Source organism: Lutzomyia longipalpis, chromosome 2, assembly GCF_024334085.1.
Source record: "Lutzomyia longipalpis isolate SR_M1_2022 chromosome 2, ASM2433408v1".
Lineage (NCBI taxonomy): Eukaryota > Metazoa > Arthropoda > Insecta > Diptera > Psychodidae > Lutzomyia > Lutzomyia longipalpis.
In genome coordinates, this window is record NC_074708.1 from 9,912,168 (window position 1) to 9,984,256 (window position 72,089).

The following is a 72,089-nucleotide window of genomic DNA, read 5'->3' on the forward strand; positions in this document are numbered from 1 at the left end:
AAGAAAATTTCATTCAATGTACTAGGAAGGTTCAATCAGCAATAGCTGTAAAGACCTTTTTTTTATTGTGATTTTAACTTCATTTCTGTTTTAATACGTTTCATCAATTAAATATTATCTTTGAATAATCTAAAATATTCTCCTGATCAAAAGAAAAATTTTCCACATCAAATGAAAAGATTATGGACATAAAAATTTTATTTACAAAAATTCGTTACTTCTTGACTAAACCTCCCCGCCTCCCATTACAAGTGGGTGGATGAAATCTAAAGTGGCGTGCTGAAATAGAAAAATATTGTATGATTACATGAATCAACCCCCCTGCTCCATGTTTTAGGGATGCTCGCTCAGATTCACCTTCGCCCCGTGACTTGGTAGCTTCGTTGGCAAAGCCATGGGAATTGTCTCGAAAAGCGCCTCACGTGAAATCGCAGATGAAGTAATTGAGTTTGTAATTACAGCGTTATTTATGGCATTTCATGGGTGGTGGTTGAAGTAAAAAATAATTAATATCAAATTGTGCACGGAATCTGCAAATTTCCACTTTATTTTTTAATGAGGGGCCGTAAAGTTGCCGATGTGGGGGGAGGTTTTTCCAATGTTTTTTCACGCATTACAGTCAAAGATGTTAAGGATAAATTTTACTCATTTTACCATGCTATACGCTAGCAATTTTCAGCTGTGATTGATGCCCTAATTGTGGTGAATACGGGACAGGTGGTTTATTTTCTTTCTATTCCCCTACCTCTTGTTTATTCATTGGGCCTTGCAGTGAGTTCTGTCCACTATATTTCCTCCCACGCAACCCACGTTAGATGTTCAATTGGAGATAATTTTATGAAAAATGTGCTTAAGCTTTCTGTTTTGGAATTATTTGTCGAGGAAAGAGGGGAAAATTATCCACCAAAAAGTGGGGGTGTAGTTGTTTCGGAGTAGATGCTCACACAGTTCAAAATTTACAGGCAAAGTTTTAGTCTTCTCAGTAAATCTCTGCTTTATTCATGCAGACATCGTTGTCATTTCAATAGAAAGATTCATAACGAGGATGGGCTCTTGATGACTTTCAACGTTGCTATTTTGAGGGGTATGAGGAAAAGAGTTTTAGTTAACTTGTCTAACTGCATTAGACGCAATTTCATTGAATAAGATCTAGAGCAATAAATAATTTCGGAGATGGTTTAATAAGTATTAAAATGTTTGTCTTGGATGGTTTTGCTGTAATTAAATCATTTTTTGAAGTTAAATTATTTTTTAAAGGCGTGCTTTGTAATTCCAGCAACGTTTTGTTTTATCAAAATCAAAAAAGGAATTTTTATAGGGGAGACTCTGTAGGGTTCTTTGAAGCTTAGAGGCTTATTCAAATTCACCTTGCACCGAGACTCCATTGAAATTTTCATCCCCAATTTATTCTTTATTTTCTTCCAAATATTTATTCAATATTGATAAGATTGTGAAATAAAGCAAAACATCGCTGGAATACATAAAACAAGGCATCTTCCCTTATATACCCTTCTTTTGCTTTTCTTCCTCTCACGATACAGAATTCCTTGATGCATTCAGAGAATATATCAGGGACTTCTTGAGACTTGCAATAAGCTTTGCAAAAGACCAAAAGTTGCGCTTAAGTAGTTGAAGGGGGTGTAATTTTCAGAGATTCTGCATATAGAAAGCATCATAAATTTGTTAACTACTAATGTTGTAGTACCGCTGGTACTAACTGTCATGGCATAGGACAGATTGGCTTATGTGTGTGGGGTTGGCGGGAGTCTTAAGGTGACTCTCTCTCCCAACCACCCTAGTACGGTTGGCTCAGTTGCTCGTGGGCCATGGGGTCGTACGGACGGACCCACCCCATAAGTCTGAATCGTAGTACCTGGCCATGACAATTGGTATCTCATTGTCAGGTATTTTACAATTCAGAAGTGGGATCAGCCCAAAAATAACGTTCGCGGAAGTGGAACGCGTGGAAAAGTGATAAAAAAAAGTGAAATTCGCGAGTGAAAAATTCCATGGCGTCACTTTGACGTCACCGTATGGAATTCGCGGAAAAAAGTCCATCGTTTGGGACTTTTGTGGCGTGGAAAATCGCCTCGGAGCACCCGTGTGTGCTAAGTAATAGTTTTGAGTCGGGAAAATCGTCGAAAAACTCGTGAAAATCGCGGTAAAAGTGTGATTTTTGACATTTTCGTTCTCGACATTTATGCGCAAAATGTGTTGTGTGCCGTATAACGGCACTTTCCTGTGCGTGTGCGTGAGTTGCAGCAGCTCGAGAGAATGCGGTGTGTGTATGTGTGAGCGGCAGCGAGAGCGCAGCAACGAGCAGTGTGCGCAAGGAGCTGCGTGTATGTGTGTGTGCTGCGGAGCCGTCGAAGAGCTGCGCAGCGTGTTCGTCGCGACAAGCGGAAACACATACACACACACCAACGAGGTCAGCACCGTACAGGGAGTTTGGCGCAGAGAATGCAGCGAAAGGACGGCATGCAGGAATTGGCATGCGGGGAAAAAAATAGAAGAAATCGCAAGTATTTTCTTTTAATTGGAGAGTGGTATTCTCCGAATTAATTATCCTGATATAGATGAACTATATTTCTATGGTTAACCCTGAAAAGCGCTTTTCAACCCCCTGTCATTCTCTTGATGAATTTTATGTTTATGTGACACATGTTGAATTTAAGAGAATGTTAACTGCAAGATTCCTTTACAGCATTAAAGGAATGAAATATAAAAAAAAAAAAAAATTGTTTTATGATTATTGATTTTAAGTTGCATAAAAAAATGGAAGGTTTAATTGCAAGTTTCTTTTCAGCCATGATGAAAAAAAAAATGATGAAAAATTATAATCAATGTGTTTTATTCGTTTGTTGAAAAATTATTTCTACATTTTGGGCTGAAAATTGCAAAAGAATTGAAGCTTAAATTCCATCAAGGTTGAAAATTTCATAATAGGAAATTGAAAATTTCACTGAATCTAAATAAGGAAAATAGATCAAAAATTTTCAAGGAAATGGAAAATGGATTGAAATTTTGAGAATTTGAAGAAAAGTTCCTTGAATCCTTTCAAAGAAGATGGATGAGTAAATGAGATTTATAGTTCAATTCTTATGCAAGATAAGCTAAGGAAATTTATTTGTTGCTTGGGAAGCACGTCCGCTCATGAAGTTTTGATAAACTCGATTTAGATGCGGAAAAATTAAAATTGGTCGCTTGAATGTTAGTTGCGAATGTCAGTTTACTATTTTCTATATTTTGACGAATGAGTTTAGTGAAAATATAAAAAGTGAAAAATGGTAATGATGAGACAAAGAATACTGCAAGGTGAAGGATTAATTGAGACATTCCGTAGCAGTATTAGTTACGTGGAAATGATCGTCATGATGTAACCGACGATAGGAATAGAAACTCAATCGCGAGGAAGGATTGTTCGGAAAAGAGAAGTCAAAAGAGCGGACAGATCTCAAACAATCGGATGGTTTGTTCACAGTGTAGTCCGAGATGAAAAAAATATGCCAAGGTCGAAGAACCAAGGAGGAAATGTAGACATTTGATGTCTAGGAAGGGAGGAATTCGTCAGTGAATGGAGGGATTAACTGGAACTCCCGGACACGTCAGCGGTTCCACAATTCAAGACATGCCGTAAATCATATAAATTAGAGCATGGCAAGGGACAAGGGCTGATGTGTGGCGTAGGGTGAAGTGTATGATGCTCTTCGGATCGATGTTTCGAAATCATTGGATACTGAGCAGAAAGAAGTCCTCTGGGATTGTCGTTTTGATTGTTGCACTGTATCAGGCGAAGAGAAATATACTTCTGCCATTAAAGAACTGTTTGATGGTATAGAACGATGGTTAAAGAACTGTTTGATGGTTTGATGGTTTCTCTTCTGATTAGGGCTTACTAAAGCATTGGATACCTGGGCGAAGGGAAGTTCTCTGGACATATGGTTTCGCATAATGAGGTATCAGGAGAAGAGAAATGTGCTTGTGCACATGGAAGAGCAATTCACTATGTTTATGTGATCAGTAGAAATACTGTGATAAACTGGCTCTTCAAGCATCCATAGAACCAACCTGATGTCTCAATAGATATGGTAGAATGGATGAATAGGAATGTAGGTCTGGGCGATCAATGGACGCATTGTAAGCTAGACAAGACATTCAGGTCATGTAACCAGTTAATACTAAAGACAACAATCATGACTCTTCGTTGATCAGATGATATAGAGATTCATGAGTCTGTGAGTAAATGCTACTGGTATAGATAAGGCATGACAAATAGGTTTTCGCGGAGAGGCATCATGCTTGCATGGTGGGCCTGTTACGTTGAAAACCTGAAGTGTCGTATTGGTTAACATCAATCCAAGGTTAAGGTCCAAGGTTCTTGATAGTTAGTCATACGGCGAATGGTTTCTCGGAGACACTAGTCTCTATGGAACGAGCTTATGGTTCCTGGAACTGTATAAGCTAAGTCTAAACATATGTTCCATGAGAAACAAGTAACATGGCGAAAGCTGTGTTGAGAGAACCTTCTGTAGGTTCATGGGTGTGATGATTTTGTGTCAGTGCACTGGCGTACTAAATCAAACAGAACCCTTGTGTACTTGGGCTACCAGGTACGGTTCCATTAGGAACAATTTGATATGATCTTCAGTTGTGAATAGAGTTGTTGTCTAATACAGACTTGTACTCTATACAAAAGACCGCAGTTGTTATCGCATTCATTGCGAAGTATACTGGTCGAAGATCACGGGAAAATTCGGTCAATCTGTCTTGCTTTTCCTAGCTTGTGCCGAGGACGTCACAAAAGTCAGGAATGGCCGAATGTAGTACCGCTGGTACTAACTGTCATGGCATAGGACAGATTGGCTTATGTGTGTGGGGTTGGCGGGAGTCTTAAGGTGACTCTCTCTCCCAACCACCCTAGTACGGTTGGCTCAGTTGCTCGTGGGCCATGGGGTCGTACGGACGGACCCACCCCATAAGTCTGAATCGTAGTACCTGGCCATGACAATTGGTATCTCATTGTCAGGTATTTTACAATGTGTGTCGCCCTCTACCACCTTCTCCCACCCACCCCATTTTGAATTTATTAGTCTCACATTGCCTGAATAGTTTGTGTGATGGATGCTGGCTTATTTAGGAGCACATCCTCACAGCGGCAGAAGCTCCTTCGTACTGAGCTTTTGGGGAGATACTTCGCCTTCTCTCAACTTCCGCTTTACTTTTGTTCATTGCCTCACTTTTCTCCGTGTGTAAAGGCGAGAGAGTGAGAGAACGGAAAGTGAGGGGAATATTATTATGAATGTGTGGAACGTGAGAGCTCACAAGCTCTATCTTCCGGGTGTTGGAGAAGGAAGAAAAAAGGCGGAGGCGATGAGCTTTTTATTTTTGTGGGGAGAGAGATGGCGAGAAGGCTTTCTTTCGTGGAGCACACCACAAGGCCTACACCACGCATGAACGATATTTTTGTCAAGTTAGGGATTTTGTGAGAGAGCATAATTTAGTGGGTGTTGTCTTGGCAGTGTCAAGACTTTTTGGGCCTCTTCCGCTTTGGCATCCAAAACCCCCCTGACACCGGCACCCGCACAAAATGATCCAATGGGGGATCACGGAGAGTCACGGAGTGGTGAGGAAAACTCCCTCATTAATCACAAATTTTATCATTTCAATTTTAACTCACCCTTCCCACGAGCGCGGGGTATATGAAAAACTGCCACACTGAACAACCCCAAAAGTCACCCACGAAATTCTCTGCCCCAACTACCCACGGCAAGGATTTATACTGAGATTGAATTTGGGCGATAGAGTGGATATTTTATGCGTTCGGGAAATGAAATAAGGAAATGGAAGTAGTTACATTTTGAAGCTACTTGTATGCATCACCATACACATTTCATTTCAAATATTACATCCATAATATTTATGTTCTCTTACCCCCAAGGTGTGGGGCGAGTGGGGGTGGAAAGGAAAATCGCTTCCACAGCATTTAATAATATTTCAACCCACCATGTTTCGTCGTGCTACATCCTTTTTGGCGAAAGGACATTTTCGGAGCTTGTGTGCAAAAGTGGAGAAGTCATCAAATTGAATGTTGTTGTTGTGGCGAGAAGGACATACAAGGACATGGAAGGGTACAAGATGTTGAATTTAGCACTGCAATTTGATTTTAGAGTGTTTGTGATGCATTGAAGGGCTGATATTTACATTTACATTTGAGATTCTGAACTTTTGCAAAGTTTTCAAAGCTCACTTTTACTTTAAAAAAGCTTGTTCAGTTGTTTAAGGAAACTGTTTCGTGTATTTTATCTACATCATCAGGTCTACATTCTTTTAAATTGGTGAAAAGGGGGAAAAACTAAAAAGCTGCCTTTTGTAGTGTCTGCAAAAGCTTTAAATCCAAACATAAATATAATGAAAAAAAATTACAAAAGAACCCTAATTCAATGGAAAAACTTATTTTCCCACAAAGCCATCCACCTTGCAGTCAAAATTTGATGATTTCATTCCTTTTCTTTAACCCTCTTTTGTTCCTCTGCAAACAGGGCGTCTCCTTGGGTGTGTGTGTGTGCAAGGGATCCTTTTCAGTTTCGTGTATATGGAGAAATTGATACAATCTCTTCAGCTTTTCCTCCTACTTCTTTCCCGTTTTATACACAAAAAAGGGGTTTGTGGTTTAAACACACATCCACTCAAGTTTTTCAGATCGAAGAGGAAATTCCATTGGAATGCTTTTTCTTCAGCAGAATGGCTTTTCCAACATAAGTCACATTTTCCATAAAAATTTAATTCATTCCGTGGTGGGATTTTTTTCTCCATAGCGTCTGGACTGAAAGTGAAAATGGCATGAGGAAGGAGATGGAAAAAAATGATGGATGGAAGAAAAATTCTTTTCAACAAAAATCAATTTGCTTGAGCTATAAATAATATTGTGATGAAAAGAAAAATATAGGATGGCCCGCAGTCCCATTGATTTTTAAAGGATTTTTTTTAAAAAATGATTAATGTTTTATGCAAATTGGAATTATGTATAAATCGACTTTATTGATAAATATTTTCTTTTCTTTTATTTAATCCTATTTAAGTGAAATCTTTTCTTAAAAAAATTCTTCTGTTCCTGTTAAGAATTTCTATTCTAAATGTGACAAGAAGTTTTTAAGACAAATGAACTCAAAAGTGTTCAAATAAATACCTCCTTCCAACGAGAAATTTATGGACACCATCCAAGTCTGCAGCAAATAAATTTCTCACACATTTCCCCAAGAAGAAGGAAAAATTTCCTTTCTAGCAAAACGTTCTTACGCGAAGGAAGCACAATCGTGTCATATTGTAAGAATTTTTTTGCAGAAAAATTAACTGTGTTCAAATGTTAAATAGCATCACGTACACACCGTATCATATTTTTCTCCTACATGACGATTTAAGGAGAGGGTTGCAGTAGAGTTGCACAGAGTGTAGATTTTGAGATAAAAAAAAGAAGAGGAACCTTATTGAATATCCCCATAAAAAGGGGTTGAATGGCGATGAAAAAAATCTCTGAATGAGGATTTTTCTTGTACAATATGTGGAAAATTCAGCTAATTTTATCTCTATATCTCTTTGGCATCTCTCCGTGCACACAGGCTGCATCCAGCAGCCACATAGGGATTGAGGAAGAGGTGGGCATGGTAAGAAAAATCCAATGGGAAATTCATGGAGTAGCGGCGACGGAAATTTCAGGCAGAGCATTTCGCAAAGGGATAAATCATGAGGATGTATGTTTCATGCAACGTGATGAAGGAATAAGTAAATGTTTGCTCAGTGACTCCATATATAGCTACACAAACTGAACAAGTGGGTGGTGGTTGAACTATATAAATGGCACCAACCACTTCGGGTCCTCCGCATACACACAGCATCTCACCCCATTTGCCCGAATTGGCCGCTCTTGAATGGTGTGAGGGGTGGTGCGCTCCTACAACATACTTTACCTTTTCATGAGCCAAAGGGGGTGGTTGGGTTTGGGTATACTTTACACACAAAGTCAACTCGAAAGTGCGCCCCAACGACGAATAAATGGATAGGTAGGACTTGCAGAGAGGGATGAATATGGTGATTTTGGATACATGATAGGGTGTGAAATGAGGTTAGTTCTACGTGAGTGATATTTATCTCTTCTCAAGCTCAACTACCTCACACAGAATATACGTTTATTTTCATGTAGCATTCATTAAATGACGAAGGGTGTGGGGTACCTCTTTGGCACCCGAGAGAGTCAACAATGTGGGCGGGATGCGGGGTGAAAGGGTTTAATTTCAGAATTTCCTCTTAAACCACTTCAATCCAACTTTTAACACACACCTAAATTATCCACACAGCATCCGAGCCGTTTATTCTTTAGGCTTTAAAATATATTTTAAATTTTTCAATAGAAAAAATATTTTTTTAATGATTGATTAAAAATTAGGTTATCTGATTAAACTATTTTTTAACTGATCAAAATATATTTCAATCGATTCATTTATGATTTTATTTTTTTGTCTTTTATTTCAATTTTAAATAAAACGTCTATTTTACGGAATTTTAAGTACTTACTAATTTAATTTTCTAAAAATGAAGCTCACAAAAGTAAACGAATTGGAAAAAAAATTAGCTGTACGAAATGAATAAACTCCTTTTCTCTTTTTCCAATTTTCCGAAATATTTCACAAAATTTCAAAGAAATATTTAAAGCATCTCTCGATATTCTTGTTGAAAACATTTGCATAGTTGTGAGGTGGATATTTGGATTGTGTGTGCGCCTTTCAACCCTCCCACACACTCCCTTCCGTAAAATTCTCCCCATTTGATGAGACACAAAATCGCTGTCGACACGCTAATATTGGTACTTCTCTAGGGGTCGTGGGTGAAAGGTGAAGTGTACGCTCGCTTCTCAAATAGGACCATTTTCCTCCTTATTTAATTTTCTTTCCTGGTACCCACCCCCACCCATTCCCGTACTAAATAATATTTTCTTCACCCATTAGATATGTCGAATTGGATGTGAAACGTGCACGAGAAAATTTCTCTCAGCAGATCATTCGCTTTTCACCTTTTCTTTAGGGGAACGGGATGAGCATGGTAAAACATAAGCGCGCATTTGCTGGCAGGAGGTGAGATTAGAAGGTGAAAGAAGGCATCCTTTTGCTTATAAGGGGGTGGGTGGTTGTGTTAGAACTTTCAAACACGACAGAGTCACGTTCATCGACTACGACACAACGGATAGGTAGACTCACCCGTCGATGAGCTGAACCTCCACACAGCACTTGGCCCCACGTACGTCTTCCCCGGAATATCCTGTGTACAGCAGGATGGGGGTGGTTAATACAGAACGTACTGAACACTCGTCCAACTGACATATTTTACACACCGATGCGACATACAAGCGATTCTCTGCATTCTCTATAATGGAGGAGAATGTATTTTGAAGGGAAAGTTGCAAAACTCAATCATTTTGCAAATACTCAAAAGGGCGCTGAAAACATATGTTGTACATTGAGAGGATTCAGAGGACATTTCATATAAATATGTCGAAGTCTTCTTGCTCAATCAACCCTCAAGGGTTTGTATGAAAAGCGAAAAGAGTTTATCAAAACTTTCCAATGCAGCCACATAGTGCAAATGCGGTGAAACTAGGGCGACAAATGTGTGGGAAAAATTTAAATTCAAACAAGCCTCAAAGATTTCGGAAGAATCTTGAAGGTAAAGCTCGCGATGTCTTAAAGCTCTCCCCATGATGGTTGTGAATTAGTAATTTCCGGGGACATTTGATCCTGCCTTGAAAGAAGATTTGGTGGGGATTAATAGTCGCTTAAAAGGTATAACATTCGGGGCTTATTCCTCTACATGACATCTCCAAGTTGTTGATCCTCTTTTCGGGGTGTCCTTTACGATTTTCCTTCTTCTCCTTTTATTTTTCCTCCCCCCTTTCTCACTCATCCACCTTGTTGGACTTTGGTAAATCCGGGGGAGTGAGTTTGCGGCGCGTCCATTATAAATTCATCAAATATTTATGGTCACATCGTTGCCACAGCTTGGATTATTGAGTGTGACTCGCAGTGGGAGAAAAGTTTATTTCATGGTGGGAGGAATAAATACATATAAGTATAGATATCACATGGTGAAGAATTGCGAAAATTTCTTTCTGCTCCAAGATTTTTTCCCATGGGATGCTTGACATTTTTTATCACCCTTCTAATTCAATTTTCTTCCCCCTTGATATATTTTATTTTACATCTCTTCCTTGAGTGCTGTTAGTGAATTTTCAGGGGATTTGTTTTCCTAGAATTCCCGTAGTTTCTTGGAATCCCTTTTAAGGGTAGCTTTTGTGGAGATTTTTTTTCCTTCTCTTTGGACTTTTAATTAAGCCCATTCATCATTCGTTACACGCGGATAAAAGCTGCATCGGGTGTACAAAGAAAAGTGAATGGGATATAATGTGTGGAAGATGGTCCGAACAAAAGGCCAGACAATTAACCAGGCGCCTCCACTATTAGGCAATTTGTTATGAGTAATCGACTCTATGCACGCGACCTATTTGCAAAATTGTTCCTCAACCGATATAATTACTTTCACTCTGTGTTCTTCCGGAGAGGTGCAATGGAGCCCTCCTTTTCGTGTTATCTCTACCGCACCATTCACCCACCCCCCTCCCGGCCGCATGGTAAGCACAGAATGTTGTATAAATTGGTTAAATTAGTGTGGCTATCTGCAATTAGGGGAGGGAGTCTTCAAAATTGCCCATTTCGCAGGCACACAACACCCCCCCCCCCCCCCCCCAGAGAATCGACTTGTAGACTCGAAATTGCTTTACAAGATGTTTGCCTGTTTTTTCTTTGATGATTTTTAGCGATTGTTTTGTTCTTTATTGAGTCTTGGAGATGGTATGCTGGGGAAGGTTCTTGTTCTTATTTTTTTTGTATAATTGTTTTTGATTTGATTTACAAGAAAGTTGCATGATGTGACTTTGGAGGGAATTTTAAGGAACCAGCCTTAAAGTAGTTAGCGAAGATATATTTTTTATTTAATTGTTTCTCTTGAAATTATGTTCATAAAGCTTTGAAAAAGGCTTTGTTGAGTTAAAAAAATTTTTTTAATGGTTTTCACCATTAAAATAATTAAAATAATATTTTAGAATTAAATAAAATAAATTCCTATTAATAATAAAATACACGATGCCTTGCGTAATAGATAGAGCACTTGGCTGATATCCAAAACATCTTCGGTTCGAATCCAACCAAAAGCAATTCATTTTTTTTAAGAGGACCAATAATTTCCTTTTGTAATATAACAATATAAAATACAAAAACAACTAAATTTCAAATAAATTCAAACTCATAAATTACAATTCCTTCAAAACGATATTATCTATTTAAAAATTATCGCAACATACTTAGTCTCCGTGACTTTTAACCTTTAGCTAAATATATATACTTTATTTTGAGACATTTTTCAATTCGAAATATTGGAGGAAAATTGGCGTTGTGCTTGACATTAAGCAGACAATGCTGCTGGATAATTTATCAGCTCTGGCAGATCAAAATATGTTCGTCTTTTGTCAAATTCAGCCATAAGGAGAATCTCTTTGCACGTCGCCCATGTAGTGAAGAAGCTTTTCCTGCGGGAGGGTAGGCAAGCAAGTCTCCCCCACATGGCATATCGATATGCGGGAATGACACATTGTGATCAGTTTGGACGTGCGATAGAGACATGGTGTGTGTGGGAGTGAGATGACATGGTGGGGGTTTTTGGGAAATTTGATGAGTGGAACAACATTGAAGACAACTCCCACTTTTATTGTATTGCTCTCTCCTAAGACTTTCCATTCCGTCCAATTGGTATTCTTAGAAAAGCTCCGTCGCGTGCTCTTCGGCAGCTCCCAACTTCTGTCTCCTACGCCACGTGATTTCTTCTCACCCAATTTCCACATTGCTGCTTGGCTTCTCTATTTATTGGTCTCAGAACTCCATGCGGGGTGCAGAGGGGTGGCACATGGAAAGCGCGCCAGCGTGAGAGAAGCTCTTTGTGGGAAAATCCCTCCCAAAATTCGGAATTGAGAATCAACGAAGAGAGAGAGCGAGAGAGCCTTGGCATGGCGATGCAGTTTGAATTTTCCGCGATGGAAAGTACATTCGTAGGGCAAGAAGATGATTTTAGTGCCACAACGAGACGCCTCCGTGGCTGGATGTGCTCGCGCGCGAATTTTTTCAAACTAAAATTAAATATTTTCACTTGAAAAAAAAATTCTAATCATGAGAATAGCACAACAGCCAGCAAAATTTCACCTTCATTAAATGTTGAAAAAAAATCTCGAGAAAAGTTAAAAAGCGCTGAAAGCTCGATTAAAGCTCTACGCTTTCCGGCAAAATTTCAATACATTTTTTAATGCAATCTTGCAAGTTTTTTTTTGTTTCTCTTGTTGGTCATTGTTACATCCCTCGTATAACCCTATCTGTGGTGTTTTCTTGTGCATGAGTGTACGCTGTGTGTGGTGATATGTCGCGTAGTTTTGATCAGCAGACATAGTAACAAAAATGCCGTGAAAAAAAGTACATAGTGTCGTTCTGGGGGTTAGTTTTTCACATACGAAAATGCTGCAAAAAAGCACACACAATCCTTCCCAGATGGACACAAACATTGCCACCCTGCTCCCCCATTTTGCGCCTTGACCCTCGGCGTGTGTACTTTCGGGGTGTAAAATTATGCAAGCGAATTGCACATATTTCATGAATGCTTTTTCCTGTATTATTCATCCCTTTATTGTGCTGTCGAGTGGTCCTCCACCCCACCATTCACCCCTAAAACACACATCGTGGTTTCAATCGTAAAACAACCCCCTTCCACCCCGAAAACGCCTTGCATTTTATTATTATTTTATACTCACAAAGGGATGGTTTTGACTCTATACTTACAACACCACACTGTGCCTCTATATAAAATGAGGATTTATAGAGAAAATTTTGCCTTCTCTTCTTTGTAATAAATTCACAAAATATTATTTTCATAAATTATTGCTGAAGAAAATGGCTAAAAGAGCTTAAAAAATATTCTCTGAGATTTTAAATTAAAAGTTTTACTCTATTTATTTTTAATTTTGTTTAGTTTACAGTTCAAAATCTATTCAATTTAATGGCGACTTTAGGTTTGTTAATTGAGAAAATTAGGAAACTAATTAGAAAAGTTAGTTTTTGTCGAAAGTTTTCATTTTATGTGCTTCCGCACGTATTAAATAAATGGAATAAAATATCAAAATTTATCAGCTAGTTTTAGTTAATCTATTAATAGTTTAAGATAATTGCTTTCCCCTTAGTTTAAATAGGAGTTAAAAATTTATTATTTATCCGGATTTGTATGATATTTTGTATGCTTAACAATTCCTCTCACTTTAAAAACATAAAAAAATCTATAAAAAATGTTTAATGTTTAAAGTCGAACTGATTCGGTTAAGGTAAGAATTTCCTGAACTTTAACATATATTTTTTTGATTATTGTTCGATAGTTCACAGAGTAATTGACTGTTCTAAATGTTATTGAAATGAATAAAATATAGGGGAGACCGGGGTAAAAAGAGTCATTTTCGAATTTTCAAATGCCAATTTCTCCCAAGTTATAAATCGGAAAAATCGGGAAAAATTAGGGTGGAAAGCCCTATACACCTACAATTTTTGACAGTAATTTGGAGGTTATGTGATCAGTACTTTGGGAGTTAAAAAAGAAAATAAATTTTTGGCCCATTTCCCAAACTTTTGCGTATTGAGAAAAACGAGTTTTCTGAAGTTTTCCTTCAGCAATTTTCCAATCTGATAATTTTTCTCACTAGCTGGGTTACTTCAGAAAACGTTGCCAAGGTGTATTTTTCAATAACTTTTAATGATTTTTCTGAACAATTATTTGAATCAAAACATACCCCTTGGGGTAGATCGGGTCAACCCATGTAAATCATATGGGAGTTCGAAATTTTTGACATATTTTCTATCCATTTGTTGCAAAATGGCGTGATTGAGAAAATCGCAAAATTCTCTGTTTTAGTGCGTATAAAAGTGAAATTCCTTGTCGCGGATCAAAAGGTGAGAAGTTTAGCTATCAACTACTGTCAATCTCTCAGGTGGGAAATCATTGGAAATGTCGGAAAATTCGACCGACTTTATTTAGCCAACTGGTGACTATATTTACCCGCCGCGTTTAAAAAAAGTCAGAAGCGGAAGGGTTTAAGAAAAGCTCGAAAACTCATATTTCCCGAGGAGATAGAGAAAAGTGGTCTGAGACAAAGTTGTAGGCAAGGAAATTTCCTATAAGAATGACTTATCGAGGAAATTTTCTTGCATTTGGGGAATCCTGCAGATAAGGATTTATGCAAATTGACTTTTTTTACCCCGGTCTCCCCTACGTTAAAATGAATTTTTTCTATTAAAAGAATTCCGAGAATTTTGTAGAAAACTTTTCAGTTTTAATAAATCAACGATAAGTTATTTTAAAGACCGAATATTTCTATTTCGATATTTCAGTATTTATTTAGTTATGACATTCTTAATCAGGGAAAATTTTATTTCAATCATTTTTTAAAGTGTTTCCTGATTTAAATTCGGATTATTTTGCTTATTTTTTTTTTTAATATTAAGGGCACTCACATTAAGAAATAAGCAAAAGACGTAAGCCGGGAGTGTAAACGTAAGTAGAGAAACATCTTTTTTTTGCTAAAATTATGAAGAATAACAAAAGAATAGTAGAAAAAATTTTATTTAGGTTTATCTCTCTTACATCTTTTGTGAAAATTCCTATTTTCCAAAAAAAAAAAACTCATTGGTACCTAATAAAAAATAACTTCTGAAAAATATAGCCAAAGACATTTTCCAAATGTCCTCCCGAAATACAAATAAAATAAAAATTCCTAAAAAGAATTCAAAAAAAAAAACTTCGCCCAATATGTGCTCAATTGGTGTGGCAGGAATTTTCCGATTTGGCGAAAAGAAGTAAGCAAGAGTCTGGAAAAATTGCGGAAATACAATAAACACTTTATAATAGTTTTCTCGCTCATGGAGCGGTGGTCATGATTGGGGGTGGTGGTGGAAAAAATGCACAGGGCGAAATAACAAATCGACGAGGCACCTCCGCTGTGACACCATTGTTGCTGCTGCCAAAGTGGTGCAGTGTCATTTTTCAAATATAAATCTTGCAGATTTTCTCACTCTCCGTGTGCAACTTCTTCGTTCTGTGAGCAATTTTCCCCGGCACGGATGCTGAAGCGGGTAGAAAAAAAGGTTTTCTGTTGAAAAAAAATCCATCGTACACCCTGACCACCCTCTGAAAATATGCACGGGTGGGGGTGGGTAAATATATAGTGCATATTATATAGTATGAATGAGTCCCGATGCTGTGAATGATTCAATAAACCAATTTTCCACATTATTTTACGCTCACAGAAATGCATAAAAAAATATCCATCACTCTGTCAATTATTCCTGCATTCACCTCCCATACGGTCAAAGTTATTTGAAAATTCAACGGTTAATTACTCCGCATGTACATGTATATTTTGTGCAAGAAAAGTGATGTTTATTGTTGGAAAATCCCATATAATTTCTCAATCAATTTGTTCCACATTGTCTTTTAGAGAGCTATTTTATTTGTGGAAGGGGGTAATTTTAGTATATGGAGCCGTACTTGCTTTAACAACATTAGGAGATTGGGTTTAATTTGAGTGCGAATAGCACTATAAAGTGTTTATGTTAATTTCCATTTATTTACCCAAGGAAATGATGTAGAATGCGCACTGCATGGGGCAGATGGCCCCAAAGGGGAAACAATTAGCAATAATATTGTATAATTAAGTGGATGTGAAGATTTATTGGCTTCCACACTCAATAATTCCACCCGAAATTTCTTCAACTTTCAAACTCAAGAAATCGCCTTTTGCGACTCAACCGCAAGGTTATGAAATTTGACTCAAGGTGGTGTACCTTTGCTTTATTTATTAAGAAAAATTCCGTTGAGAAGGAAAATCAATCCGACTTCCGGAGTTTTTGGCTTCCTTTCAGTTTAACTTTTTTTATTAAATGAATGTTTATTTAGAATTCAATGTACACCTCAATCCTAGAATATTCTCCCCTTGTCACCGCACAACATAAAGCCCCTTCATTTGGACACATTTCGTGTTAGTCAGTCATTAATTAAAGCTCCATGAGAATGGGCGTTTGGGGGAGGAGAGGCAATTCCTCATGGCATTTTTTCTAACCACCAGCATGCTTTTTTTTATTTCTTTCTCAAAAGAATGCGCACCCGTGGTTATGACTTATGAGATTGTCGGTGCAAATAATGAGAGTAAAAGTGTTCGCAAAGTGGTTGTCCAGTGCAACGAACGAGATTTCTTGGTGGTGCAAAATCACGAGGCAAATGTGGGCCAGGTGCACCGTGTGAATTGGACATTTCCTTCTGGCATTCACAGCTATCACCACTATCTCCGGCATGATGGGGATGCTCCAGCTGTAGACTACAATGAGGTAAATTATTCCCATCAAATTTGGTGTGTTGGCACACGTGGCATGTTCCCCAAATAGCGTAATGAGTAAATGATTCGTGCCGCGGGAAATTTATGGGGCGGCAGATTGGTTCAACAATAACTCCCACGCTCGCATTTAGTGTTTACTGATTCCCCACGCCCCGTAAAATCATCTGCGGACGAATATTTTGTTGTATACAAGGCTCAAAATGTGTCGTGATTGCATAGGAGGATATTTTGTATATTTTGTACCGAAACTATAACGTTGAGATGATTGCAAATACGCTCGTGCAAATTTCAATGCTATGCTTTGAAAAAAAAATCTCCGAAAGGGGCTGACAAATTTAGGAAATATATGTCTCTTAAGTAAGGGTTTGATGGAGAAAATAAATTTTCTCACGGAAAACGATACATTTCAAGAAAAAAAAAATTCATTTCAAATCGAACAATTTTGCGATATTTTCACTCGCAAAATGGGGAATATGTAGGGGAGAGCGGGGTTAAAAAAGTCACTTAAGGGTTTAGAAAAAGCTCAAAATATCATATTTCCCAAATGGATAAAGCGAAATGTTTAGCTCATTTCTTTAGGAAATTTACTGCCCTACAACTCTTTCTCAGATCATTTTGTTCTATCTAGCTAGGAAATATGATATTTTAGGCTTTTTCTAAACCCTTAAGTGACTTTATTAGCCCCGCCCTCCTCTATTGCTAATATTTATGACATTTTTTTTTGAGAATTTATCGATTGTTCCTGATTTTGTAAAAATCATAAATATTAGAAATATGCATAAGAAAATAGATTGCGAATATAAAATTAATTCTCCGCCCCCTGGGTATTTTTTTTAATCAACTCTCGACGTAAAGTAATGAAACAGATCGTTTAGTGATATGTTGAAATTGTTAGAAATGAGATTTTGAAGGGCCTACATCCTATTTTCCCCACCTAAAATTTTATTGAGTGAATGCTATATTTTAATTCAATGTAGAAGCTTCGCAATGTGGGTGAATAGGGAATGGTTGTAACATATAGCATGCATGTTTGCAATTAATACTCAACATGTCCCAGTCGAATCGATCAAATTTGTATAACAACTTTGTCATTTGGGGGTCCGCATCTCTCGCAATGCTTTCTGGGTCTCGTGGGAGCGCCCTGAGGGAGGAATGTGGGGGGGGGGTGGATTGTAAAATTTTCGGGGTGACCAAAGGTGCACACAGAGAGGGGTGTTGTGTGTGTATTGTTGGGTGATCGTCTCTATTGCAGCCTCATGCACTCAAAATGGTCCCTGGTGTAACAAACAGCAATAACCGATGGCACATTGCATATAAACATGACCTTTCAATTAGTCCCAATTGAGCGACAAATCAAACAGTAAAGCGCACCCAATAATAAACATTTCACTGCACTCACGATCTCTTTTTTTTTTCCACCCTCTCTCACCCACATTGGGGGTGATGTGTGCGGGTGAATAAAAAAGTGCCCCTGGATATCATCATTATTTCCCAACTTTCCCATACAATTGACTCACTCTGCTGCACAATTCACAAGCGCGCATTCTCCATTCATCCCCTTGCATTTGGAAGTTTTCCTCTATTTTTTTCTCACTCGCTCGCTTCGTATATCCACAGCGAAACAATTCCTATAAATTTCCATACATTTGAGCATAAATCAAAATCACTTCTATATGTGGGTGGTGGTGGCGGTACAAGAAGAGAAATCAGACAATCCCTCAAATGCGATATCCTCCAGAGAGAGGGAGAAAGAGCCAAGGGGGTTCATTGGAGGGTGGGAAAACTAAACTGCGATTTTTGTCGTAGAATTCTTGTCAAATTGTCATAACAGTGTGGAATTTGCGACGCGACAGGGATTTACTGCGCTGAGGAAAAATATTGAAAATCTCAAATACATGACATTCATTCGACGCGGGGATTGCACACAGGGGGTGGGTGCGGGTGGAAAAAGAAAATTTATACACACAGCACTCTAGAGGGAAAATAGTGTTTGTACTGACTTTTTGCCACAACAATAAAAAGAAAGAACTTTGGCGTGAATTTTCATGATAAATCGCATTTAAAGGCGAAAAGGCTTTAATGATTTCAATGCTCAGGGGATGAAGGATTTTTTTCCAACAAGGAACTTTTTAATGCTAAGATTTAATGTTAAGATTTTTTTAATGCTAATTCAGTAACGTTTTTATTGTAGGAACGACGGTTAAGGAAAAAAGAATGATATTTTTTCTCAACGTCTTTCCACCTCTTCTTACCAAAATTTTCCCAAATGAAGAAAGCTTCTCTTTTGGTCGAATATAAGTGATTGAAATCTCCCAACGAAAAGAGAGGGCTTTTTATTAATTCACGACAAAACACACTCAGGTTCAGCTTCCATTTCGATAATTCTGGATTCCTCCCGGAGAAAATCTTATTACTTGTTGATTTTCTTTTATTCTCCAAGGGGTTTGTATGTGGCGTGTGTGTTACAAATGATTTTCTTTCCTTGCATTCCCTTTTGTTTGGTTTTCTTTTCGGAAATGGCATCACTTCCCCCACACATGATCCCCATGATTCTTGTCGTGGCTCGTGCAGAAAACACTGTGTGGTGACCTCTAACCCCTGAATTCACTTATTCATTCACTTACTTCCTTCATGTCGAACGACAACCCCAAGGGGAGGGTGGGGGTGTGTGTGAGATTTTGCACGGGTGAGTGAGGTACAAATGATTACAATTGATCTCAGAAGCGAAATTGCTTCTCGGATCATCCCTGTGATTTTACAGGATGGTTTAGGGGGTGGCAATGTGGAGGTGGTGGTGTCTCTAAGTGGCGTCAAGAGTTCATATTGGCGCTGAATGGAATTTCGGTCACGAGCTTCGGGATTCCGTGGTGTGAATATCAATTTGTACAGCATTAACTTTTCTTTCCTGACTTCATCTCACACCATCCCCATACACCGTATAGTAATACTTTTCCCACTCACTAGAGGTTGTGGGAGATTCCTCATGGAAGATTAAGTAGATTAGTACTTTTTACTGCTATGCACATTTTAGGGACACACGTCCATTTTCATCACTGATTTCCATTCTGTTCATCCTAGTTCGCGCCAAATGGGTTCCACGCTGTCAATCGTGCAGTTTATTATTCGTCCTAAGAGGAAAAGGACATTAAAATCTCACTTTAAAAGTGCAATAACTAATAAAACATTTCATTCCTTATTAAGCAGATTAACTCATCGCTTTTTACATAAATAAATTAACATTCATTTCCCTCAATATATTGTTGCATTGTCCCACCTCAACTACCTGCTGCAGCTTTCATATGCTTGGGAGAGCATAATAAAAGAAGCATAATAATCCTCAATTTGTGACGAGCTTTTTCGAGTGGTTTTTCCTGGAAAATTGTCTGAATTAATTGCTGGGTGTGTCGGTGAGCAGGGAGAAAAAAACTCTCACATAACACAAGCTCTATATGCGGTGAAAAAGCAAACTCCCTGCAATCTCAATCGAGGAAGTCCCCATTGACAAATACGAAGCCCTTGGTTGCGAAATAAAATTCCCAACAACACTCCAACAGTCCGCATAGTCTTCAAATTACTTTTGCCAATGTACACCATCTCATCGAAGTGCCTCCAGTTCATTTATTTTCCACTCTCATGCTCCACCGTTGCAGAGTTTTAGAACCCAAAAAAAGGATGAGTTTTGTCCCGTACATTAAGCACACACAGAAGGGTTGCTGTAGCGTGGTCCACTCGTGACTTCATAGGAAGGTTTTAAGGTACCCAACCATCCTGTGTGTGTGTACGATGCTGAAAATTGAGAATCTGTTTGCATGGTGGAAATTTTTACTAATTCCCTCCTGTAGTCTTGGACTCCCCATTTCTCGGATGCACTACACTCCAATTGCCCGGTGAAAGCCACCACACATACACAGCATTATCGCAGAAGGGGTGGTGGTGGGTGGCAAACAAGTAGTTGGGGGTAGAAGTGACTGCATTGTACTCATTTGTCAAAAACAATATGAAGTTCCACAAACACCAGCAGTGGCCAAGGAGGGACTTTTCGTCGTTTGCTGGCTGAAAATTGCAGGGTGTTCTGCTCATCTCTTCCCACTTTAAGGTTTAATTTTCTAGGAAAAAACCTTCCCTGAATGGAAAATTTCATGGAAAGCACATTTGTGGAAGAAAAATTTAATTTGGTTGTTGTCTTCGGTGCTATCGGATTTGGCGTTTTGTTAACCAACTTTTTACTCATTTAAATTTTTAAATTTTAAGAATGAAAAATTGATGGATTTTTTTTAATTAGCTGAAATTGATCTATCTTCTCATCGCTGATGCATTTCACCCCAATGATATTTTAAAAGATTTTTTTTCTGTTGAAAATATTTCAATGAAATTTTCAAACTTTCCCCATGCCTAAAGAGGAACTTTTGAGGGAATTTCTGCGGATTGAGTGTAGTCATTTGGAAGGGATGCGATGGTGAGAGTGTTCAAAGGGGATGCAGTGAGTGAATTTACCAGGGTTGAGTGCCAAAAATCTCAATGGTGCCATCCAACTCTCTTTTGGCGCGCCACAGAAGCGATTATATATTGGAAAATTGTGATTTTTTCTTCACTCCGGCAACAGATGGTTTTATTAAAAACTTTTTTTCCTCCTCACAAAATGCATGTCTCTATTTATCACTGGGTGTGAATGTTTTGGGCGGGGGAGTTATGTGGGGGCTGGGGATATTTTGCAACGCCACAGGGGCTCTTCAGTTCCCCAATTAGGGTGGAAAATTGCGGGTAATGCTTGTGGAAAAATCAAGTTGGAGAATATTGTGTGTGTGGGATGGTGGTAAATGGGGTGGCAATAATATGTGCGAGAGGATTGCCATTTTGTGGCATAAACATTTAAAATATAAATTTAAATGGTTTAATAACTAAATCGCGTATAATTAATTGAGTTTGTCGCAATTACGGGCATATTGTTGTCAGCATTATGACTTTATAATGCCACTTTCTGTGTTGCCATTTGAACGGGGGGGGATGGTGAGAGAGCCGTGTGTTAAGGGAAAAGGCACCACATTCCTCTGAAACCATGGTAAAGGCACACAGCGGTGAGGGATTTTGCCACAAGAGTTTGTCATGGATGGGAAAATGCCGTCACACAAAACAGACGGGACCACCCCCATGAGCTTTCTCATCAGCTCTTTTTCAAAGCAATTCTAGCTAAATAGTCATCGTGCATGAATGAGCTTTCGGCGGGAGTTTGTTTTGTATATTTTGAGTGGCACTGAGAGTAATTTGCTGAGAAAATTCATTCCTCATCTGTCCAAATGGCTTTTCCTATATATGAAAAACTCCCTCACACCATGCCATTTGAATTTTCTCCCATATGCCACTGAATTTTCCCCGATACGGTGGTGATGGGAATTAAGAGATTTTCTTGCCACTTTTGCGGTGCACTTTCATTTTCCCATTTCCTAGTTGTATTATCTCAAAAACTATAACTGGGATATTATTGCAATGAATACACAGTGGAGAAAATTCACATGGAAAATTGTCCCGAGTGATTCTCTGTGATGTGTGTACAAGCTTTCGTCTGGGATTAATTTTGTGATGATGATAATTTGTAAATTTTGTTCTCCATTGTGACACTAAAATACTCAGAACTATCTCAAAATTTCATTGGACACCTCATGAATGTGGGGAGATTTACATCGAAACAACTTGCCAACAAATTAAAGAGAGATTGTAGTAACAAATGTAATAAACATACTAAAAGATTTACAAGATGTAGTTTAATTTATTGAATTGAGAAAATATTTCAACTTTATAAAAATTTTAATTTTCTTTCAAATTAAATATAATGATGAATTTCAAGGGAAAAGCCCCAAAATTCCGGGAGAGTCCAAGAAAATAAAGGGACGTTATACAAGGGAAGGGAGACACAAAACAATTGGAAATATAATGCGTGAAAAATTGGACGTAAATTAATTACATTTTGCTTAGAAAACGATAAATTTTGCACGACGTTTTCGTTGTAATAAATTAAAATACAACACGAGAGGATCAATTTTCTTCCCCCCACGTGGCTGCAAGGCGATCAACAACATTTCATCCCCCGGACGCGCTCTTGAGGGGTGGCGGAGGGTTTTGGGTTATACCCAGAGATACCACAATTCCTGTGGGATCCTGGCGAATCGCCCATTCAGCCAAGGGGAGGGTGGGTGGCTTGTGAGTGTATGTGGGATGATTATCCAGGGGCTAGTGGGGATGGGGAAGGCCCCCAATAAGACGATATGTGTTCATTTATATTAAATATGAATTCATTTGTATCCGGTGTTCGTGATTCGTGTATGAAATTCTCACCCATAATGACCATCCCCCATGCACGGGGAGGGCGCCATGATTGTGGGCGATTATGTTGCGGGTGTGCAGAAACAACGCCATGGCCTCCATGCCAAAGTTAGACAAGAGTGCCGGTGAATAAATTAATGAACCACACAAGACTTTACACACACCATTTTGCGCTTTACTCCAACTGTATGTCAAAAGCTTGCTCGTGGGGGCAACCGTGAAAATGGGCAGGAAAAAAATTAAGCTGACTCTTCGAAAGATTGATAATTAAGATTTCGTTAATATTCTTTTGATTTACCTTTAATTCATTTTCCACACCACAACGAAAAGCCGTTAAAACATGAGACAGAGAAAACTTTTGGCAACGTCACATAGAGACTTTAATATTGCAACAAAAACTATATTAATAAAAAGGAAAATTTAATTCCATATTGGGATCGGTGAAAGCGCGGGAAAAGTTTCAGGTGGTTTCAAAATTTAATAAAATATGTGGAAGGGAAAAACTTCATGATATGGGAAATATTTGAAAGTTACTTTGAATTGAGCTTTCAAAGAAAATTATATGAAGACGTTTGGGGGAAGGGAAATTCCAAATGTTTGTTTTAATATTTAGACACTGCACAACGACATTCAACAGCCAGCACTGAAAGTTGTGATTTTTGTGTATAATTAATTAAAGAGTTAAGGACTGCTGAAAGGATTTTTTTGTTATTAAGTCTCTTAAAAAAAATCAAAAATTATTGCAGAAAGTTTTGTATATATAGGTACATACCTACATAAATAGCAGCGTTGTCTTCCTTATAGCGCCTGGTGAAAATGCCCAACCTGCACGCGGAAGAAATTAAGAGATTTATTAACTTTGCTAAGTGACTCGTTTGTGTTTTGCTAATTTTCTTGTTTAACAATGTGCAAAAACAAATAATAAGGACGTTGCCTTCCGCCACGTAGGCAGCAGCAGCTATATACCCACCAGGCGCCCCCACTGCCGCATCTTTTTTGATATATTAACTTACAGAGAGTGTGTGTCTGCCCTGAGAGTTGAACAAGGCGGTGTTTTACTCGCAATAAACTCATAGTTTGAATCTTCTCGACTTAAGAGAATTCAAAATTGCACCATTCACCCTCCCTTTGCAAGTCTTCCACCTCACCACCCTTCCGGGGTTCTCTAGCAGTAGACAAACTGCTATATAGTGTGTCCGCATGAATGGTGCGGAGGATGTGAATCTTCCATGGAATTATTTACCGGTGTTGTGTGCACGTGAAAACCAACCCCCCTCATTCCAGAAAAGGTGAACCATCCTCCGCCCAATTTTACCAGAGTCCCAAGACGAAAGTTTGACTGTACAAACTTTAGCGCATCCTCCCCGAATATCGCTTTCGGGACTGCATGAGGTGTGTGCGGTGCGGTGTATTAAATATAATGTGTAGGCAAAGTTTTATTGCTGATACCATAAGGAAGTGATAAGTTTCAGATTTTCACCGACAAAATTCACTCCCGGAAACTCTTTCTATATCCCCCTTGTGCCATCCTACTCTTGCCACCGTGTCCTGCCGAGGTTTTCGCATCATTTTGCAATCTTGTAGCAATTTCCGTGTAAAATTGTGATTTATCGATTCTAAATTCTAATTCGATGGCACAATATACGGATTTATTGCCAATATATAAATTTGAATAGAGACACCATCCAATTGACTTGTGCGATCAATCAAACATTTTATTCTCAATAAATATATTATTTTGTGTATCATAAATAGTTTTAGGGGATGATTTTATTCAAATTGTACACTGTTGCAAATCAGTATAGAAAAGATTTGGTAGAATTCGTTAATTTTGCCAAATTTTATGATTTTTTATTTTAATGTATTTTTTTACCCATTGTGGAATTTTTACGCGTTTAAAGAAATTGAATTGCAGTTTAAAGAAAATAAATTAGTACCTAATCGATTTGCAAATCTGCGACGTCTTGATTTATTTTAAATCATCCTTAAGCTATTAGGATTAGGAAAAAAATCAAATTTCATTTTTTCAATAATTTCTACCAATTCCTTTGGTAAGATTTCTTGCTATTTTCTTTAGAGCTGTACCAATAAATTTACCGATTTTACTAATCATTTTATCAACTATTTTTAACAGTGTACCGATATTTTGGAAATCCTCGCGAACCGGCGCTATATTTGCTCCACGAGGGGGGCTGGAAGGTTTTTTGGAAGGAGTATATTATCATGGTGTTGAATTTGTCAATGGGGGCAGTGACAGGACGAATGTTGTCGCACCCTCCACTGGGGGGTGGTGCACCCCCGCACGTACGACTACACAAAATATTTGTACACAAATAGTCAGTTTTGGGGTGGAAAATTGTAATGTATAGAATCACGTGCCATCGTCATCCATCAAATTATGCTCGGACGCGTGGGGGTGGATGTGAGATTATAATTTGAGGGCATAACATTTTCCAAATTGTACGTAGAAGGGGATGGATTGCGTGGTGGGGTGTTTTTCCAAAAATCTCATTCTCACCCAGCGCGTGCATTTAGCAATGAGAAATAAATTGGAATATGGTTTGAATTTTGCAACGCGACTCACGTCACAAACAAACCAATAAAAGCCACAGTGCTTTTTGGGGAAAGTTTGTACAATAGAGCAAGGGTGGGGGTGGGTGACATCGTGGACAAACCCTCTGATGGGGTGAGAGGGTGCCACACGATAATGCATTGGAATAAATGATAAATGTACTGTGCTGAGGAATTTTTGCAAGAGTTTTATGTGAGTGGAAAATGCCATGGGGTTGTGAAAATTCCCACAGTTAAAATTTCCATGCATTTATTTGATTGTTAATATTTATTCTGACTTGTGTGGACAATTCTTTCCACCGCTTGGGGATTTAGTTATTTTTCCACAGAGTCTAATTTAATTAATTAAATTTCCCCAGGAATTGCTCTTTATTTGTTAGGAGTAAATTTATATTGTCACTGAATCTAAATTTAAATATTCTGTTACTTTCAGAATTATTTTTGCTCCGCAAACTTTTATCTTTATTAAATTCTTTGAATCAATTTAATTTTATATTGAAGATTCAAGCTTTAGACAGAAAAAAATTATTAAAAGTTGTGAAAATGGGTAAGAATGGAGCTAAAAATATGTTTCACACCATGTTCAAATATTCTCTTTAATGTTATGTGGCTATCGAAAGCAACAATCCCGCATGTGTGGGTGTTTTGATAAACTCTCTACAACTCTATAAATCGTAACAATGGTAATTACTAGCAATTCACCATATTTCAGCACACAATAAACAATTTTCCCTTCCATTATTTGAACATCCAGACACCAAATAAATATTTGCTACCTCCGCCACCGTATGTGTGTGGGTGGGAAAATCAAGATAACCATATTATTTGTGTGAAAATCACAAATCCCCTCACGATTTCCACGGAGGTACACCGAATTTCCACCCTTCCCCATTCAACCCACGAGACTGCCTCTCTCTTTTCTTCTCTCTAACTCGCTCCTGCAAAGGAAATCCCTGCCTCATCCCATTCTGACGGGTTTTCCTTTGCATGGGTGAAGAAGAGCATTTCCTGAGTGTATTTCCTAGCTTCGTGGTTGTTTTTACTCACAGTGTGAGTTTTTCCTAACAGAGAGACATTTCTCTGCACAAACTGCAAGGTGTCCCTTTGTCACCTAAGTATACGTACACCACATAGTCCCTTTGGAAAGGGAGTCTGAGCATTTTTAATAATTATTTTCAAAATGACTTCATAGTAGGATGAAAAGTGAATAGTCCCCTTTGCATGTCGAAAAGCTTCCACAGCAGTATGATGTTCTCATTAATAGTCTCCGTGGAGATAACATCGAATTTAATTGATGGTCCAATTTGCAATGCTGCTGCCTGTGCTGATGGGAACGGAAATTACTGAAAGATTTATTGATTTGGCCAACAAATTGTCGCATAATAATGGAGGTTTTTGATAATTCCCAAAACGAAAGGATAATTTGTTAATACGCCAGAAGGGACTGGAGAGTTATTTATTTACTGAAACAAACCCAACAGACTACACACGGAGAAATAAAATTTAAAGTCTGTTCAAGATTTTTAACCTTCTTAATAAATTCAAAATTATTTAAAAAAAACGATAAAACTTTCAAATACTTTTTGAAAATTCCATAAGAAAGTACACCAAAAGCTTGTATTGCTACACCTTGGTGGAGGAAAAGGTGGAAGAAGAGCACCAAGTAGCTGTGGGAACAAATAACTTTGCACTCTCCCCAATATATGGCACACAAAACCACCCCTTGCCTTTGGAAAATATATTCCGGGCGACAACACCAATGTAAGGCACTCTGGCACATGGAAGGGTGTATCATTGTCTATTGTGCTGCCGTAGAGCCATCATCCCCACGTCCTTTTGCCACCTCTTCCGGAACCCATATACGATGCGCCCTCCCTGTACTCAACCCTTACGAGGAGTAGTGTGAAGCACACAGCAGCTGAGACACCAAAGATATACAAGAGCTATTCAATGGCACCGGCAGAGAGAACATGACGCTATAAAACGGAGTGGAACTAATTTAAAGGTTGTCCAAACATATCTAAGATCTGTTAGTTTCCACTTTGTTTAATGCACCAGAGTCAAATTGGGTGAAATTAATTTGAGGCACATACAACACAAATTTCCACCCTTCCACCCCCAATCACTTTCCCATTCAATGACGGCACTCCTGCCCCTTAAACATTCCCTTCAGGAGGCGCTATGAAATATCCTGATTAAGACAGCAGGTGTTTGAGCACTAATTCTAAACATAAAGAATAATTAGGTTCTAATTTGTTAAAATTTTATGAGATTTCAATCTACTAAGCTTGAGAGTAAAAATCTCATTAATTATTCCGAATATTCTTGGAATATTCACATTATTTGTCTAATAATAAAAATAGTCAGAATATTCGTTTAATATTCGGAATATTCTCCACTTCTTACGAATACTCGTAGTTTTTCCCAACGCTTTTCACATTGAGTGTTTTGGCACAATACCAACAATATCTTGGTCTCTTGAGGTATTTGGGGAAGAACTTTCTTCGCCATTTCGTGGAATTTCTTAAAGTTCACCTTCCGCGCGACGCTTTGTGAACAAATTGGCCAAGAGGTACAGACTAATGGTTGGGAAATTACTTAATTATGCAAGTAAAGTGGAGTGAAACAACAGTGTAGTGCTGCCGGTTGAAATAATTCGCCACCTCCCAATGGTGGTGGCACAATCTACCACTGATGCTGAGGAGAACCTCATCGTTGTTTCACTCCTCCAAGTTCTGTGTAAGGCGCTAATTTCTCCGTATAAATAACAAGGGAAAAGCGATACCGTCTTTTAGAGGGTTGAAAATGCACAAATTTTCCCACATTTGTTCACACAGGGAGACAAAGAAAGATTTTCTGGAAATTTACTTGATGGTTAATTTGCAGAATTTAAAGGATTTTTGGTAGATTTTTTAAAGAACTGAAAAAGGATTTTTTATCTAAGAAATTGAAGCTCTACAACATTTTTAATAGCAGATTAATGCTCTTAACGTCGTAATTTAAAAAATTAAGTGGTAGTTTCAACCCCTATTGAGTGAATTTTTTTGGGTGCAAATATGCAAGCATTTCCTGTCGCATTCACTGCGAGTAAACACAAAACTCTTTTATGTTGCAAAACAAGGGCAATTATTAAATCTTTTTTGTGCATGCAAAGCATAATAAAATACCTCGAAAGTTTCTTAAGTTTTTCCCCCACCCTGTGGATGGGAAATGTGAAAAGAGGGTGGGAAAATGTAAAATCTGCTTATCTCGCATCTGATCTTAAACCCACCGCCGCCAGTTGTTAAGGCAGGATTTTGAATAACTATGCGGGGAGTAGTAATACAGAGTTTCAACTCCCCCGCCATCCCTTAAGGACTTTGGGGGTTGTGCGATGTGTACAAGCAGGCAGAAGACGATGGATTATCCATTTAATGAGGGTAACTTTCCCTGTTAGTTCACTTCCCAGGGCGTTCTGTCTCTCTCTCTTGTTGGCCTTTTGGTGAACTTCAAAAGTGCAAGAAGTTGAAAAATATCGCACGTAAGACAATCCAAAAGCTCACGGGAAGCTTTGTCTTTGGTTGGAAAAGTTGCGAGAAAAAAAGACCAACAAATCATTACAGGGTGACACATTTTGCGTGATAATCCCCTCACAGATGAATACACGTGGTATGTGAAAGATTTGTGGCTAATAAATGTTGGGGGTTGGGTGAAAAGAATTAAAGACACATCATCATACCCACCTGACGAAATTCCCGCAATACTCAAAATCTCCACCCTTCCCCTCGACAAAAAAGGAGCTCCCCACAGCCATATGGCAGCCCTATATATAGTTCGTAGTGTCGCGGAAATTGTTTGCCAACTTTTAATCAGATTGCATGAATTACATTATAAAACATACGAGTGTGTGGCGCTGAAATGAATGTAAATTTTCCAAACTCAAACCTTAAGCTCTCTTTCTCTCTCTCTTTCTATGTGAGGGGTTGGGGGGAGGTTTTTTGTGCTCGAGAAAAAAAATGGGGAGAAACCACCTCTGGGGGCGCTTATTCTGCAAACTGCGCGAAAGTGTGAAAAGCACAAAATGCAGAAACTCTTGCAAATGGAGGAAAAAAACAGAATCACCCATGACCTTTTTCCCTATTTAACTGTCAAACACATTTGTGAATTTCTTTGTGGACTTTTTTGCATACAAAGTCTAGCATTTAAGGATTAAGGTACGGCAAGAGATCCTTTTAGAGGAAGCATTTAAATTTATTTTTACGCTGGATACTTTTTCATTAATCAAATAGTCTGTATTCTCGTTTAATACACGTAAATATTTTAGCCCCAAACGTATTAACTAATCTAGCCCCATTTTAATTTTAAGTTAATATTTCCTAATATTTCATTTGATTTTTTTCATAATCTATACAACAAAACTTTTAATGTAAAATCATGAAATAATTCCAAGATAAAAATCTTTATTCGGAATTTTCTCGGAGTGTGTTACATTTAGTTAAGAGAAAATACATATTCCGTGCCAAATGGTGTGATTTAGTTTTGAGATTTCTCCAGAGTATGCGGCAAACACGCACGTATCATGTTGAAATTTAATCCCTAATATGTGAACACGACAAAAGGGCAGTCACATAATGTGTTGGCATGTGTTTTTCTTCATCTTGCCGGGGACGTGGAGGCTCCCATGAGGGGCTGTGCACGAGAGTGGGAATCTTTGTCACCGCCCCGCAGCTGCTAACACAAATAAATGTGATTTGGGCTTTGGGGACTTCTCACTGTGATGCATTCCCACACCCCCAACCATTCGCTCTTGACATTTCAGTAATACATATTTTAATTGTGACGTCACTGAGATGCTCTACATATTCATTCAAATGACGCAGCTTCAATGCTAAAATAAAATTTCCTCCACGTGCTGAAGATTGTCAAAGAAAAGTTTGAATGTAATTAAATATATCTGACTGAGGGTAGCTGCTATGCTAGATGTGTACTTAGGACCCTCCCTTAGGAGGGTGGGAAAATCGCGACGACCGAAATCACTTTTATTCCTTTTAATGAATAATTTAGTACAGAGCAGCTCCGCAAAAATTTCCACATAACATACACTTCCCGAAAGCTCGGGCGTGTCATCAGTAGGGTAAGGTCTGCGGCATCCCCATTAGCGTGGCAGCTTCGCCAAAAGCATCTCACGTACAAAATACACATAATTTCATTTAACGACTTCTCCACCATAAAAGGGAAGTTTAAAATCATCGAAAAGTTTTTCCCTTTTTGCCAACAATAATAATTAAAATCATATTCTTATGCTCTTTCATGTTTACATCGCCAAAGGGGGGTTGGTATGTCTTCATACCTCTCCACAGCTTAGAAGCATTTTCCTTGTTAACTTCCCTTCTCCAAAAACCACCCTCACAACCCCCCACCCCTAAAGGGAGTCCATTAAAAGGGGGTTTTGTGCAGAGAGAGAAATGACAAAATTTTCATAAAACAACTATATGGAAAGAACTACTCATTTAAAAAAAAATATCCCTGTCGTGTTTTCCCCATCATCCTTCTCAAAAGTCTTTTCTGCATGCATGACATAGACAAAAAAAAAGCTCACCCCAAGTGGTTGGTCTGGTGGAGTTTGGTCTAACAACGTCATTATTATTTTTTTTTCTGATTCTGTTTGCTTCTATTTTGTGTTTATTAAAAGAGCCACCACAACAAAAGAATTTTTCCCTCAGCGTGGGTGTGTGTGGCGATGGCAAGTGCATAAAATAGACCATCAACGTCATGACCGCTGGGTGGTTGAAGCTTCTCTTTCTCTCTCCCTTCAGGAAGTTCACTAAACGGCCTCACCCTTAATTCTTCCTTCGTCGTTTAATGTACTATGTTCAAATTTTCATTCTTATACTTTACGTTGTTTTGTTGCTCAACAAGAAAAAAAAATGAGAGCAAAACTGAGAGTTTTGATGATTCCTCCAGAGCAGCTTCGTAAAACGATGGAAAGTGCAGGTGATACAAACTGAGGGCTTTGGTGGATTGTGCGGTCTCTACTGTTTCTCATGCTCTTTTGTGGTTCTGTAAAACCTTCCGTGAGGTATTGAGCTTTTCGGGAAAATTCGAAATTTTCATTACATTATGAAATCTTCTTGAAATTTTAATGGAAAATTTTATGATGTAAAATAACTTACTGACATTTTTACTTTGACCTTAAGAATAAAACCTTTGATTTACCCACTTATTCCCTTAATTCACTTCATATTTATTTTAGTTTGAAATAAATATGAATTTCATGAAACTTTCCCAAACCCAATGTGTGGATGAATGGCGGGAAAGAAAAGAGTAAAAAGTATGCAAATGATATTTGTCCACTGTGTCGCAACTCTGCGGATTGGTAATTTGTTCCCTGCCCATCACACTGACTGAAGGATTGTGGGTAGCCTTAACTTCCCCTTCTTGACCATCATCCCCTTCATATGGAGAGATCAGCTTACGGCTGGACTCACCAATTTCAATTAATTTCCTACAATTAGGACGGACAAAGTTTTAGACAAATCTTTGGGGGTTGTGCACAAGTTGGTTGGTGGCCAAGCCGGGGTGGGGGGTGGTTTCTTCAGTTGAATAAAACAGAGCTTTTGGAATGGCGCACAAGGGTTGTTTGCCATTGAGTATACATTGTGTGGATGCTGCCACTGAATTAATCATACGTTATACGCGAAGGGGTGGCCGCGGAGTCGATGAAAGGGCACACCGTATGCACGGGGGTGGGATACGGATTTGCAGCCATAGTGTGGTGTTTTGTGTGTGATATGAAAATCAACGAGAAGCAGGAAAGGTGCAGGGGGGGCAATGTGAATTTAAAAGCAAAACTATAGTGGCTCCCATATATTGCAGATGGCAGATGTTGTGGTTGGGATTTGTCCTCGCTTTCCATATATACTCTGAAGCAATTGCGACTCCCACAACTTCATATATTGTTTTGTTGCTGTGTATTTTCTATTTCTATTATTTCTTCCTCACCCAAAGCTACCCTATATGCCCACCTTTTCCACCCATGTGGACTTCTTTTTGCTGTGGCTACATCGAAAAAGTATCGCGTGGGGTTTTGAAATTGAGAATGAATCCTTGCGCCAGATTTTGCTTTCATATCACTAAAAGTTTTATGCCATTTTCTACCCACCACCCACTCAAAAAAATATATAAAAATGGCAAATACTGTTGCAGTTTATTTCTCAATCTGACGTGTCTTCGTCAAGGTCTTCTTGTGCATGAGGAAGAGAAATATGTCTTCATCAACAATAAAAATGCATTTTTGGGGGCTTTTTAAAATGGTTGTTCGGGATGGGGGGGAAGGTGAATTTTTTTTCGAATTATCAAATCTTCTTCAAGAAAATACAGGAGGCTCTCTTCTTTAAAATGCCAAAAGCCCTAAACCCTAAACTCATCCCCAATGCGAAGAAAAACTTCCCTTATATGCCAATAATATCATACAATTCCACTCAACAAATAATTCAGAAGCAAAACGAAAGCACAACTAAAGCTTTCCCAGCTTTCCTCTATTCATGAATCTATATGTATGAGGATAGATGACGTGGAAAAGCTCGAGAGATTGGGAAAACAGCAATGTGAGATATTTATTTGCTTCAAAATTGCATGATTTCACCAAGAAGTTTGTTTAATCTGAAAGCAATAATATTTTATATCACTACGAAAACGTCTCTTTACATTTCGTGAAAGAGTGAAAAGTTGAAGGAGAAAATTAAATGTTTTCCATGAAAATTAATAAGATAATACGGAAGTTATTGCAATAAAAATACGTAGTAAGTTGATGAAGAATTTTAGATTTGGAAAATTATTCAAGCTCAGTTTTAATTAGTCACACAAAGGTATCAAAAATAGCTTAGGAAATTAATTTTTCCAGTAACCGAGACAACTTCTGAAGCTAAAAATTTTCAATAAATTAAAGATAAAGTTAAAGGAAAATTGATTTAAAATTCTGCAATGAATTTTTAAAAGATTTTTTTTTTAATTTACCCATATGTTCCGTGCCAATTTACCCGTCAAAATTCTCAATGAATCTTAAATGATTCCCATTTGGGGCTTTCGAGATGCTTCGCCGGAGGAGAGAAGATGGGTGGAATCTCTGGGAAATTAATCAGTAATTAATTATAAGCTGTAATTTTAACTATTTAATTATTCTCACCCTCCCTGCTGCGACAAAATGTGTCTTGTGCACATTGTGTGTGCGATACTGAGACTGTCAAATGGGAATTTTACCCTCTCTCTACACCCCCCTCCTCCCAATTTCATCTTCATGTACGACTCTCCTTCGTGCGTCGTCCCATGGGGAGTAAATTCACCCCATTGGGTTCCCCCATCATGTTTCTCCGGGAGCCCCTTATAGAAGGAAAGGGATATGCTACAATGACACCTGTGGTCCCTTCATATTCCCATCCGGTCGTTCCATCTCACAAACCCTTTTCGCGCCTTCGCCATGACGCAAAAAAGCTCTCGAGTTGTGTATTTAGGAGCATATTCATCGCACTTGGAGGTTGCTTTTTATTGCAAGAAACACACACTGTCCCGCAATGTAACAAAATGGGGCCAAGCCCAAGTAAAATATTGTCCGAGAAAAGAGAGAGGTCCTCATTCGGCTACTTTTACGCACTTTCAGCAAACAAGACCTTCGCATATTCTTCCACCATGCGAAAACATCACCCTCAAACCGCAAACCATACACTTTACAATGCTCCTCAACTAACATCCCCGAAAAAGCCATAGCAAAGGCATACAATACATCCTCATCCCCCTGCCAAGCAGGAGTGAGTTTTCTTCCCTCTTTCTCTCTCTTTTGGAAAGAAAAAAATCCCTCAGATGCGTGGTGCTCGCCGGAAATGCTCCACATACACTCCCGGCAATTATTTATTGTAACGGCAGGGAAGGAGCGAGGCTTTTGGTGAGAAGATAATTGAAATTTTACGAGACAATTCGCCCATAAATCTACCCAAAGTGGCTCTTTTGAGTTGAATTAAAAGGGAAAATTGCGTTCAATCATCAATTGCAGCAGTGCTCACACCCCAATGGCTCTTTTGAGATGGTAAGACCCATTTTTCTTGCATTCCCTGGTGCCTTCCTGGTTCATCCGGCAAAGTCTTTTCTTTTGAGAATTTTTTTTTTTTGAGGGTAAGAATCGATTTTGTGAATGTCTTTCCCTTGAATTTTTTCTCAAGAAAACTTTAAAAGAACACTGAAAGGAATTTCTTTTATTTATTTTTCAATTAAGGGTAGTTTCTTTGAAATTGAATAAGTTTAATTAAATTTTCATCTTGAGGTCTTAAAAATCTATTTTAGTCGTGGAAACATAGAAAAAGATCCTTTAATTGTGAGATTCGAACCAACGAATCCTTTCTCGTAATTTGTCACACAAACCGATTGACCTACAACAATTTTAACAAATCGAAGAAAGAATTTACCTCCAGTATAAAAATTTTAAGGAAATTTCGTTTTTCTATGCAATTTAACTTGACTAATATTCCATGAAATAACTCAATGTTTTGGGTAGAATTGAAAATACATCCCTTTTTACGTTCTTTTTCATTTTGGCAGTGAAAAATCACAACTTGAGGATCAATGCCAAATTGTTGTTGAAAAAAATCAAAATTTCTGCTACGAATGTCCATTTGGGAGTTGAGAAAAAAAAATCACTGCAATGCCTTTCGCCTTGCAATACTCATGGCAAGAGAGAACATTTGCCATTTATCCAGAAGTCTCTCCCATCAATAAGTTTTGGCACGCGGAATGGGGAGTACTCTGGTAATTCGTTACCCGTTCTCGTGGTCACGTTTATTGGATTCACAAACATAAAGGGATTTTCACTACAGCTCCATGACACGCCATTCCCATTCTCGGGGAAAACCCAACATTGAGCTTTCCTCTTCTCATTTCTCTTCGTGTGTCTACATGAGGAGGAGGGTCCACACATACCCTCCCTTCTCATCAATTGCGACAAAATTCCACCCCACGACGACAATGTGGGTGGATGGCGAGGAGAGGGAATGGATTGAAAATATGAGTGTCTGTATTACACCAAATTTCCACTCAATCATAGTCAATTTGGAACGAAAGCAAAATCATATTAAGCGATTTCTGATTGCCATCCGCCGGATATTAACACTTTGCTGCTGTTTCACTGATTCCACCGAAGCACACACACATACCTACCCCAATCTCGAGTATTGGGGTGGGAATGTACCCTCATCCCCTCAACATTCGCAAAACCTGTGAGAAATTCCTGATATAATTCTAATAATCACAGTACATATACTCCTTTTCCCGCATATTGCACATTCCCTGCAATAATCAAGCACTACAAACCCATCGAAGTGAGAGAGAGTCCCTCCTAAATGGCTCCAAATTGTGTGATGTGCGCGTTGCGGTGATAATAAACTCATCACATGTTCAAATAGTGACGGATTGATGGATAATAATGCTGCGATTTATGTTGCTGTTCACTGCTTCGCAAGCCATACTCTCCATCATTCGACACTGCAGCAGACAACACCATCAACTCTTCGCCCCATCCTTCTGAACTTTATCATGTGAGTGTTAAGAGGGATATTTTTACACCACAATACATAAAATTTACAGACTTTCCATCGCCCCATACTATCCTCAGCGCTGCTTCCGCTTCATCTAAAATATCACAAAGAATTTTAGCTTTGTTTTTCTTGGATTTTCAGTTAGAATTTTTATATTCTCTATCTAGTTTTTGATTTTTGGCATTTTAGTAGATTTCGCATTGGGAAGGGGGATATAAAGGATATTATAGGAAATGCATAAAATATTCCAATTTAGAAATTTGAATAGCTCATTGATTAGTTCGATAAAATACATAATTCTAAATCGAATTCAACAAAATTTAAGGGTATTCAAATTAAATGAATTTATTAATGACAATATGAAATTAATGAATTATTTAGAATTGATTGCAGAACAAATGAAAATATAGATGAGTCTGGTTTAATAATAAAGGGGTTTACCCATTTTCTATGAGTAAAATACCTCATTGAATTTTAAAAAAAAATAATTAGAAATTGCAAAAAGATTTTTCATTTTCCATTACCATAAGGTAAAGCTAGAAAAGTAGAAAAAGCTGGTAATTCGTTATATAAATTGAAATTTTACAATATATTATTATTATTATTATTATTATTAGAAAATAAAACGATACCTGCTTGACTATATAGATAAAATTCTTTTGCAATTAAATTAAAATGAATGTGGCTTAAAAATCAACATGCTCTTCTTTTCAATTCATTCCTGCGCCCTCTTCTTCCACACATTCACCCCCGCAAGAAGAGCAATAAAAATCCAATTGAGACTGAGAATTTGATTAAATTGTTACGAAAACCCCGGAATTGTCGGTTCTTTTTTTCCACCCACCCACGTGATTGATGGGAGGGAAAACTTGAAATTGGTGCGCATTGTGAAGTATTTGGTTTTGATGTTGCAATTTTAGTTACAGGAGTTAGAATGTATGGGCTTTAATAAAAAAAACTCCAATCTCATTGCTTTTGGTGAAGTTGGAAAAAAAAGATAAAACCACAAACTGCTAATGTGAACGATTTAATTAAAATGTTTCATTTTCCCAAATTTGTCACTCACATCCCTGTTTTTCGTTTTTCCACCTCAAAAATAATCCTTCCATCCCCTCCCCCGGAAGTTTTATTTATGATTATTTTCCAAAATGTTTTTTTTTTCATGTTTTTAGTCTCTCTATACTGTATTTTTTACTGCAAATTTAACTTTAAAGCTTTAAATATGTGTGGAAAAAAATGTTACAAAAAAGCTCATTGTATTATGTTTAAAGTTTTGGTAGAAGGGGTAGAGAGCGAGAGAAAAAAAACAGAACGATACTCCCATGAGGATTTATTCCCTTTGGGATGTAAATGTGGGGGAGGTAGAGAGTGTGTGTGTGTGAAAAATAATTGTTTAAAATGTTGTCATGGAATGGAAAATGCATTTTGGACACGGAGCATGAGTATTTATTCCGGGGCATTTAGGAGTTGACCAAAAAACACATTTCAATCGACTGGGGAAATATTTTAAAACATAACACATAGACATTTCATTAAATTTGTTTACCATATTTAAAATGTCCTTTTTTCCGGAAAACAGCGGGGATGAGCTGATGGTACATAGGGGTGGTATTTTAAATGGCATTTCCGTGGTGAGTGAATGGGTTAAGTTTTGGCGGGAAATTGGACACATGGATGCATTGGCGTGCGTTGAGCGTCCCCATTTTTGGATGATTGAGCAACAAATGTGGCTCTTTTGAAATATAAAACCACAGCAAATAAATTATTGATATAAATAATGATAAAGAAATCGTTTAAAAACACCGCATAGTGTTCAGCATAACTTTTGAGCATGTTAACATTTGTGTGTTTGTGAGCTGCAAAAGAGTCGATTGTGGGGTATATTAAAGTTTGATGATGACTTTAATTAAGCTAAAATCGAATGTAATCCACAATGGGATTTTGCTGTTCTCATTTTCTCCTTTCGTATCAGCTTTATGGGCGATGGCTCTTTAGTTTGCTCATGAAAGTTAATCTTGGGGTAAATCTCGGCACTTTCTCTGCGTGGGTGAAGGAGAAAAGCTTCTTCCCCCCAAACCCCATTTCAGCTTTTCTTGGACTTTCTTCTTTTTCTTTTTTCCCATCTCCTACTCTCCGCCCTCCCTCTTTTAGTTGTATGCGCGGGGAAAACTTACAAGAGATTTTTCGGGCACATTGTATCGTAGAGCATTTTTATCGCAAAGCTAATTTAGATTATAATTTCATTAGGAAAATGGACCTGAACCTCCCACATGCGTTTTTCTCTTGTTGTTTTGGTGAAGAAAAAGAGGTGTCCAAAGTACCAAAGCGTGATAATAAAGCCATAAAATGTGTATAAACTCCTTTTCTCTGTCACCCACACAATCTCACATTTTCCCTTTCTGCTTAATTTAGTAATTGATTCCCCACCATATTGCAATTTATATCCTCACAGCCATTATCTCCCGTCACATTATATAGATCCTTTATTTCACTGAAGCAAAATATTCCAAACATAGTGAAATGAACTGGGAGATTCACGCATTTTTCGCATTCACAACAACAACAACAAAAAACATTGCAAAATAGTCAATTTTTGTTGTTAAATGCAATTTTCCAAATTAACTACATAAATTAACTTGTTTTATTCATTTGATTCTGAATACCGCCGTATTGGAATTTTAAATCAAAATTTAATTAATCGAAAAGGCATCACGAAATATAATATACAATTTGAATTTGGCGTTTGTTCAAAAATGCGAATAATTCACATTTGAAATTAAAATTTATTTGAACAAATAAATTTAAATATGATTTATCATTGCAAATTCTAAATTCAATATGTAATAATAATTGTTTTGTCTGAATAAAGAATATTGATTTATTTTAATTAAAGCGATTTACAATAAATTAAAAAAAGGTAATTTAATAAACAATTTACACTGATAAAAAAATGAATGATAAAAGATTTTGATTTAAACGACTTTTACAATGATTGTTAAAATTTATTGAATTGTAATTGTAGTCGAATGAAAAAATCAACGCAGCTTTTGAAAGCGTAGCGATGAATAATATTATGCGTCTTTATAAAATAAAAGTTTCTATTAAAAAAGTTTTCTTATTAAATTAATTTGACTTTTCTTTTTATAATAGATGCCGCCACTTGGCAGATTATATTTTAGCCCCCTAGTGGGTGAAAAATGCAAATGTATTCATACTCTCGGGTAAAAAAAAAATTATTAATTCAATAAAAATTATTGATCCGTCATGGACATTAATTTAGAATTTACTTTTTTAGTGAATTTTAAAATCAAAGTTCGTCGAAATGTGAATCGGTAATAGATGTCGCCACTCACGAAATTAAATTTTGTCCCTCTGGTGGGAAAATTAATTTCAAAATATTTTCAAACCCTCACAAAATCCTCATTTTGAATTAATAAAATAACGTACAGTATGCGTAATATCCTTTCCATCCTCCTTAGAGAACAATTTACTTATAACAGAAGCATGAAAACATAATCCTATCATCATCATCTTGGTAGTGTAGCATTAAGCGACAGCTAGAGAATCTTTTCTTGAGACTTTCACGACATTATTATTGCAGCACATGCAGTGTGTGAGTGTAGGAAAATATTTATAAATATATCTCGTATGGAATGTGCAATTTCTCGGGGGAGGAGACGTCTCTTCTCTTTTTTTTCTCTCTCAGCAGAAGAGTTGGGCGGGTAAAAAAATATAGCATGGATGGAACAGTATAAAGCGAAAGAACGGTAAGTAAAACTTACGGGCTGTGATTCTTTCTTTGTCAGTGAAATGTGAAATTGACGGAAAATTGGGGATGGGCAAATTTTGAGGAAGGCTTTCTCGCGCACCGAATCACAGCCAACGCTTAGAAATTTTGTGAAAAGCCTTAATCGTGGGCGTTGGCTGTGATTCGGTACGCGAGAAAGCCTTCCTCAAAATTTGCCCATCCCCAATTTTCCGTCAATTTCACATTTCACTGACAAAGAAAGAATCACAGCCCGTAAGTTTTACTTACCGTTCTTTCGCTTTATACTGTTCCATCCATGCTATATTTAATTTTTATCTTTGCAGTTTATATATATTTATCTTTGCATTTTTATATGTTTATATAATGTATATATCTATGCATTTATATATAGTTACTTTACTTTTATATGTGTATATATAAAACCCCCCGCTTCGCGGGGCGTTGGACGTGTGCAACTCAAGATATGACATGTAAACTTTAAAACGCGATATCTCCGGAACGGCTACATAGATTTTCTTCATTTTTGGCATAGTGAAAGATATTATAGTCAACTATAACATATCAAAATATGAAGCAATTCTATAAAGCCGTGCTCGAGATATTCATCGAAAACTCATCGAAAATTTTGTTTTTGATTTTGGGCCCCCTAGCGGTCACTTTTGAAACTTCGGATGTTCTAGAGAGTTGTAGGGTTTGTTGAGATCTTTCATTTGACCCCGGGTTGATCAAAATCGGTCAAGCCGTTTTCGAGTTATGGTCGATTTTCGATGAAAAATTGTGGCGGCCATATTGGCTAAACGGCTTGGCCGATTTTCGAAAATAAGGTATCGTTGGAAAGGTCTTGATGGCCCCTACAACATATCAAAATTTCAGACCTCTAGCTAATATAGGGGCTGAGATATAGCGAAAACAAAATTTGGGGGTTATTCAAAATGGCGGACGGAGGGACGGGGGGGTGGATTTGACCTCATAATCAGATGTCTTCCACCCGATATATGAACTTTGCCGTTGACCGCAAGTCTCTATCTATCACCGTTCTCTTGTAATTTAGCAAAAGGTTCCGGACGGACGGCCGGAAGGCCGGACGGCCGGACGGCCGGCCGGCCGGAACAATTTTTGGCGCATACGTTTTTTGGAATGTAGGGACCCTAATTCGTGGTCATCCCAAGTTTGAGCCCGATCTGACGACTTTGCATTTTGGAGTGTACACAGAAGCTGTGCTTCTTTGAAGAAAGAATCACAGCTAACTTCTTTGAAGAAAGAATCACAGCTAAAAAAACACTTAAACTATCATGTCTTGCCACGAAGCATCAACTTCCAAAAGTCTGTGTGATCTCCATGAGTTGAATTTTCTTCACAAACCCAGAGAGAGCGGCACACATGCAGAGAGTCTCCTCGTTGCGACTGGCATTTAGCCAAAACGACTCCCAATCATGGGGGGAGGGAAGGCGAGTATTCAACTGTGAGAAGAAGAGAATGCCTTATCATGCAAAATAGGCGATGCACACAACACTTAACTCATGCTGCCGCATATCCACTTGGCAAGGAAGGAAGGGCGGTGTGGGAAAAGAACCAAGCCTGGCATTTTCTTTACAAAGGATCTGCCTTTTCAATTTCACCTTCTCGCCTTCAGTATCAACCAACTGTATCTTTTATTCCAACACCACATACACGATTCTGCTTAAATTTAATCACTTTTTACATAAAACCAACATAATCTGATGAATACTGAAAAAACGGCGTGAAATAGCAGGAATTTGCATTTTCCTGCTTACAAGATGCAAGCAAGGATAAAGGAGATACTGATAGATAAGAGAAGCTTTCGAAGCTTTTCTTGCACCCTCAAGAGCTATGTATTCCCCATCGTGCTTATGACAAATTGATTATGGTCATTCATATCGGCAGTGTCGGGGATAAACCTTCAATCCCATTAGAATTCGTCACCTACCACACCGAGGATTTCGACTAAAGGACTAATAGTCTATTCAGGCATGGCTAAATGAAAGGATAAGGCATCAATAAGGCAATGTGAAACACCAATCAGCAGGAGTCCAATAATTAATTAATCCCCCTGAATTGTGCAAGAAGATAAGATTGCCAGACAATTTAGCAACGAGAAAGGGGTTGGAAGCTCACAAACTCTCATCCCCCTGAAATTCTTCATCCGTATGAAAATTCTGTATGCATAAGCTTTTAATTCATCAAGTGCAAACAATAATAGGCGATATAACCGTGCAGAGTCCAACCGTTCTCACCCTCACATTGGAGTACGTCTCATAGGCAAATTAGAGATGAGAGCAGGAGAAACTGTATGCGTATGTTTCCTCCGTGATTGTGATGATTTGGGAAATCGTGACGGGGAATATATTTTGGTGATTATCGGGTGGGGTTTAATCGGAGGATGTTTTGAGGTGAGAGGCATCCTCGGCATGTTTGTCAAGTTTGAGAGAAAGCCTCTGCTTGGAATTGATGACAAACATCCCCCATTCTAGTCTCTCTCGACACTTTAGGAGTTAATTTAAACTACGGGGAAGGGAGTATTAAATAATGTTCTCCTAAACAGACCTCATTTAGTATGATTGACTAGATTATGCAGGGAAGCAACACTGATGTGCATATGCATCTACCTAAATAATTGAACATTATGCTACTTGATTGAATGATGATGGACAAGGGGGAATATATAGATACACTTTAGAGCCAATAAATGGAAAGCTTCTTTTAGGATTTATTGCTCTACTGTTGCATTGTAGATTTTTCAAGTCTGAAGAATTAAACGTATTTTTTTTTGGGATGATTTAATTAAGAAAGTTTGTTTACTTTAATTAATAATGTACTGTTTCAGTAAATTAAGATGATAAACTTAATATATATGAAGCATATGCTTCATTGTGTGCAGTTACAAAACTCCGTGCAATACTATCCTAACTCGTATTAAAATTCTATCATCACGTGATTTAAAAATTTCAAATATTTTCTTTTACGGAAACTTTAAAGAAATCAATTCGAGGCAAACGTTCAGTTAAAGAAATTCTACTCCACGATTTTTTTACACTTAATTGAAACAATCCAATCTTCTCACTATATACAAAATTGTATATAATTTTTATCAATTACGACGTGCAGTGTGCAAAGTCGGCATTTTCATTAATTTCTTCGTCCCTACCATATGAGTTTACCCCGCAAACACTGCGACACAGAGACCAAGAATCCCTCTAGAGGGGGTGATGGGCTGTGGGTGGCACAAACCCCGCACAAGTCTGGTGGTGCTTCCAACAGAGAGCAAGTACATTTCTGAGCATATTCATTAAAATAAAACGAGGAAATAACATTAAAATGCAACGCTCAGTTGGTTTTATGACCCGAAAAAAGAGAAAGTTCAAACGAGGTATGGGGTGAAAGTTTACCAAAGAGGGGGTTGCACAAAGGTTACATTTGAGCCTGAGTAGGGAGGGGGTGTGGAAGGTAGTATGTGGAGAGAATTGCGGTCAAGCGGGATGGCGGGGGGAATTTGTTTAAATGGAAAATCAATTTTTAAGCTTATGCGAAAATTTTTGCGACCACTGCATTCAGCAAAATATTTATTTTTTATCACAACTCTTTGATATTTTATTCATTTAAATTGATGGCCAATCAAAACTACAATATAGGGAAAATTTAAAAAAAATTACGAAGATTTCTTTTTTTGCAATGAAAATATCATAAATGAAATTTTTATTTAAAAAAAGATAATAAAAATCTCTGCAAAACCGCACACAAACCCAAAAACTAAAATGCAATGAGGTGAAAAACAATCCAAACCAGAAGCATCACGCGGAATTTGCTAATATTCAACCAGAAATAGCATCCAATAGTCGGAATTGTATTTAATTATTGACGGTATTTAATTTGGTGGTCGGAAACATGGTTAATATTTTATGGACTTCACTTCATTATCATTATGATCCCGGCCTCCGCCCCCTTAGAAATATGTTATTTTGGCCAGCAATGTGGACATGCCCCCGCAACAACTGCACAGAGTGAAGTGAGCCAAAACGACCCCCAGAGCATCCCGCGATGGGGGCGGATTTTGCGAATTAGAATTCTGCCCAAAATTTGTTGCACAATGTTAATAATTAATTAATTTTTGTCGGTTGAAAACAATACGGTAAAACCAATTTCGCGACAATTGCACGTGTTCCTATTGCAGAGAACTTTTCCAGTTTTTTTCGGCGAAGCTTTTCCCGAGAAGGTGTAGGGTGTGCTTTTTTTGCAATCTACAAAACTAATACAATGAATACAATTTCCAAGTTTGAATTTAATGTACAAGCAGGGGTGCTAGAAAAGAGGTACAAATGGATGTATTTTTTTAACTGGCGCTTTTGCGAGCTTTTTGGGGGTGGAGTTTGGTTGAGTGAGAAAATCAATTTGTGAAAATGCAAAACAAATAAATTTAGCATAAATTGAAATTCGTTTATACTCTGTTTACATTTTTTTGTGCAATGTGGTGTCCACCATGCAAAAAGAGGTGATACAGATGTAAAGTGATTTTTTGTGCAGTGAAAGAGATACAATTTTTAACATTCAAATTAATTAATGTTGTGATTCATTTTTTTTTTGCTTTAATTAAATTCATAATTCATTGTGAAAATTTATAAAAAAAAAAGTTTAATGTTCAACAATTTTATTTAAGGACTTAATATTCATAAAATAATCATAAATTCTTTAATAAATTTTGTCATTATGAAGAAGAAATTCTCATTATTGTACATTGTGTCCTTTTCTTTATAAAAAAAAAGCAACGACTTTTTCTGCACCACCATATACCCCCTTGTTCTTCAAGTCCTCAATAATCTTCTTCTATGGAGTTTTAAAGTGCAAAGTTTTGTCACACTGACATGGTCAATTTCCTTGCAAGAGGAAATCTCTGTGGATCACTTTGCGGTAGTTGCAGCTTAAGAAGTTTAAAGGACCTGTATCCATGGGAATGCTCCCTATCGTCATTAGGTTGGAATTGTCCATTCGATGTTTGCTCTCTCCTCCCAAACCATTATGTATCTTTTTTCTTTCCCAAAGATTCCACACTGGGGTTTCCCATTTGTAGCTCATAATCTCTCTATGTGGGAGCATTCTGTGTATATTTATACTATGACTTTTCAATTGATTTTTCACGCCGAAAATCGTTGAAAAAGAACCATTAAACTGAGAAAATCATGAGGCAATTTTCACAATGATTTGACCTTTGAAGTGTGATACCTCCGCGATTAGATTCGTAATAAACGTTTGAATGAGGAGGGAGTTTCTTATGGGTGCAATCAATGCTCCTTTCCCGGAGTTCTTCCTCAATAAATTTCCCCCATTCAGGCAGTCTGTGGGGACTTTCGCGATGAGCTGATGTTTCGGGATTATTTAGAATTTTAGCGCTCGGATTTAAATGGAGAAAACTCCACCCACCCACGCTTCTATAAATACGCTGTGAGAATATTTAGCTATGTGAGCATTTGGAAATGATGTGTGCACGTTTTTTCCGCGCTCTCTCATCCCAAAAAGTGTCTATCTTGTGTGTAAAATAAAGTACATGAGAATCTCTTGTATTTACCACTCAGCCTTCCCCATTCCCAGATCAATCTCAATTGATCCTATCTTTTCAGCAAAGCATCTGGCATAAATCTGCCACTGTCGTTGCTGAATCATTTATTCACACTGATTTTGCTAATTCATTGAATTAAGATTTTCACCAAAAGGATTTTGTACAGCACACACATGCTGAAAAGAGGTGTTTGTATTTACGCGGGAGACAATTTTAGAGTATTTTCCTCTCTAATTTTGAAACTGATGATGGCATTTCGGATAGACCTCGTTAGAGAAACGTACTGTGTGTCTGTATAGTGCTCCTCTTCCAAATGACGACAGGTTTATGAAAAAAAAATGTTTGTATTAGAAGGGAAGAATTTATTACGCTGATCTTGATGTAAAAAAAAAAACAGAATGATACAATCTCAAAAATTGTTTAAAACCAAATTTTAAATCTTTAACGTTTTTGTCAAATTAATTGTCAATTCTGACGGATATTTGAACAAAGACTAGATGTCATAATTGACAGCTATGAAAAATTCTTTTTTTAAATCTAGAAAATATTTTTATAAAATTCTTTTCTGATGAAAACGTATTGTTCGCAGCTTTTACTAAAACGAATTTAAAATTCATTTTCTGTTCCTAATAAAAAATAAATAAAACCATTGAGTTCTTCACAAGAAATAATTCGTATTTTGACTGTGTATTTTACGCGTAATTAATTCTCATTCCGACATACCTGTGTATTGGAAGTTGAAAATGAGAGAGATCTTGTAAGAATGTTCCCATCAGTTGGGAAATCACTTCACATTTACAGTTCTCAGTGTGAAAATCTCACAGTGGATTTTTCCTCTATTTTCCCCAATTTTTCCTGTGTATATTTTGTTCATTTTTGTGCAAAAAGTCAACGTTAATTTTTTTTTAATTAATTTAAAAAGTTTGTGTACAAATATAAAAGTATTTGCAGTGATTTAAATTTAATAACATAATTTCTTCTCTTGTTGCAGTCGAACATTGGGGAAGATGTTCTCTTGCCAAATGACTCATCATCTCGGACCTTGACTATTGCCAGGTGAGCTGAATATTTTCCATGTGAGATTATTTTCAGACGAGAATTCACGTGAAAATGGAAAGTATAATGCGAGATATATTTCAAGAGTTTATGGTTTAATCTACTTTATTGAGAGAGAGAGCCAATTAATTCGTATGATTTTAACAAGGATTTTATAGTGAAAAGGCGAGAGAAAATTACATTAATTGTTTCGGGGAAATGATTTTTATTAATTCTATAATTTATCAATTAAATAAAACTATTAAAAAGACCTTAAGCATAAACCTAATGAGAAAAATATTATGTGTATACTTTTGATCATGGTAAATTGTAATAAATTAAAGTGAATTATTAAAATATTTAAAAAGCCAATTTGAAAATTTTGAATTGGAATTTTTAAAGAATTTTCATTAGGAAAAGAACTGACATTGTCGAAATGACATTACTGAATGTGACATATGCTAAAAGACAGCTTTAAAAAAACTGTCAATACGTTTTCAAGAAATATTCAATTACAAAAAACGTCTTTTGGTAAAAATTTATCATCACATTTTAGTAAAAATTAATGACATTATTACCAAATTGACAGTTCCTTCTGACATATTTGCTAAGTGACACCTATAAAAATCTGTCAAAATTTTCTTTCATTTCCATGTCATTTTCCTACATCAAATAAAAATTCCTCTGGGGCAGTGATAAAACGAGAAATGCCACAAAATTTTGACGACCATCTCCTAAAATTAGAAGAATGTAAAGTATACGTCGTGTTTATGAGTGTGTGGTTTTGGTATATTTTTCTTTTAAATCTCCTCGTTTAATTACAACTGTCGAATTATTTTTTCTCGCCCAATTTTACGACACTTTGTTGACAATTTCGCTTCACACAATTTGTATACATTTTTTTTCTAATTCATGAATGGACCTCTAGTTGGTGGGTAAAAATGCAAAAGAGCTGTTATTCTAATTTCCTAAATATTCTCAATGTGTGTGGGAGAGCACATTCAACAACCCCCTTTTGATGGGGCTTAAATAAAATAAAAACGTGGCAGTTTGGGGAAAAGCGTGTGACATTTTTGGGAGGGAAATTTGATGCTTAGCGGCGGTGTTGGATGCTTTTCCGGTAACGAGATATTCATGTTGGGAAAGGGTTCAAATTAAAATGGACTCTACTGGCATTGTTTGACGTTATACACCCTAATTTTAGAGTAAAGTCTTTTGCTGGTAAACACGAGACTTTTATTTTTTTTTTTAAGGGAGTCTCTCAAAGTTTCGTACATAAAGTATTTACAGGGGTGTGTTGTATATTTTTACGAGAGTTAGAGGAAGGATATTGATTGAACTATGTGGCGGCATTTGAATATGTTTTTAGGAATGTGTCTTGGATACCTTTATATAGATATTTAGTTTTTGTTTTGAAATAATTTTCTCGATTTTCAATTAATTCCCTAATGAAAAATATTCTAATAAACCTTTATAGAGCGTGCCTAGCTCATAAAGAGCTTCACAAGCACTAACATAAAAGCTCCTGAAATTGGAGTATGGGTTTGAATCTGTGATGGGTTTGTGTACATAGAAATTGAGTATCTCCCATGACGCTCATCAGCATTCATCAATATACAGATGATATGGAAATATCTCAACACTTTTCCCAGTCACGTCCGTCCCATTATCCATAAATCTCTCGTAATTATTTCTAATTACACACCATTCCCCGGCTAATCAAACACAACCATAGAGAATATTCCCCGGCACTGATTTAGCGTGTGCTCTATGTGAGAGATGAAAATCTATGCGGGGTTTGCCGCATGTCGTCTTTCCCATCAAGCTTGTGTGACACATTCAATGAAAAAGCAGTCGCCACCACCCCTCTAAACTTCCACCCTTCTCTGTTGCTTTTTCATCCATCCACCCACCCGCGCAGCTCCTGAAAGTTGGGATGGAAAATTTATCTTGCCCTAAGGTGTTTACATAATTTTGCGGTTGCTTTCAGTCACTTTATAGACATTTATTGTGTGTATGAGAAGGAAAAGCTTCCTCTCGTAAACACTCCGCGCTATGTGTGAGAGTTTTGAGTGACACCGCAACTTTTTCCTCCCCTAACTAATTCCACCACCAGTCCCCAACCCTCAATTTGTGATGATGAGTTTGAGGGGTGAACCTTCTAAACAACTGGGTTTCCCACAATCTGTGAACCACTCATTTCACCTGTTGTTCCACCGAATACCACAACAACTCACCCCTCGCTTGAAAATTCCCAAACTCATCAGGCGCTCTGGAGGGTTGAGCTGGCAGAAGGAGTTGAGGGTGGTGATACTAATCAAGCACTGTGAGATGCGGTTAATTTGATTTATTTTATGAAGAGAGATTATCTTATAATTTTATACTCTGTCCATCAAAAAATTAATCTCCCATTTCTTTTTGTCTTGAATTCCGAATTTCTTGCTTTTTCTTGACCAAGGTTATGTATTTTGTGATATTCCGGCGAAAGTGATTTTTTATGCCTCATTTAAATGTGTGACTGTAGTTGGAAAAAAAATCCAAGCTAAAAATACATACAACTCTTAAGTTGACAAAAAAAAACTCTTTAAGTAGCAGCGTGAAACATACATTGATAAGCTCCATAAGTACATAAGAATTCTCACGAGCCTGTGAAATAGAGTGATTTATGTATTGGCTTGTCCAATATTCAGATTTTCCACATATAAAATCATTTTTTTTTCTTGTGTGTTTTAATCAGTGTAAATTATATTAGACAAGCCAATACATTATGTACGTGTGCTATATTATGATGACTTTATGTATCAAGAAAATGGAGAAAATGATTGAACGTGGATTAATTATTTTGCTGGTTCATTATTTTCTTTAAATACAGTAATCAAATACTTATATTAATCAAAAAGAGACTGATTTTTTAACTTTGTGAAATTATTTTTCTGCTGAATGAAACACCTACCAAAATGATTTTATTTTAATAACAAACATATAGAATAGAATAGATTAGGATAATGGTTTATTATATCCAAGATATACACAATGATCTATAAGTGGATTACATATTACAAATTATGTAAATAAATTTTTAATAGTGAAAATTTTAAGCTTAAAAAAATGATTTAACATTAATTAATTTTTAAAAAATGTCCACAATTAAATTTTTGTCTGATATTTTACTTTCTGTTTACTTTCTGATAACAAACATACACATGTCATACTTTTTATCGATGCAAGTTTAAAGTATTTTTACTTCAGAGTTCAATATAATAGAGCTAATTAAATAAATACGCAAGATTTGCTGATAAGAATTTTATTTGTTTTATGAGAAGATTTCATATTGATCTGTTTAAATCATAATGGAATGAATTATATATTTTTTATAGAATATATTACGCAGGTATTTATGATTTTTTTATATACCTACATACATACATACATATGTATGTAGGAAACCTAACCTACCTCAAAAATGCGGAAAGTTGAAGGTCAAAAGACTTGACTTTATGTAGTCATTTCTCAATAATTCTGCCATACATTGACTTGAAAGATTTAAATTGTTATCAACTACGTGTAGTTGAGTAAAAGTTTGCCTTATTACTTATCATTAGGTATATTTTGCTACTCTCCAATAACCTCTTTTTTTTTTTGATAAACCTCATATTATGTATTTTTCATGCTACAAAGTAAGATCATATCGGTATGCGATGATATTTTGTCCCGTTATTTACCTACTCAAGAAAAAAATAAGAAAGAATAGGAACTTGAGATTCTGATACATAGTATGGTGCACGTGCAGTTTTGTACAAGTAGTGGTGTCGGCACGAATGGCACGAAGTTTTCAGGATGGATAAGAGATCCACTCGATCCACTGTTCCAGCAATCCCGCGTCCAGTTCTTTTTGTCACCTCAAGGGGTACGTTTCTTTTTGGGCATTGCTGCTAAATTCACATAAGTTCAGTGGCTATGTAGTTGTGTGATTCACCATCAAGCCACTACTGTGAACACATCGCTACAACATCTTCAAATTGTTGCTGCTTTTTTGCCTTTTCCTTCATTTCGTATCAGTTTCTCGGCTCGCCGGTTTGTTATTTTAATTCCACGGAGCATTCCAAATTATTTCCTACGATTAGCTAACCTGCAAAATAGGCTAGAAATATTCCACAAAATAGGCAATTTTTTTTCATTCATCTGAAGAACCCTCACCCACCTCCGCACTTCATCAAATGGCAGTAAGGGTTAACGCAGGATCTGCACCACATAGGTGTGGTGACTGTCGATCATGCACAAGGGCTGGTACATGTCATCCCCTAGCTAGGTAAATAATAATTTTAAAATCTTTTCAATATTTAATTCATAAAATTTTTATTTAAAAAATATTCGTAAAAAATTATTCATATAAAATCATTCATTAAAAGAAATAATAATTTACAATTTCTGTGAAAAAATATAAGGGAGTGGTAAAAAGCTTGGTAGAAAGCTCTACTCTCAGAACTTTCTCGAAGAAAACCATTATACATACATACATAATGTGTAGTACCTGTAGCGGCCAATCAAACTGCGTAGGGGTGTATTGGTGAATGCTACATTAGTTGTCCCAAACAAAACCGTAACTGCATTCAATGTATGCATAAGAAATTGAATTGATAAACCCCTTGTGCAACTTATGCAACATTGAACAAAGTAATTGAAAATAATTTTCTTGAATAATTTCTCTAATTTATCACAATATTTCGTTAACTTTCATTAAAGTTTTAACGATAAAAATATACAAACTAGATAAAATTCTTTAATATATTTTTTGCTGCGTAAAGTTCATTCAAGTACATTGTGAAGCACTTGGCGGGAAAATCCTCTGAAGTGCAGTAATTTTGCGGGAAGAAATATCAAAAGTTACGACTTATTCTTACTCTCTCTGCCAGTCCGGGGAGCCTCATAGATTCCGATCAACATTTTTATTACATGACACACCGACTGACTTGTTGAGGGTGAAATTGCGGGGAAGTGGGGTTTACCGGAAGAATTTTCCGTACACAAAACAATGAGGGGGGTGGTTAGGGAGGGTATGATTGTCTTGCATATTGCAGGATGAATTGAAATAAATGAAAGTTTTCGTTGGAGCTGTAAGTTATGTTGTGTGGGGTGTGGGGGTTGATAGTTCTGCAATACATGGGGTGAGCTTTGGGGATAATATGAATAAATTCATTTGATAGTAAAATACATTTGACTGCAAAGGAAGGTCTCTCTCAGACTCACATTTTGCTCTTGAAATAAAACAGGTGTTGCATTTGAGAGAGACAGGTGGGTGGTTGAATCTTCCTACCAATTTATCTCTGCATGACTTTAAAAACTCATATTATTCAATGAAAATGCCTCAGGTAGTGGTGGTGGGGAGTAACAGGGAAGACAGTTTAGGTAACTTTTCAATTGCAATATTTCACAGCCAAAGTCTCCTCTTTACGTGAAGCACCCTCTTATTTAAGGGATGCGGGGGTGTGAGTATGTGTGGGATTTATTCAATAAACCACAATTTATCATTTTTGAATGTTGTGTGAGAACAATATATTTATTCTTTCCTCCACCCCCTTCCGCCCTTTCCTTATAATACTTGCTACATGCAGCTTTTACTACCCTTACTCTTTTTTGGGAGAATTGGGGTTGTAAGAAGATCTACATGAGTCCATAAATAAATTTGACAAATAAAACCTCAAGGGGTTGCTTGACGCCCCCAAAACTCCACCTATCTATGCAACACTCTTCATCCCCCCTATATTGCGTTTGTGGGCAAAAATTGCGCGTTATTTTATATCATTTGTAAAGTCTTGTTTGGTGTTTTTTTCTTTCTCGCTCAGTGTGTGTGCAACCCCGTCTGGTAGCAACCACCCATAATCGCTCGGGGGAGTTATAAATATTGCAACAACTATTTTCAACAACTCCCAAAATAAATAAAGGTGAATAACATGATCCACGGGGAATTTGCAAGAGAAGGAGGTGGCAAAAGTTGGGGTGAATGCTAACACATCTGAGAAACATAAAAGCATTTCATTCAACATCCAACTTTTGCTCGTACCACGCAGTATGTGTAATAAATGCAGACACGCGAGATGAGGTCTGAAACTCAATAAATCACGAGCTGTTTGAGTTTTTGAGGATTTCCCGCATATTATGTGGGAGCGAGAAAGAGAAAATGAAATGAAATTTTCCTCTAGAAAAATATTTAAATGAAATTATTTTCACGAAATTATGTTGTTTTCTGGATGAAATTCTTTATTATTTTTTTTTTTCAATTTTCTGTATTTTTTCTCATTTACTTTTATTATTGTAGTTGCTATTTCTGTTTAACTGGAGATTTGCGCAAAAGATGGCGCTGTGCTCTCATATGTTGGATCAACTCCCAAACGATAAATTACTCTGATGGAATGTTCCTCAAAGTCTAAAAAGAATTCAACATAAAATACAATAGTAAGAAAATGAATTTCTTCAAGAAAATTCCCCCAATAAATGGCGTTATGATTTTAAACTAATTCTTCTTCAAATAAACCTTATCATGCTTTAGTTCTTTATGGCATAAAACCACTCTAAAATCCATTTTGAGCTACCAAATAAAACATTTGGCATTTCTGGCCGTTTGCCGGACAAGTGTACCAAATGAAATATGAAAATGTAATTTAATCATCCCTCGCGCGTACTTCGGACTATACATAACGTACCTCCATATATAGCTCAAACTCCTGTTCAATGTGAATTCCGCGTAAAACATAAACAGATACACACACAAAAAATGCCCAACAGAGTTGGAAAATGTGAATTGGAAAACAAGAATGTTGCGCTTTTTGTGCGTGTATGGCCCACGGGAATGCTTGTCATGGGCGAAGGGATGGTGTGAGAACAACAAATTGACACCGAAATTGAGTTGTTCTTTCAGCAATGCGGCCGTTTTTTCTCCGCTACTGGTAGCAAATCAATTTCTCCGCTTGTATTTCCCACGCGTGATTGTTATTTGATTTACAATCCTGGATTTTTCAATATTTTTTTCTCTTCCAGGGACCACAGGCAAACTGCTGAGGGGTCTATGGGGATGAATGTGAACCACCGTACGCCCCAAATGCAGCATCACGGCAATTCATCTTCGGGCTTCCACATGAGCCTCTATGGATGGCGCAAGAAATGCCTTTACACGCTAATATTTACACTAATGCTTCTTATTGTCGTCAATTTGGGATTCACCCTGTGGATCCTCAAAGTTATGGAATTTTCATCGGTGAGTTTAAAGGGAATTTGAATAACCCTTTAATTACCCGTAAATGTGCGTAATTCATATAAATAGTCAGCGCCATCTAGTTCATAATTCATGATTTAGTAAAATTAGTTTACTATAAAATATACAGTCGATGATATAATTTTTTTATTATGTATTTAAATATTTTAATAGATAAAAAAAAACGTATTTTTTTAGTTTAGTTTCAAATAAATTAATATAGCAATTAAGACATTGAATATACAGAGTCAAATTGTTTTACTTTCTGTTCATTTCATACAATTAAAATGAATAAACTGCTTTCAATTCACATTGAATAAAATTTAAGCTTCCCATATATTTTTTTAAAACTAAAATCATACATTTAAGTGTTAGAGATTTTCCCTACTTCTCATTTCCTTCTGCAGTGAGTGGGATGATTTCTCAAATCGGAAATCCTCTGGCAGTGAAAATGACTCCCATGTCCCATTAAAATAATTGCACCAGCACACATTTTCCATGATGCAACTGCCAAAGACTCCATCCGTTGTGCGCTAATTAGGGCCCGAGGGTTCTTCTCCTATGCGTCTGTCCTTGGCAAACATCTTGGGGGCGCGCACACACACAATTTCACGCGGAAACTTCATTCAGGTGGGTGAGCTTTTTGTGCTGCACCACGGCGGAAAATCCGGCGTTGCAACAAAGCTCTGTGTGTGTGCAAAACGGAAACGCATGGATTTTGCAGAAGCTCCCTAGGATCGCGTGAAGCAATTTAACTGCAAATTAGAATTTAAATTGGACACACATATCTGGTGGGATTTCCTCAAAAGCCATTTCCACACAGGGCGTCGCATTTTTCCCCAGTATATGTGTATGATTAAAAGCATATCACGGACACTGTTGCAGATTTCCACACGCCAATATTGAATTCACACGGGAGGAGCTTTTCATTAGTGGGAGGTAGTAGTGTGGGGGGGGGGTATCCTACAGGAGCACACAAGAGCGAGAAAAACTCTACATTTTTTGTTAGTATTTCAATCCTCGCCCTAGGCAAAATTTCTCATTTCCCGTGGACACATAGGTAGTGCAAAAAAAATGAAAATCTTTTTTTCCAGTGAATTTTCCTCATGAGGAATCATGAAGGGAATTATTGGGGGAAAATTGCAATTGAACGAAATAATTCGATTGGTGTAAAAAAAAATTCAGAGCTGGAGGGTTTTTTTTAGGCTAGAAAACTGCTCGAAAAATCCCATCATAGATTGTGGAGAATATTCCAATTAATTCCTTAAAATAGCAAACTGGCTAGGACATATCGCACCACGAAAATCAACGCCAACGGCTGATGAAAAAAGCCATCTAGAGCCCCCTCAGGCAGTGGAGGAGGGAATTATTCTAATTTTTTTTCACTACAAAAACATCCCCCTAAAAATAAACCCCTATCACTGCTGAAACATCTCTCGGTCGTATAGACACCAAACAATAGTCCACCCATTTCGCATTTTCACCACCCAAAAGAGTCCACAAAATGTTGCACAAACTATTGTCTTGGAGGGAGAATTTAGTTACCTCAACCTATATGGAGGAAAACCCCTCGGACAAATTGCTCTCAGTCCAAACACTTCCATTGTCTGCTGAAGGCGGGAGTCCTTCTCTATTAACTTTAATGATTCTCCGTGGGAGACAATGTAGTGGGGGTGGGTGTCTGGGAAGAAAAGTGGTAACTACCTTGGAAAATTCAACAGAAGATGCCAGAGAATTCCAATCAATGAACCCCAATATCCATTTACATTTTGGCTTTAGTGTGGCAGTGGGGGTGTCTCAATCACCACAGGAGGACAAAAGGAAAAGAAAACTCCCTGTACGGCTTGAATTAACTTGCCAATATTGAGAAGAATATTTTGATTCTCAAATGAAATTTTTAAATTAGTTTTCTTTCATTAGTTTTAATGATTTTTTTAAAATAGTTTAGTTCGTTTTAAATATATAAGCCTTTAAAGATAGATTAGAGCGTGAATATTTTATTCTGGACGAATTATTCTTTCTATAATTTTTTTGCACCTTCCAGGAGGGCATGGGCCAGCTGAAAGTAGTCGCTGGTGGTCTTCAGCTCTCGGGTCAGGCACTTGTTCTTGACTTATTGCGTGCCTCAACGATCAGGTCACGCCACGGGCAACCCATTGCCATTGAATCATCACGCAACTTCTCAATAAATACTCGCGATTCCGAGGGTTTCATTGAGAATCAATTGTTCCTGGGTCACGATCGCGTTGAGTGCCTCGCAAGTGGCTTCCGGGTCACAGATACGCACGGTGGGAATCTCTTCGCTGTGGATCGTGACGAAGTGGCCATCGGAGCGAATTCCCTGCGAATTGACGGGGAGGGTGGGGCCATTTTTCGGGAATCAATTCAAACCCCCCTCGTGCGGGCGGATGCAGGACGAGAGCTCAGGTAGACAGAGAAGAGGCTTTAGGAGGTGAAAAGTTTTTCCCATCCATTAATTTTCATTATCCCGGCAGGCTGGAATCACCCACGAGATCGCTAGAGATGCGGGCGTCTCAGGAGATTTTTATTCAGTCGCGAGCTGGGAGTTTGGATGCAACGTGTCTCAATGATCTGAAATTGCACTCAATAGCTGGAAGTGTAAGTCCCACAGAGAAAACTCTTTTTTTTTGTATCTCAATTATCTGACTTTCTAATGAATAGGGGTGGAGGGTTGATTGATGAATTGGAGCTTTTTTAAGAGAAAAAAGCTCTATATGTTGTGTAAAATAACACCCTTTTGGGGTTTGAGGGAACATTGCGAGAAAGTTGGTGATGGAAATGTGGGATTTTCTCCATAGATTCGCCTCGATTCTGCCAATATCCTGATGCCCAATCTCAAAACAGCCCCACCACCCACTGGTCAGGCGCTACCATCCACACTGAGTGGGCGGCAGGAGCATCAGATGCACAACAAGGTGTACCAACTGTGTGCCTGTGCCAGTGGAAAACTCTTCCTGGCGGCCCCGCATAGTGTCTGTGCCGGCGACGAATCCACCGTCTGTAGATGATTCGGTTTTCTCATCTCCGGACATCACCGCCCTCACAGCATTTTTTCATGCCACTCACCACACCCCTTTGCCCTTTAGTAAATAGACTCAATGGACCGTGCAGAGGAAGTGGAATATGTGAGGTATCTGTTTTTTTTTCCTGATTCATCTACCAACTCCTCGTTTTATATTACCTTTACAAGTTATTGTACATCGCATGTTGTCTTCAAATACAGCTATCTCTTTGTTTTATCTAGTCTAGGGTATTTAAGAAAAATAAATTACAAAGCTCATATATTTTTCCCTAAATGAGGGGTTTGTCAATCCAACATGAGAAGCTTATATTTTTTTTAATTCAATTATTTTTTAATCCTTCAAGACTGTTTTGCCTCCTTCATATCCTTTTGCAAGCTTGATTTTGTGACCTGTAAATTTTTTAGAACTTACTTAATTTATGTTAAATTAATATTTATTAAAAATGTTATCCCACCCTTTCCTTAATGTCCCTAATATTTATAAATAAATAGAATATTTTATATATTTATTACATGTTTTTTTAAGACATTATTGAAATAAAAGAAGCAGATAGAATTATTATTTGTAATCGAAACTTAACTAAATTATTACCCTAATCCCTAAGTACCTGATGAAAGAGGCAAACAAAACTTAATTCTCTTTTTATGTGTTTACTAATAGTATCGAGACAAACGAAAGTGAATAAACTCCTATAATTATTTTTTTTATAGAAAGTTTCATTGAGATGAATAAAAGTCCTTGCTAAGTTCTCAATATTTAAACCTTTATTTCCTATATTCTTTTGTTTTAATATTTCCTAAAATATTCCATAAAGTATTTAACTTTATTAAATGACAAACCCCTCAAAATATTTTTTTCAATGCTCAAGGTTTCGTTTGAACTTCAATTAGACAGAGAAAAAAAATTGAAAATTTTCCTTTGAATCACACAATAATGGCCTACAAGGTACAGCTGGGTGGGAAAATAGGATGGTTAGTGTATGAAAATGTTGGTGTTTTAATAAGAAACTTTAGGACATGTAATGGAAAAAAAATATACGATTGAGCGAGAGAAAAAACAAAGTATAGAGAAGGCAAACCAAGTAGATTTTTGAAGTGTCTAGCTAGAGTATGAAGAAAAAAGATGAGAACTAAATTGTAAAAAATACTAAGGAAAAACCCATTAAATATTAATGTATAGGTTGAAAAAAAAATGCTAATAAGCTGGAGGACAAGCAAGGAGAAAAAAAAACATTAACATATCCATGAGAGTCAAACTTTGTCGCTTCTGAGAAAAAATAAATAAATTGTAGATTTATTTATAAGTATAAAATAATTAATGATAAGATGTTTAGAGAGTTTTATATATAAAACTTAGTTGTTTTCCTGATTTTCTAATTTTATCGAGAAATTTAGAAGAAAAAAAAACGAGAGATGATGGAAAAATGAGAAAAAATGTAAAAAAAAATGTATAAAGTGCTAAAGTACACTGACTCTTCTAACTGAAAAAAAACAGCTTTATGTTAGTCCATTTGTTGCACAACACTGGAGGTTTTGTGGATGGAAGAAGAATTTAAGCCCCCATGGAATTACAAGCGGAAATCTTATTACATTTTCCACTCAGCAGCTGGAAAATTGAAAATATGGTGACCGAAAATGGTATTTTGACGAAATAATTCAGTACACGCCACAGCAACAAGGTAAGGACCGAGACATACTTTTGTATGCCATCAACAGGAGGGTTTTTGCATCTCCCACGTTCGACCTTCTTGCTACAACATTTATAAGAAGATTATCATTGATGAGAAAATTACGCCTGACCGGTGCCTCATTTATTTGTCATATTTTCACATGTTAAAAGAACTCCCATCTTCCCACCCAACAATGGGAGGCATGTGGGTGGTAGGAAAATACGAGACAACAGAGAAGCTTTTAAAAATGCAATTTTCCCTTCAAACACTCCCAAAATGTTTTAACGACAGATTTGTTGAGTTTTTTTTTGTTTGTCTTTTTTTTTCTACCGCCCTCTTTAAAAGGAAAATCGCTGCGGTTCTTTCGTGGGGAAAATTATTAGGTTGACTTTGTCTCTTCCAGAAGAGAGGATTTACACTCCCGGAAATTCTGCATTCCACTAAAGAGACTTCATCCATAAGTCTCCCTATTTCAGGACAGAGTTGCTAAAGAAACAGAAATTATTTTTAAAAAGAAATGATTTTATCAAAATTCGCGGATTTTATTGTATTTCGCAATTTTTTTTCAATAGTTTTATTCTTGAAAAATATTTTTTGTTCCCAATATTTTTATTTTTATTTTTTTAAGTTCCTAAAAACTGCAATAAAATGAAAAACATTTCAATATTTCATTCAACTCGAGTTTTTTGGTTGCATGAAAATTAGGGTTCCATCCGTGGACTAGAAGGGAGGAAAAAAATGATGGGAAAAGCTCCTCAGCATTAAGTTAAATCCGACGGATTTAATCACCACGTAAATCATCGGCCTCCATGTACGCCACGAGAGAGAATGTTTTATTATTTAATAATCCTGAGCTTTCGGCGGCCACAGAGAAATATATGTGGGTGTGTGTAGGTGGGGGTCTTTCATCGCGCCTCCTGCCAAAATTGCACTAATTTAATACGGAAAATGAGGTCGTAGAGCTAATATTTTTTATCTCTCCCACACCATACGAAGGAACATCGCTCCTGCGGGTTGTTTCTTTTGCCACCCCTCAGCTTCTTGAATTGCCCCGTGGGTGGGGAAGAAAATATTTCCCTTCGTGCCGGGAAGCTGAAAAAAAGAAGGGCCAAAAACGTATTGTTTGGTGGAATAGTGAGCCTCAAAGTCAATGTGTTTTCTTCTTTTATACTTTCCCATCTTCTTTACAAATTTGCAAAGGTTGGGGATGAATCTACAAACACGCGAAAATACGAGGGGTGCGCGTTTTTTTTATTATTGCGCGCGAAGGGCAAAGGGAATTATTGCATTGATGAAATGCGTGAGTATTTGCTACGAGAAAGCTCCAATTTACCATTCCACCGATTTAAAGCTAAATTGTGTGTGTGTGGATGCCTCCAGAGTTTTTGAGGGGGTGGAAAATTCCGAAAATAAGGGGAGGCGAGGAGGTGGAAAAAGAAAGCGAAATACTTGAGCAAATTATCTATTTGAGGGATAAATTAATCAAATAGAAATGAGCGATTCCCGCAATTTAATTTATTCATGGGCAGACACACAAAACTCTCCTTTTCATCACAAAACACTTGTCCACTATTCCGGGGCAACCCCCACCCCATCACAGAGAGTCCAAAGAGAATGATCCCTTCTGCATAAATTCAACATTTCTCAATACTCGGTCGTCTTATCTCGGAGTTTCCATATAGAACGTATAAATAATTAAATGGACACAATTTCCAGTATCGCCCCCGGAGCAACACACACAAGCAGCAATTCTTAAGGTTTTATGCTCATTTCACCCACACAATATTTCCCTCCTCCATTCTCCATAGTACGGGGATTATTTATTGTCGGGACGAGGGATGATTATCCGGACAATATTTTGCACATCCAACTTTCCGCCTTTTGCAGGGGGCCCCACAAAATTTATGTAGCTATATGAATTTTAAATGAAAGCTCAAGGATGGATTGGTTAACTGGTTAAGAAGTTTTAGATAGGCTTTAGTTAGGTCCTTTTGAACTAAAATTAAGAATCCCGACTTAAAGATGAAAATTTATTATTCATTAAATAAAAGAAATTCAGAATTTAAATTGAAAGTTTTGCCTAGTCAAAGTTTTGCCTTAAAGTCGAAAGAAAAAAATCAGAATCAGCTAAATTTGATAAGTCTCACATTACTTTTTATGACGTAAATTTTGCAAATTCTCTGAAATGGAGAATTTGCTGATAGAATGATTTGTTTTTTTTTTTTTTAATTTACAAAATTTACTGAATTTGCGCAATTTGCTAATTATTATGCTGTGAAATAATAAAAAAAAATCAGGGATCAGCATAAAGCCGAGTTTAAGTGAATTCAATGGACTTTAATCTAAGGTTCATGTTGTGCTGACCCGCCAAAAACGGAATTTGTTGGTATGGCGTAAGAATTGTATGATTCAGTTTCAATAAAAAAGTCAAATAAAACACAACGCATTCCACTTGATTATTTCAAATTATTGTTTGGGTTGATCGTTACTGTTTGCATTGCTAAATTTACGGAATTTGGTTAATTTGAAAGATTTGCTGAATTTACATTTGCTGAATATAGCTGAAAATATATAAAGTTTAAGGACATCTCAAAACATGATTTGTTGACTTAAGCTGTATTTTTGGAATTTGAATATTGCTAAATTTGACTGAATTTTAAAAATTGAATGAGTTTTTAGAATGTATTTATTTTAAGTTATTGAAATTGTCCTCAGAACCGGATATAATTCACATTAGGATTGATTGCTCGTAAAATTCTGTTGTCTTTCTTCAGCTGCTGAATTTTTCACACAACCTGATTTTTTTCAGGCCAATTAAACTATAAGTGTTAAGAAAACTTTTAAAAATTAATTCGTAGATTGATAAAATGCAAAAATCTAACCAAGAATCCAACACAAGAAGGCAACAAATCTCTACTTGAAATGTGAGACACATTTTGAGGATTAGGAAAGGGGTTTTCCTATAAATCTCCCCCAGGATAATCCAATTAAACTCTCATGCTGCCTTTTGCAGGGCGGGGGACAACTTTTGTAAATTAATGCACCAGAATGGAAGAGAACTTCTGGGTGGGGAAAGTCCAGGGAAAAATGGAAATTAATTTGCTGACTTTTTCTTCACCCTCCGGGTGCGTTGCATTAAAAAGTCTTTAAGGATATGTTTTGTGACTAAAACGAGATTGTCTCAGCAGGTGTTTTCCCGCGCTATTTCTTTGCTGGTTTTTTCTGCAATATTAAACACTGTGTGGGTGGTAAAAGCCATTCTTTTGGGCTTGTATAGAGGGCAATTAGGCAAACGAATACTTTTTTAAAAAAACATTTTCACTCTTGATCTGTGTACACGTTGCAAAGTTTTTTATCAGCAGCCCAATAATCTCGTGTTCTTGCAACATTATGTTAATGATAATTTATTTGAAGGAGGAAACTTTTCACATTTTGCCGAGAGAAAATCAAAATTGATTGCAATTGTTATGCTTTGGAGTTTAGTTTTATGTTCTCCACGTTATTTTTGCCACCCAGAAGCATGCACAAACCCAAAACCACACCTCTGAATCATCGAAGAAAACTAACAACGCGAAAATGGGAATTTCTCCTCTTTTTTTAAATATTCTAAATGGATCTTTTTTGAGTATTTGAGAGTAATTTAAGGGATTAAGAAATGTTTACAAATTTTCCCTTTATCTTTGCAGAAAAGAATGGTTTTGCAGAGCAAGAAAAAAAGTCAAAAGATATCGCAAGAAGGGATGGCTCTTAATGTTTCGGTCAATGTTGCGCAAAATCGTTTGAGAATAAATTCTTTGTTAAAGCAAGTATAAGAAGTTATGCAAAGAGCTATTGTGGAGTCAACATAAGGAGCTTTTGCTTGCCATTCATCGCGCCAATGTGGTGGTTCTTTGCCTCATCCTACATAGAAATTCAGCCTCTGGCTTGTTTGGAATTTCCAGCCGTGTGGGACAAAATATGGGGAGGGCAAGGCTTGGGTGTTGCACGTAATCACCGACAAATTTACTGCATTCTTGCTATGCAAATTACACACAGAGAGACAATTAACAACCCTTGAAATGCGCTTTCTCACTCACCCCAAAAATGCCTGTGCAAAACGACGACGATTTTATATGTACACTTTGTATGACAAGGGGGATAAATTTAGAGTTGTTGTGTACATGCTATACTTTTATTGAATTTATAACCATGTTTAAAAATTGTCATATAAGTCAAAATTATAATGAAAGTTCTAAAAAAAAAACTGTTTTTTTCAATAATCTTTTTTTTTAGTTTTACATACTATTAAGTTTTTTATTGTCAGCAAAGTTAAGGTTTTAAAATTCAGCAGATTCAACTTTATTTAATTGATTTCAGAGAGCCTACAATTATTTTAATTATTTATTTTACATTGTCAGCAAACTTAATAAAATGTTTAAATTTTGTCAGCAGCAATAAGATATTGTCAGCACATACGTAATCAAGTATCTTAGACAATTTGGAGATTTTACGATCTAAATTTATAGTTCATTGGTCAATAAAATCATAATTTTCATTACAAAAATCACTTTTCGCGTGTACACCAAACTCCACGATTCATTTCCCTTGTCCTCCTTAGCGTATATTTCCCTCTGAAAAATAATGGTGTCGCAAAACACACACATACACATATCTTGAAAAAAATAGTGGTGTGAGGAGTTGAAGTTAAAATAAACTTGCCTCATTCATTATACGGAGAAATTGCTAAATAACTGGAATATTTGATACTCTTCCATCTCTTCGTGTCTTCACGAGAAAATTTAATATAGACAGAGTTCTATATCGGGGTGATATCATTTCTACATACGCGCGTCTCAAATTGTGTCACATGTGAGACAAAATTAATTTTCCTCCGTGCAACTTCCGCAACCCCGATTTGAGATGAAAAATCATTCTGCACGCGAGTTCATGGTGCTGCGGGTGAAATTGCTGAGCGTGGGGGTGGTTTGTTTAACTAAAAGCATAAAACACCTGTCACCCTCTTAAAAAACACTTTTGCCTATTTCCCCTTCTACGCCTTTTTTTGCTCGCTGTGTGAGGAAAAATTGCGGAGGATGCTGGTAAATATTACTTTAATAGAAAAGAAAGAGATGTAATCTTCATCTGCATGCAATTTTTAACTACATGGAAGGAGAATTCTTGCCAGGAAAGGAGGAAATATTCTGTAAATTAGAGTGTTTTCTGCATTCAGAAAATGAAAAGACAGTGCATTATGAATCTTTTAGGATTGCTTTTAATCAAACGAAGTCATTTGCTAAATATTCTTATTATTTTCCTATGCTCCACATAGCTAGAAATTTTTTTTGTTATTTTCTTGTAAATTTTTCATGACAGTGTAAATTCATAGGGTCGATTTGATACACGATATTAATATAAATTAGCACTTCTTGATCCATATAAATTTAAGAGAGCTTTTTTAAATCAAACTTAGAGCTTATTGAGTCTACTTAATATTACTTCAAACCACTTCAACTCCCTTTTAAATCACTCCTGACAGTAAACATCAAATAAATTGCCACAAAACCTTGTGCTATATTAAATATTTAATTATTTAGCTTATATGCTGTATTATTATTGTTATTATGAATTGTTTCAGAGGGGACGAAGAGAAGGGAGTTTGAATTTGAAATGTTAATATTTAAACAGGCAACAATTTTATTTGCTTTTAGGCACTAAAATGCCACTGAAGTGTGCATTTCCATTTGCGAATTTAACCCGAAAAACATTTTAATTAAATCATTTTCCGGTTCATTTGTTCAATTTAATTCAAAATCGACTTTTTTGACAAATTTTTGGTTGATTTTGATTATTAGTTTCAATTGTTCTAATTGCTAAATTTTGATTTTACTTAACATTAATTTTTTGTTGGTTGTTTTGTGGATATGATTCACTAACTAAAAGCCCTAAAAGCATGAGGTTTAGTGGCTTTAGACTGTCTCCAACAATCGGTGTGTCTACCACCGACGTCGTGACCGGAAAGTCTCACCTTCTGTGGCAACTCTTCCACATGCATCGCTCCCCATTCCCAAGTCTGGCCATCTTCAAGCCCTCGGTGAGTATACTATGTGAGGGTATCGTCTTTTGCTACTCCATTCCACTAACGACGACTTTTGCATACAGATTGCAGGTAATTTCCCCCACTCCCCATTCCCACCCACCAACCATCACAGTTCCAGACTTAGGGGAGAGTAGATTAAGTCAGCACACAAGGACTGAAAGTGATTTCGACAGTGAAAATTTTAAGTTTCCTCACGCTCAGACTTTTCAATTTTTCCGCTAAACGAATACCACACCACCCAACTCTCCGTTAACCAATAGACAGGGGTGGTTTGTAAAAGTGATGCGATGCCCAAATTCAGCACTGTGTGTGCCTCATTTCCGACCTACGGTAATTTGGCTTTGACATTTTAAGATTTCAATTACACGTCTCATCTGGGGATCAAAGATGGGGATTTCTTGCCTCAAATTGTATGTAGAGTAGTGCCATTTATTCGCCACCCATTCAAACCTCCACCATTCAGAAGTCAGGCAAAAGTTGGGCCTCTCTGTGTGAGAAGTCTTCCCCATTGATTGTTCCCATTTCCACAAAAGCAATGACGACTCTCGGTGTCGCCCAAACCGTCTTTTCCATGCGATTTAACTCACGCCATCGTCTTTGGCATTCACCGAGGAAGTTGAATATTCAAAGATGGCATGTAAAGGACTGCAAGGGGTGCTTTATTTTATTGTTTTCAAGACAATTCCATTGTGCATTGGAGCCGAAAGAGCATACCTAAATGTTTGAGTTGTTTTTTTTAAGGAATAATTGTGCAATTCCCTGCATTGATTGTGTTGTATTTTCCCTGATAATTAGTTTTTATTTAGATATTTTCTGTATGCTGTCCAGTTCTTATAATTATTTATTTATTTATTATTTTTTTAAATTTCTAGGACATAATAGATGCTATCCGGTCATTTTAATGAGATTTTTGTCGAATATTTCAGATTAAAATCCGTATATTTGCTAATAAACTGATTTCTGTCTATCAAATTAGTTTAATTTTTTTTTCAGTATAAAACGCCTTTATTTATTAATTTAAAAAAGCGCATTAATTTACTTAAGACTTATTGAATATTTTATTTTCTAAATCAAAATACTTTTTCCTATATTTATTTATAACAAAATCAAATATTCCGATTATTTGACGATTTTTCATTCATATAACCACCCCTTGAGCCAAAAAATTATTTGTTATTTGATTTATCGCATAAAATTAATTTTTAGCCTTTTAATATTTCTAATTAATTAAATTTAATTCAAACTAAACTACTGAATTATAAATGAAAAAAAAAATCAAAAGTAAATCTCAAATTTCATTTAAAAATACAATAAAAAGTTTAAATCGCTGGAAATCCCAACTGCTCAACCCCTCTCTTTTGAGGCGTTATCGTTTAGCCCCCTTCCACCCCGCAATGCGTGTGGGGATGAAATTTATCCCACATTGAGGACTAAAATGACGCGCCTCCTGTTTTCTGTTTAAATGTTTATTGTTGCCATTTTGGGAGGGAATACAACTTAATACATTTAAATGAGGTCTGATGATTGTGCTCTCTTGCGGCACACAAGAACTTTGCCTGTGAGGAGAATCAACTCCGCAAGATCAACCACCCACCGCAAACTAAACAAGGCGACCCCCCTTCTCACAAATTCAATATACAATCCCAAAAATATTCAATGAGAAACATTTAATTTGCGATACGATCAAACATTGGTCGTGGATTTTCTCTGTAAATTGGAATTCCATCTTTTAGCTGTGATTTTTTTGTGTTGTTACTGCTGCCTCATATAGGGGTAGCTGATCGTGCGGATTAAGGGTTGAAAGAGGCAATCTTGATGTGAAATCCACTCATATGGTTAAAGGAGCGTTATTCAAATTCACAAATATTTCTTCGGGGAGTTGGAGCTTTCTGTTGCGAAAGAGCAACAAAAAAATTGCCCTAAATGCTAATTGAATTTAGAATGTGGGTATTTTTCTCTCAAATCGATTATTTTAAATTTTCTCCTTCGCACTCGACGCCTTCGCGTCGGTGGCGGGGGGAGCTGAATGCAGACAATACTTTAATCGAGTGAATTAATTCAGTGAGTGAATTTCTGGGTGGGATTAGCGAGATTTAGGGAAATTCAGCCCAGATCCATTTTATCGCCACCCCCCAAACCCAATCCCACCCCCTCAAGCACAACCCAATTCTTGTTCGAAACATTTGCCGGCATACCCGATGATGATTCAATTCTCCGTTGGAAAACTGTATGAATTTCAAGCAATTTGCGTCAAATTGAACATAAAGTCACGCAGAAGATGAACAACATCTCCCTCACCCCGTTGAAAATTTCCATTATCATATCTCATGTTGGCCCCGTAAGTGTGACGTGTGGAAGAAATCCCACTCGGACAACTTCTTTCCACTCTCACATATGAAAGAAAATTCATCCAACCCCGTGGATGAAATACATTATTCAGACGTGACCACAATTGAGAGAGAGAAAGATATTAAATGATAGGAAGAATTTCGCCTGGATGGAGCACCGAAATCAGCACAATATTGTCTATAACTCATTCACTTGCCTTCAAACTACACAAGCAATATGCTGTGTTGAGTTTCTCTTGCAAAAAAGACTCGAGAAGAATATTTAGAGGTGCAGCAGAAATTTTTCCGAGAGGGCTGATAAATTTCTTGAAGATTTCAACATCATTTTATTATTTTTCTCGGATATTTTCATATTTTGCATAAATTTCATAAAGTTTCGGAACTTATTGCTTCTTCATCAGGTACAGAAACAAAAGGTTTTTAGACAATAAATTTAGAGTAAAAAATATATGTAACCTACCTTATATTTTATAAGGTATATTTTAAAAATAGGTATATTTTAAACATTTAAACAAGACAAAATTGTATTCCATTCGTTGAATTCAATATCCAACTTTACAAAACAAAAAATCAAAGGAGACAAATTAAAAGAATTGAAAGAAATCTCTGTGAAACTTTCCTTCCTTTCATGGAACTTTCCCTTAACTATATCATTCCATGAGATGGTCATAAAATTCAAAAGAAAATCCAAATTACAAATGCGAAGAAGGCAGAAAATACTAACGGGAAAAACTCCTCGACTCATCATATTTTGTTATATATTTTTACAAATTGAAAGAATTTGCTTTTTTCCACTCACATCAGCAATAAAAAGTCGAACCACATCGATCACCTCCAACCATTTTAAGGGGAGCAAAGATATTTTTTTGCTGCACAATGCAGAAGGAAATTCCATTGATGGACACAGCAGATAATTCCCATGTGGGGTGGTTGGGAGGTGGGTGATTTACAAGGAGAGCACATCCGGATGGGTGATTGTGGCAAGGAAATGAAATAAGGAAATTGAAAAGCACCATTTGATGGAGCTTTCGTCAGTGCAATGCGTGCTTGGGCGTCATTAATCGCTCACTGGGAGGAGATTCACCTCCAGGCGAAGAAAGTAAACTTCTTAGAGGATATAGTGGGGGTGGGTTTGGTGGATTGCACCCTGTCGTGATTCCTTTCTTGCTCTTTTATCCATTTAATTAATGCATACTCGTGAATCATGCTAATTTTCAATGCAACGTGCCACACACACAGTGAAGTGAGGGCAGAGCACAAGGCCCACAGATCATACGGCGAAGGGTGTGTGCACTACACAAAATAAAATTTGAAAAAAAAATCCCAGAAAAGCTCCCATCATCCCCCATAATCCCCTTCCGGCCGAGCAACTGATGGTGCACACAAGCTTTTAGGTTCACTCTGGCAAGTCTCACAAATTGAAATGATGATTGAATTTAATTTGTGAAATCTCTTTAATCGAATTTATTTCATTCACCAAACTCAATGATGACTTACTGATGGTCCCCAAAAGCTCACAAGCACTGCATCCACCCCATAAGCTCTCTCTCTCTCGGGGTAGGTTTGTGTGGTGCTCTCTCGCCCCATACTCCTGGGGTAATTCCCTTGGTCAGTAATTCAATGCAAACTTTGCTATCTAAACTCTTCAACACCACACTGCGGGCATGGGTTGAGGAGGACACAAAACCATCCCCCAACCCGCCCCAAATTTGGTTGGCAAACAAATGGCAAAATTTGCAACTCTTGACCCCAAAAGACCAATATTACACTTATCGCCAATGTGTGTTGCCCTCCTTTGCTGTCTACCACCACCCTCTGCAACATCCCCCGCTGCCCACCCGAAAATTCCATCAGCTAATTTAAATGCCGATAAATTGGGGAATTTAAGCTGCAGCCCAATTGACTTTAAGCTCTGTTTAGCGCTGGTTGAGGCTGTTTTTTATTTCTTTTTTTGGTAATTAATTATTTATTTGGGAAAGTTACATAAGTTTCTTAAGATGTTTAAAAAATAAAAAAATTATCAATTTTTTTTGAAAAAAAAAACTTTTAGGCAGATTAACGATCTTTTAGTTAAGATTTTCAGTCAAGTCTTCCCAACTTTGAAAAGTTAAAAAATAATTTTTAAGCTTTGTATTGAGCTTTAATAAAACTTTTAGACACATTCCGTTTGAAGTGTGGTATAGGATTTTTTAAAGGGTGCTTCTTAACCTATTTATGAGCACCCTGTGTTCACACACACGTGACAGCAATGTAAATCATCATCGAGGAATTGCAGCCACTTCTCTGGGACGTCGTCGTCTTCCTTTTGCGATGCATTAATCCAGATCGAGTTCCATCCACGTGGAATGAGGGGGGGCTGCAGGTGGTTGAACTGCATGAGAGACTCTTTGGATGCTCTTCCTGGATGCAGCCGACGCTCCACATGGTGCGCCACCTCTAGCAAAGAGACAAGAGGAGGCGGCTTGTGCTGTGTGAAGGTGAGTACAGACTTTGAAAAGTACATAAATCAAGAAAAGTGTGAGAATGAGAAGGGGGAAGTAGCACGAAAATTCACAGCACACAGTCGATTATACATTATTGAGCACAACTTGCGAGCGACACGGGACTCTGGCAGACATGGCTGAAGCAGGGGGCTGAAGCGATGTATCCCACTATGGCGATAAACGTGTGAGAAATGCACGAGGGACCCTGTTGCAGCAGGAAAATCTTTCTCCCCCAAAAAACCCAGAGAATCAAAATATATAGATGAGAAAAGCTCCTAAAATATGATTTGTTTCTTGCAATTGAATTATTTTTCTATCCGGGAAGAAAGTAAAAGAGAAAATCACTCCAAATCAATCGTGTGCACTTCACCTCTTTTGGACCATAAATATTTTTCTTTCTGTATGAAGAGTAAAATTATGAGTTGATGGGGTGGGTGGAAAACGAGAATGGATATTAGGGTTGATGAAGACAGGAGGGAAATGGTGTGGAATGAAAAGAGTAAAGAGACAGAGTATATATAAAACTTGCCATAGCTTTTGGTGCACATTTTATTGCGAACCATCATCTTTTGGAGAAAAATTCCGAGTGGAAAAGCGCCAGAGGATCGCGTGAAATCCATAAATAAATTTATGGGAGCTTTTTTGTCTCGCCATTGAGGAAATAAAGGTATAGGTAGTTTTGTGTATGAAAGAGGAATCAATCCTTTTCAATTTTAGATGGAATATTTCAGGACCATTTCACTGCTTTCTCTTGTACATAGCCAAATAGGATTTCATAATGTTTGTCTGCTCAATGTACTCTGGAAAATTTTTGATAAATTTTCCATAAAATGTATTTTTTTTTTATTTGTTTCAGATTATAATTCGAGCAAAAATATTTTTTTAAATATTTTATTTTAAAATTGTTTAGGCGAAATTCAAGAAAAAAAATGTTACTGACATGATTTTCCAACAGAATTTCCTCTGAGTGTAGAGAATAGTTTACATAAAATCTCTTCAAAGAACTTTTGATGTACTCTCCCATCAAAATTCGCTGGAGTTTCAATGAACGCGAGAAACAATGAGGAAGAGGACATAAAAATACAATAAAATTTTTCATAAATTCACACGCTTGCATGAAAATCTCTTTCCTTGCTGGAATATTGCGAAGAGAGAAAAACTAATAAATTTCTTCACTATAAAATCACACACGATAAAATTCCCCAAACTCTGTGTCCTTCATGACGACAGAACCCACCCCCTCTCAGCCACTATATTCCAAAGCAACCCCTCAAAAGCATTTCTATATAAATATATACATACATATCATCCAATAGTAACTCCATTGTACACATAAAAGTATTACAAACTGGTCTCGTTTTCACTCTAAGAAGATTATATCGTGTAATCCCTTCATCTTGCACAAACGTCTTTTGGTCTACGGAGTGGGAGTGAAATCCACCCACAATCATCCCCTACTTTTGGCATGGAAGCAAAGTCACAAACTACCCCATCCTACAAAAATGCAACTCCATCCGATCCTTTTTCATGCACACAATACAAATATTTTTCCTCTCACCACCGAAAATTGCGGGAGAAGCTTCTACTTATATATGGAAAATCATGTCATCCCCCATTCGGAGAAACTTCCTATTTCATCCCCCATGCAGTCGCCCTTCTTGCATTTAAGTAAAATTCCACCAAATGCTGTGAGACTTTTGTCTCTCTGCGGTTATGAATTTTATGAAGAAAGTGTTTGCACCGAGGAAGTTTTCTGTGTGTGTGCAGGGCATGGAAAAAGTCATTCGAGAGTCACAAAACTATAACTTTTCTTCCCATATTTTTGTATGCTCACTGCTTATGGTGTAACCCTCGCCCCCTTTTGCACATTTTATTCAACTTCTAATGAAGAGTTGTTTTACTTTTTCTGCATAATTGTGGTTTGAAAAAAATATACAATGAATTATTTAAAATTAAATGAAATGCACTGCCTGCGGTGAAGAAGTTTTAAGCATCTTATTTGTCTTCATTCTTTTTGCATTCACAGATATTTATTTGTGGAAAAGATGCGGAAAAATTATACGGAAATTGTTAAAAATGTCATTAAAATTTTCTTTGAAAGATTTATCGACTTTTCCAATAATTTCCTAACTATCAATTCTTGTAAAAATTAATGGGAAAATATAGCGAAAATTTTCACAATGATTTTCCAAAGACAAATCTAATTGGCAGAAACTAATGCGGGGAATAGGAAAATTTATGGTAATTGCCACTGAACAGGTGTCTTATTAACTAATTTATCCATTTAGGGAAAAAGGAAAAAGGTCCTGGAGCAATAATCGAAAGTGATAGGCGAGTGATTTGTTGTAGAATCTAATGGGAGAAATCACGAGAGGCTCATCTGGCGTGTGATTTCCATGGAAGATTGCGCCTAATGGGGATCCTTCTGACCAACTGCCTATACGTATGTCCCACTATGAGAGTAGAAGGAGATCATCAATAGTAAATGAGGTGGAACACAACACACTGCGAAGAAGATATCCGATGCGGAAATGGGCCACACACATACGGCATATTAAATTCAAAAGAGGAAAGTCGCATAAGGTGGTGGAAATAATTTTTGGGAAAATCTCCTAAATGACAAAGTTACACGCGGTGGGGTTATTAAATATTTAGCGTTTTCTGGGGCGGGGGTTGTAATTCAGCATATAGGGAATGCGTCGCAAAAAGGATGATGGATGCGAAAGGGAACTTTTGGAGGGAAAGTCTTTTTGGTGTCTGCAGAGATTTTCCACATCGATGGATACCACCAACTTTGTCACATATATACTCAAAATTTTCACTTTGAAAATTCCATCAAAGCAACGAAATTAATCAAGATGGTATATAGCTTCTAAAAACAAA

At 37.0% G+C, this 72,089-nt stretch overlaps 1 protein-coding gene across 4 annotated transcripts; it reads left to right on the plus strand.

Annotated features, from left to right (window-relative positions):
• The first annotated feature begins 12,166 nt into the window (after positions 1 to 12,166).
• Positions 12,167 to 57,383, plus strand: LOC129791196 (delta-sarcoglycan). 4 transcript variants are annotated; one of them, XM_055829257.1, is made up of 7 exons: positions 12,167 to 12,581; positions 16,279 to 16,508; positions 46,294 to 46,358; positions 53,373 to 53,589; positions 55,631 to 56,013; positions 56,082 to 56,205; positions 56,406 to 57,383. In XM_055829257.1, exons 2-7 carry the CDS (start codon positions 16,296 to 16,298, stop codon positions 56,613 to 56,615), a joined length of 1,212 nt encoding a protein of 403 aa, XP_055685232.1. In that variant the 5' UTR covers positions 12,167 to 12,581; positions 16,279 to 16,295; the 3' UTR covers positions 56,616 to 57,383. The 4 variants fall into 4 exon arrangements, with proteins under 4 accessions (XP_055685232.1, XP_055685233.1, XP_055685231.1 ...); XM_055829258.1 differs by having other exon boundaries at positions 12,203 to 12,560; XM_055829256.1 differs by lacking the exon at positions 12,167 to 12,581 and having other exon boundaries at positions 16,120 to 16,508.
• The last annotated feature ends 14,706 nt before the right edge of the window (positions 57,384 to 72,089 follow it).

Bases quoted from the DNA above. Each gene is read 5' to 3' on its own strand.
- LOC129791196 (XM_055829256.1), top strand. From the start codon at position 16,227: ATGGCATTTTTTCTAACCACCAGCATGCTTTTTTTTATTTCTTTCTCA. The intron at 53,590-55,630 runs GTGAGTTTAAAG...TGCACCTTCCAG, and splicing joins AAGTTATGGAATTTTCATCG to GAGGGCATGGGCCAGCTGAA. The intron at 56,014-56,081 runs GTAGACAGAGAA...TTATCCCGGCAG, and splicing joins GATGCAGGACGAGAGCTCAG to GCTGGAATCACCCACGAGAT.